The following is a 72,089-nucleotide window of genomic DNA, read 5'->3' on the forward strand; positions in this document are numbered from 1 at the left end:
CCACAGAGCCCAAGTTAAGAACATAGAGACCTGGGAGAAAGGTTGGAATCTGGGGGGAGCAAGGGCTGTTATAGCAGGGATGAGGGAGAGACAAGGGAACGTAGCGGGAAAATCAAATCAGTACCTTAGTTGGCTGTATATTAATGCAAGATGTATGGGGAAATAAGCAGGAAGAACTAGAAATGGTGGTCAATAAATACAACTATGACACTTGGTAGGATAATACACATGACTGGAATGTTGGTATAGAAGGGTACAGCTTGCTCAGGAAAGACTGGCAGGGGGGAAAAGGAGGAGGTGTTGTCTTATATATTACAAATGTATACACTTGGACTGAGATTGAGATGGAAATAGGAGACAGACTTGTTGAAAGTCTCTGGGTAAGGATAAAAGGGGTAAAAACCAAATGTGATGTCAGGGTCGGGGTCTACTACAGACCACCTAACCAGGAAGAAGAGGAGGTTGGGGCTTTTTTTAAACAACTAACAAAATCTCCAAAACACAGGACTTGGTGGTGATGGGGGACTTCAACTACCCAGACATCTGTTGGGAAAATAATAGCATAGCAGGGCACAGATTATTCAACAAGTTCACGGAATGCACCAGAGACCATTTTTTAGTTCGGAGAGTGGAGAAAGCTGCTAGGGGAGAGTTTGTTTTAATTTTTACAAACAGTAAGGAACTGGCTGAGAATTTGAAAGTGGAAGGCAGCTTAGGTGAAAGTGATCATGAAATGGTAGAATTCATGATTCTAAAGAACGGTAGGAGGGAAAACAGCACAATAAAGATAATGGATTTCAAGAAGGCAGACTTTAGCAAACTCCAGGAGTCGGTAGATAAGATAAAATGTGATGAGGTTCAACAAGAACAAGTGCAGAGTTCTGCAGTTAGAAAGGAAGAATCCCATGCACCGCTACAGGCTGGGAATTGACTGGCTAAGCAGCAGTTCTGCAGAAAAGGACCTCGGGGTTACAGTGGACGAGGAGCCGGACATGAGTCAGCAGTGTGTCCTTGTTGCCAAAAAGGCCAATGGCATATTGGGCTGTATTAGTAGGAGCACTGTCAGCAGATCAAGGGAAGTGATTATTCCCCTCTATTTGGCACTGGTGAGGCCACACCTGGAGTACTGCATCCAGTTTTGGGCCCCCCACTACAGAAGGGATGTGGACAAATTGGAGAGAGTCCAGTGGAGGCAACAACAATGATTAGGAGGTTGGGGCACATGACTTACGAGGAGAGGCTGAGAGAACTGGGGTTATTTAGTCTGCAGAAGAGAAGGGTGAGGGGAGATTTGATAGCAGCCTTCAACTACCTGAAGGGGGGTTCCAAAGAGGATGGATCTAGACTGTTCTCAGTGGTAGCAGATGACAGAACAAGGAGCAATGGTCTCAAATTGCAGTGGGGGAGATCTAGGTTGGATATTAGGAAACACTATTTCACTAGAAGGGTGGTGAAGCACTGGAATGGGTTACCTGGGGAGGTGGTGGAACCTCCATCCTTAGAGGTTTTTAAGGCCCGGCTTGACAAAGCCTTGGCTGGGATAATTTAGTTGGGGGTTGGCCCTGCTTTGAGCAGGGGATTGGACTAGATGACCTCCTGAGGTCTCTTCCAACCGTAATCTTCTATGATTCTATGATCCCAAGAGAAGCAAGTCTAAGGGGAAAAACAGTTCAAGAGAGTTGGCAGTTTTTCAAGGAGACATTATTAAGGGCACAAGAGCAAATAATCCCATTGCGTAGGAAAGATAGGAAGTATGGCAAGAGACAACCCTGGCTTAATGATCTGAAACTCAAAAAAGAGTCCTACAAAAAGTGGAAACGAGGCCAAATTACAAAGGAGGACTATAAACAAAGAACAGACATATGCAGGGATAACATTAGAAAGACCAAAGCACGAAAGGAGATTAAACTAGCTAGAGACAGAAAGGTCAACAAGAAAACATTCTACAAATACATTCGAAGCAAGAGGAAGACCAAGGACAGGGTAGGCCCGTTAATCAATGAAGTGGGGGGAACAATAACAAAAAATGTGGAAATGGCAGAAAAGTGCTAAATGACTTTTTCCTTTTTGGTGAAAACTGACAGTTGTGATTGGATGTTTAACACAGTGAATGCCAATGAAAATGAGGTGATCGGAGGCTAAAATAGGGAAAGAACAAGTTAAAAATTACTTAGACAAGTTAGATATCTCCAGGGTCTGATAAAATACATCCTAGAATACTCAAGGAGCTGGCTGAGGAAATATCTGAGACATTACCGATTATAATTGAAAAATCATGGGAGACGGGAGAGATTCCAGAGGACTGGAAAATGGCACTCTATTTGCCCATCTATTAAAAGGGAAATAAGGACAACCTGGGGAATTACAGACCAGTCAGCTTAACTTCAGTACCCAGAAAGATAATGTTTGCATATTGATTGCTTAATTATTTGCTCCACCTAGAAGATAACAAAGTGATAAGTAAGTCAGCATGGAGTTGTCAAGAACAAATCATGTCAAACCAACCTAATAGCTTTCTTTGACAGAAAGAAAAGGAGTACTTGTGGCACCTTAGAAACTAACCAATTTATTTGAGCATAAGCTTTCGTGAGCTACAGCTCACTTCACTGGATGCATATTATGTAATTATTATATAATTATTATGCATCCGATGAAGCGAGCTGTAGCTCACGAAAGCTTATGCTCAAATAAATTGGTTAGTCTCTAAGGTGCCACAAGTCCTCCTTTTCTTTTTGCGAATACAGACTAACACTGCTGCTACTCTGAAACCTTTCTTTGACAGGGTAACAAGCATTGTGGATATGGGGGAAGTGATAAATGTTTACACCTTGACTTTTGTATGGCTTTTGATACTGTCTCATATGACCTTCTCATAAACCAACTAGGGAAATACAACCTAAATGAAGCTACTACAAGGTGGGTGCATAACTGGTTGGAAAACTTCCCAGAGAGTAGTTATCAGTGGCTCATAGTCAAGCTGGAAGGACATATCGAGTGGGGTCCCACAGGGATCAATTCTGTGTCTGATTCTGTTCCATATCTTCATCAATGATTTAGATAATGGCATAGGGAGTATACTTATAAAGTTTGCAGGTGATACCAAGATGGGAGGGGTTGCAAGCGCTTTGGAGGATTGGATTAAAATTCAAAATGAGCTGGACAAACTAGAGAAATAGTTTGAAGTAAACAGGATGAAATTCAATAAGGACAAATGCAAAAGTACTCCACTTAGGAAGGAACAATCAGTTGCACACATACAAAATGGGAAATGACTGCCTAGGAAGGAGTACTGCAGAAAGGGATCTGGGGGTCATAGTGGATCACAAGCTAAATATGAGTCAACAGTGTAACACTTGCAAAAAAAGGAAATATCATTTTGGGATGAATTAGCAGAAGCGTTGTAAGCAAGACATAAGAACTAATTCTTCCGCTCTACTCCACACTGGTTAGGCCTCAACTGGAGTATTGTGTCCAGTGCTGGGTGCCACATTTCAGGAAAGATGTGGACAAATTAGAGAAAGTCCAGAGAAGAGCAACAAAAATTATTAAAGGTCTGGAAAACATGACCTGTGAGGGAAGATTGAAAAAATTGGGTTTGTTTAGTCTGGAGAAGAGAAGACTGAGAGGGGACATGATAACCGTTTTCAAGTACATAAAAGTTTGATACAAGGAGGATGGAGAAAAATTGTCCTCCCTTACCTCTGAGGATAGGACAAGAAGCAATGGCCTTAAATTGCAGCATAGGCAATTTAGGTTGGACATTAGGAAAAAGTTCCTGTCAGTATGGTTAAGCACTGGAATAAATTGCCTAGGGAGGCCGTGGAATCTCCATCATTGGAGATTTTTAAGAGCAGGTTAGACAAACACCTGTCAGGGATGGTCTAGATTAGTGGTTCTCAACCAGGGGTACATGTACCCACAAGGGTACACAGAGGTCTTCCAGGGGGTACATCAACTAATCTAGATATTTGCTGAGTTTTACAACAGGCTATGTAAAACACACTAGTGAAGTCAGTGCAAAGTAAAAATTCATACATTGACTTTTTTATATTGCTTGCTATACTATCCACTGAAATATAAGTACAATATTTCTATTCCAATTGCTTCATTTTATAATTAAATGGTAGAAATGAGAGAGTGTGCTGTGACACTTGTATTTTTATGTCTGATTTTTGTAAGCAAGTTGTTTTTGAGTGAGGTGAAACTTCGGGGTATGCAAGACAAATCAGATTCCTATAAGGGGTACAGTAGTCTGGAATGGTTGAGAGCCACTGGTCTACATAATACTTGTCCTGCCATGAGTGCAGGGGACTGGACTAGATGACCTCTCAAGGTCCCTTCCAGTCCTATGATTCTTCTTGGATTAATTTCAAGACAGTTTTTAAAGAATCACCCCCTCAAAAGAAATGATTTTGCAGCATGTTTCACTGTGACTAAGGCATTTAATATTCCTCAATCATATTGGGCCAGATCCTCAACTGGTTTACATTGACATGGCACCATTGAAATGAATACAGCTACATTGATTTATGCCCATTAAGGATGAATGTTTTTAAATCTCTCTCCTTCAAGCTGTCTTAGCCTGTCACACAGCCTTGAACTTTCATGTTACTAAAACAAGTTTTTTTTGGTTTACATCTTCCATACCATGCTTATCTGAAATGTTTCAGGGACATCAAAGCCATATCGATAAATGCGGGGGAGAGAAGGAGGAAGTAGCTGGGTATGTAATTCACAACAGGTCTCAAAATCATGATTAGGAGAAGAGGGAGCTTTGATTAAATGGGGTTGTAGTGTGTATATATATATATTTATTACAGTTGTTACTATAGCAACTCTGCCTCACTTAACTACACAGTGCTAATTCGCATGCCTAACCATCTGAGTCATCACAGCTAACATGACAAAATTAATAGCTTTGCATCTTTTAACATTAACAAGGCTGCACAGCATCAGACTGGAGAGGGAAAGGTCCCCAGGGAAAGGAGAACCAAGTGGCTCCAGGTGGTCTGAGCAGTGGTGGTTCATACTGCATCTGGCCCCCAAACCAATCACCACCCCTATAGCATAGGGGAAAGTATATTTTCTCTTCTGTAAAAGGGGCTGGAAGGACTGCTGTGCAGTTTTGTGTTGCGATTCTCCAGTGGGCCCTGGTACTACAGTGTTTGGCCTGCCACAGGTGCTGCCCTTCTGTCCAGAGCCGTAACTAAACATTTTAGAGCCTGGGACGAGCAGTCATATTTGCGCCCCCTAGAGGCAATGTGCAGGGGGTCACATGGGGTCATGTGCCCCCTCAAGATTTCTGCCTCCCATTTAGTAGAGAGGTTTTCAAACTGTGGGGCATGCCTTCCTAGCGGGATGCACCCTACAGTTTGAAAACAGTCTACTCCTGCCAAGAGCTGGCAGATCAGAAGCTGGTGGGAGCCGACTGGCCCGCTCAGGCCTCTGGTTCTTTGTGCTATGGCAGCCAGGGTGCTGGCTGGCTGGCAGCCCTCCCTGCCCTGCTCCCCAAGCGGCTGCCTCTGCATGGGGGGTGCTCCACAGACAGGGCGGGCGACACAACTCTGAGCTGTTTCCCTGACACACTCTTGTGTCGCCCCCGAAGAAACCTGGCTGCTGCTGGGGTGGTCCCTGGAGCCAGCAGCTGGAGGCTGCCAAGCAGTGGCTGGTGCGGCTGCCCCTAGACCGCTGCTCAGGAGGTCCCCGGGGCCACTGCACTAGCCGCTGCTCAGGAAGTCCCTGGGGCCGGCTGCCAGAGCAGCGGCTGGTGCAGCTGGCCCCCAGGCCGCTCCGGCAGCAGCCCGTGCAGCTAACTGCAGGGCTGCCCAAGCAGCTGGCTGCGGGGGTCGCTCCAGCAGCAGCCGGTGTTGCTGTCCTGCGGCCACCTGAGCACCTGGCCCTGTGGTCAGCCACACTGGCCGCTGCAGAAGTCATGGAGGTCGTGGAAAGTCACAGAATCTGTGACTTCTGCGACCTCCGTGACAGACATGCAGCCTTACTTATGTCTAAAGCTGGCTTGGTTTGGATGAACCCAGAGAGGCTTCACACTTCTACCTCTCAAATGCCCCTTGTTTTAGTCCTGAAGTTCCCTACCTTCCATGCACTGTGGTGTCCTCTCACTTGTATCATCAAAAATTATTTCCATCAGAACCAAAGAACCCTGAAACTGAAAAAGCGTTGTGTTTACGGACGGTGGGAATTCTACCTCGCTTGAAGTTCCCTGCATGAATAATGAAACTGTGTCCCTCTCTGCACCCCACATTTGGGCTTGTGCAGCGTGAGGGCAATGCACATGAGCCATAGCACAGCATGAAATATGGGTAACGCCCTCCCCCACCCCATCCACTCGATGCCTGGCCCCTCCACACCACCACCCCAGTCTCACATCTCCTGCACCCCTTCAGGCCCCAGATTCTCCCCCCACCCCACTCCATTCCACCTGCCACCACCTCAGTCCCCCAGCCACTCCATAATCACCCTCCCATCCCCACTCCTTTTCCCTCCCTCTCCCATCTCTCTGCAACTAGCCCCACCGGCCTTCCCCCACCCTTGGCTGGGTTCTTCATAGACCCGGGGATAAAACATCTCCCTCCCCCGCCCCCTCGTGTCCCTGCTCATCTCGCACGCTGATTGGCTGTCCCTATTAGCATCTCCAGCAGCTGCTCCCTCCCTGTCTCAGCCCCGCCCCCTGCCGGCGGCGTCGAGAGCTGGGTAGCTGAGCGTCATCCGTCCGCCGCCTCTCAGTAGTTGAGTTGAATTGTCAGTCAGAGGGAACGCCCCGCCCTCTGGAGTGTCCCTCCCAGGCTCTGCCCTGCCTGTTTCATTCCGTGCACGGTGCCGAGGGGGAAGTATCTCTGGCGGAGGAGGGCTGCTGGCTGGTGCAGAGACTAACGCAGGTTCAAGTCCTGGGGCAGCATCACACAGAGGGCAGCAGCAGGAGGAAGAGGTAGCAGCTCCTGCCCTGGTAATTATTTTCCATTTCAATATTAAGAGCATTACAACTCTTTTAAGGCCCCATTTTGGGGCATTTTGTATAAGACTTTGTTTCCTGGTCATTTCCTTCCTGAAACTCTTCCTCCTTAGGAGCCTTGTTCTGGGGCATCTGTCTGCTCCCTGATGTGTGTGGGGCATGGGTGAGAGCCACAGTGTTTGGTTCAGGCTGTGGTCAAGATTAAGCCTGGGTTGTTGTTTATTATTGCAGTCACAGGCTTCACAAATACCAGCATCATAGGCAGCACTTCTGAGGGAGCAGTTCTGTTATAATAAATCCTGCTTGTCTGCTTGCTCTGTCCTGTTGTAACAGGAGCATCGCTGCTACACCTATAGGCCACATTGATGTAGGATGATGAGGGTTCTGTGTGTCTTGCTACTGCTAAACCATCCCTGCCTAAGGATGGCTTGCTCACAAGATGCCTCTGGAGAGCAAATTGGTTCTGCAATTAGATTGCACTGAAAATTATTTCCCCTTTAGGGAGAGTACCGTTCATCCTGCTCACAACGGCTTTGTTCTCGCTCCACTTCCTGCAAACTACTCCATTCAAATGCCGCCTCTTGAAATTAAACCGCTTGCAGTCTTTTCTGTATCTCTTGCTGGTGTCGAATATTCCCTCTGCTCAGCCAGGAAGGGAGTGTGTCCCCCAGACGGGTGGGTTCCTTGTGAACAACTTAATCTTTTTATGAAAGGAAGCAAGATGTATGTTGTTGACACAGTAAAATGGGTTGGTTATTCATGCGTTCTTTTTTCCAAAATAGCAAAAGTGAAAATGAAAACGACAAACTAATGAGTTGCAAGACTTTGCTGTTTTAAACAGAAACCTCTTGAGTCAGGCCACTGTGAAAACACACAGGGCTTAGATACTGTTGAAATATCTGAAGCCCTGTCCCTGAGCTGACAGTTTGCGTGCTGACATTGAACCTGGAGTGAATTTTTATGGCAGAGCCATAAAGCCTTGAAAGTAAAAGTTCATAAATGGTGGAAATGCTGATGCAGGCTTTGAGTAGGAAATGTTAGGCTGGTTGATATTTTTAGGACTAGCTTCTGCAAGCCTTGGTTTGATCTGTTGTTGTCTATCTGGTAAAAGAAATGTCAGTGATGATTTGAAATGCCATTGTTACATTCCTGTTAAATTTCATCTTATTATTACACTGTACGTTTAGATGCTTGTGTTCTGCTTGAGTAAAACTGAGAAAGTCAAGTAATAGCATTAACCCGTAGTCAGTTAAAGGAAACTCTACTGCGTTTGTGATATGGATGAAGTTATGGTAGAAGAACTATTCTTTGTCCCAGAAAAATGTTACCATTGTGACAAATGAATATCTGCTTTGTTGGTGTGTGTGTGTGTATGTATGTATATATGTGCAGTGGTGAGCTGGAGCTGGTTCACACTGGTTCGCTAGAACCGGTTGTTAAATTTAGAAGCCCTTTTAGAACCGGTTGTCCCACAAGGGACAACCGGTTCTAAAAGGGCTTCCAAATTTAACGATCAGCCAAAAGTGGCACCTTAGGCACTGGCTCCGTGGGTGCTCTGTGGCTGGAGCACCCACGGGGAAAATTTGGTGGGTGCGGAGCACCCACCGGCAGCTCCCCAGCTCACCTCAGCTCTGCTTCTGCCTCTGAGTTATATGCCGCCCCACTCTGCGTCTCCTCCCCCACTTCCCATGAATCAGCTGTTTGCGCAGGAAGCCTTGGAGGGCTGAGAAGCAAGTGGTGGCTTCGCACTCAGGCCCAGAGAGGCGACGCGGAGGTGAGCTGGGGCGGGAGGGGTGCAAGGAGGGCTGCCTGCGCACCAGCAGGTAACCTGGGGGGCGCAGGGGAACCGTTCCCCGCCCCAGCTCACCTCCGCCTCCCTGGGCCTGAGTGTGAAGCCACCGCCTGCTTCTCAGCTCCCCCAACCCCGCCCCCAGCTTCCCGCGCAAACAGCTGATTTGCAGGAAGCAGGGGCGGAGAAGCAGAGCATGATGGCCCGTTCAGGGGTGGAGGCGGAGGTGAGGTGAGCTGGGGCCAGCCATGGGGCGGGGAGCTGCCGGTGGGTGCTCTGCACCGACCAATTTTTCCCCATGGGTGCTCCAGCCCTGGAGCACCCACAGAGTCGGCGCCTAAGGCTCCACTTTTGATGTGATCAGTGGGGGGAGCGGCCGCTGTCCCTGCTCCCCCCCTAGCTATGCTCCCCCTCCCCTAGGAGCCAGAGGGACCTGCCAGATGCTTCCTGGGAGCTGCCCCAGGTAAGCAGTGCTGGGACTCCCCACCTTGCCCCCCGGCAGGTCCCTCTGGCTCTTAGGGGCGGGGTGGGCACTCACTATGGTGGCCCACGAGACCCTCCTGCCTGGTTCTGGGGGCAGTCAGGGGACAGGGGAGGAGGTGGATGGGGCAGGAGTCCCGGGGGTGTGGGGGTGGGCCACGACCCCCTCGTGGGGTGAGGAGGGAACGGGTTGTTAAGATTTTGGCAGCTCATCACTGCATATGTGTGATCATGAGCTTGGTATGGGCCTTCTGTGCTCATCGTGACTCCTTGGAAATAACATACGTTGGTGTCATATGAATCCGGTAGGTGATACCTGACAAGAAACTAGAAGCTTGTCTCATGTAAACCGAGAATGTGATGAGACTACAAATTGTAAGCTGTTTGGGACAGGGATTGTCCTTTTTTTTTTTTTTTTTTTGTTCTGTGTTTGTACAATACCAAACACAATGGGGCCTTAGCATGCTGTGCTTTGGTGGATGCTCATTAAATGTTCTCTTGGATTGCAACAGAAGTTTCCATTTCAACAGTAACAGTGGAAGGAACCACTTTGAACTGTTGCATGAGCTAGTGTCTAATTTTAGGTATGTGTTTTTAGAGTCTTTTTGTTGTGCAGGGGGGAACACTTTTTAAAAAGAAGTATTTGGCTGTTCAGTATGTTTGGAATGACTGAGCCTTATTTATAACAGTGAATCGTTTCCATGTTGCTCCTATTTAGGCTACATCTAATTTTAGCATGCAACCCAAATGGTTAGGCTCTGTTCTGGGCTTTTCTGCAGGAAAGTATTTTCTCTTCCAATCGCAGGGTAGCCGTGGAACTGCTACTGGAAAAGAAGGGAGCAATGACCATGGATCCTCTGGTTTTGTTCCATTCCTCCCTCACTGTGTCCCCGGTCAGTTGCAGTGCTGGGAGTCCCAGGGAATCATAGAATATCAGGGTTGGAAGGGACCTCAGGAGGTCATCTAGTCCAACCCCCTGCTCAAAAGCAGGACCAATCCCCAATTAAATCATCCCAGCCAGGGCTTTGTCAAACCTGACCTTAAAAACTTCTAAGGAAGGAGATTCCACCACCTCCCTAGGCAACGCATTCCAGTGTTTCACCACCCTCCTAGTGAAAAAGTTTTTCCTAATATCCAACCTAAACCTCCCCCACTGCAACTTGAGTTACTCCATTACTCCTTGTCCTGTCCTCTTCTACCACTGAGAATAGTCTAGAACCATCCTCTCTGGAACCACCTCTCAGGTAGTTGAAAGCAGCTATCAAATCCCCCCTCATTCTTCTCTTCTGCAGACTAAACAATCCCAGTTCCCTCAGCCTCTCCTCATAAGTCATGTGTTCCAGACCCCTAATCATTTTTGTTGCCCTTCGCTGGACTCTTTCCAATTTATCCACATCCTTCTTGTAGTGTGGGGCCCAAAACTGGACACAGTACTCCAGATATGGCCTCACCAATGTCGAATAGAGGGGGACGATCACATCCCTCGATCTGCTCGCTATGCCCCTACTTATACATCCCAAAATGCCATTGGCCTTCTTGGCAACAAGGGCACACTGCTGACTCATATCCAGCTTCTCGTCCACTGTCACCCCTAGGTCCTTTTCCGCAGAACTGCTGCCTAGCCATTCGGTCCCTAGTCTGTAGCTGTGCATTGGGTTCTTTCATCCTAAGTGCAGGACCCTGCACTTATCCTTATTGAACCTCATCAGATTTCTTTTGGCCCAATCCTCCAATTTGTCTAGGTCCCTCTGTATCCTATCCCTGCCCTCCAGCGTATCTACCACTCCTCCCAGTTTAGTATCATCCGCAAATTTGCTGAGAGTGCAATCCACACTATCCTCCAGATCATTTATGAAGATATAGAACAAAACCGGCCCCGGGACCGACCCCTGGGGCACTCCACTTGACGCTGGCTGCCAACTAGACATGGAGCCATTGATCACTACCCGTTGAGCCCGACAATCTAGCCAACTTTCTACCCACCTTATAGTGCATTCATCCAGCCCGTACTTCTTTAACTTGCTGACAAGAATACTGTGGGAGACCGTGTCAAAAGCTTTGCTAAAGTCAAGAAACAATACATCCACTGCTTTCCCTTCATCCACAGAACCAGTAATCTCATCATAGAAGGCGATTAGATTAGTCAGGCATGACCTTCCGTTGGTGAATCCATGCTGACTGTTCTTGATCACTTTCCTCTCCTCTAAGTGCTTCAGGATTGATTCTTTGAGGACCTGCTCCATGATTTTTCCGGGGACTGAAGTGAGGCTGACTGGCCTGTAGTTCCCAGGATACCTCAGAATATTGTTCTGAAACTTGCTCTCTCTCCTCACCCCGCTTTTCACAGTGAAACCATGTTGGTTCTGCTGGGTTAAGGCCCTTCATGCTTGAAGGAAGCCTCATGGGCAGTTCACCATCCACAGTCCTTATGAGAATTCTTCAGACTAGGGCACCAATTCTTCACACACTTATGCAAGTGCTTAACTTTCCTACCATGAGTCTTCCCATTGAAATCAGTGGAGCTACTCGTGGTAATAGAGTTAAGCACATGCCTTTGCAGGATTGAGCCCTAAATCAGAACAGCACCTTCCACAAAATAGCGCTGGGCAAGGCTGCTTTAGAACCTAATAAGATCATTGTATTAAGAACTCCAGAACAGTAACTGCTGGATCAGTTACTCTATTAAAGACCAAAAAGAAAAGGAGTACTTGTGGCACCTTAGAGACTAACCAGTTTCTTTGAGCATAAGCTTTCGTGAGGTCACTTCATCGGATGAAACCTGTCTATTAAAGACTTCTCTCACATTGTGTGGTGAGATAAGAGCTTTTATGAGTCCCTCGATATCGCTAGACATAGGCTTTCTCTAACTAGCACTTTTGTCAGTCAGGAGTGTGAAAAAACCATCCCCTTGACCAACACAAGTTTCAATGACAAAAGCGCCAGTCTGGACAGCACTGTGTTGGTGGGAGACGCTCTCCCGCTGACATAGCTACCGCCATAGGTGCCAACTTCATGGGTGCTCCAGGGATGGAGCATCCATAGAAATAAATAGTGGGTGCTTAGCACCCACCAGCCACAGCTGTTTGGCGGTGCCCCCACTGAGCTAACCTGGGAGGGGTTTGAGGGAGAGCAGTGAGTGGCGGGCAGGGGCCTCGAGGGGGCAGGAAGAGGTGGAATGAGGGCAGGGCCTTGGGGGAAGAGGTGAAGTGGGGGTGAGGCCTCATGGCAGAGCAAGGGTGGAGCACCCTCAGGGAAAACTAGAAGTCGATGCATATGACTACGGCCAGTCGTTGCGGGTGGTTTAGTTATGCCGGCAGGAGAGCTCTCTCCGGTCGGCATAGAGCAGCTATATGGGAGACCTTACTGTGGCACAGCTGTGCCGATGTCAGGTCTGTAGTGTAGTCATAGCCTTATAATCTAGTACTTCTTTCTATTTGGACTGTGAGAACTCCAGCTTATATCGAGTGCTGCAAGAAGTCTACACGCGTCCTGCAGGTTTGTTTGTTTTAATTGAACTGGTGGGCATTTCCTGCACTGAATGTCTCAAACTGTGAAGGTCAGAGGCATGTTCCCCGCATAAATACTTTAGATTTAATGTTTCTCCTCCCTTGTTGGAGGCTACAGACCCACTGTTGGGTTGATTTGGCCACGCAATGATGAGGGAAAAAGAGGTCTAAAATTCACCTGTGTCTCAGGTGGCCTGTTTACTATTGCTGTTTGAGACAGTCAGCATCTGCAAATGCATTGTATAATACTTCCTAATTCCATAGTACCTTCCTTCATCTGAGAATCTCAAGGCACTTTACAGATGTCAGTTAAAATGGTGTTGTAATTCCTGTGACAGATACTTAAATATCTCCATTCTGTAGTTGAGGAAACTGAGGCACACAACATTGAAATGACTAGTCCAGTGTCCGAATGAATCAGTGGCAGAATATGGAATAGGATCCAGAACACCTGACTCCCAAATATGAACTCTGGGCTCTCTTATACATACACGTATGTAATTTAAGGCCACCCTTAAGGCAAATGGAAATTGCCCCATATCTCGCGCTCAGCAAAGCACTTTCCTCCAAGTGAAGTAACCCTGGTGGAACCTGCTAGGTGGAGGGAAGTTTTGTTTGTTTGTTTTTAAAAGACCTAAAGGGAAGTGCATTTAGACCTGGGAGTCACCCAATTTCAGAATTGTAGTCTGCTGTGTGTGTGTGAGTGTGAGAGAGAGAGAGTCATACTTGGGAAGATCAGCCATGTTTAGTTAACAAAATACCCCAAACCTCCATGCCTGTGCCATGATTAGGGCCCTTTGTTTTCAGTTCTTTCTTTATTTAATTTTTCCTGGGAATTTATCAGTGTTTATTACCACAACAACAAAAATGGGTGAAAATCAGTGCAAAAAAAATTAATAGTTTTTCTGGGTAAATATCGGGGTTTATTTTGGTGGCTGGAAAGACAGGGGAAAGGTATTCCGTAGATTAATGCTTTGAATTCCACCTGTGCCACCTCTGAGTTTAAGAAAACAATACACCTCTAATCCCCAAATAAAACTTTTAATTTGAATAAACAGCTTAGTGTTGTAGACTTGGAACTATTAGCCTACAAATATTAACATTTAATAATTGGGCCACACCATTTGCAGTGCATACACTCAACTTCATCCTTTTCTTGTTTTTTTTTTTTAAACTTTTGAATATTTCCTTGTCCTCTGAAACGTATTCTGATACAGATTTTCATTTTCTTCCCGTTTTAGTATGTAAAGTCTTTAAACTGTTATCTGCTATCAGCTTGAAATGTGTATGTGATGGGCATGAGGTTCATCAGTACGTTCAGATGCACACGCCCTTCAGAGCTTGCGTGTGTGCCTGTTGGTTTATTGTGTGCATCTTCTAGACTAATACATAGCCTTACTTCAACAGGCAGCTTTGCATATATACACACAGGCTAATGTATTATCGTAATATATATATCTCATGCAATGTATTGTATTTTCCTAATAAAACAAGTTATTTTTTATAAATTTGAAAGCTACAAACGTAGGGTGAAAATCAGAAAAAAAATGAATAATACTTGTAAAACCCAGGAATTTTTCAGTAAAAATTGGTTTAAACTGAAAAAAGGACTTAGCCATGATTCAGGACTGTACAGATTCACAAAACAATTGCTACCGCTGTATGTGACAACGCTGGCTGGGCCAAAGGTGGTACTACTATGTAATAAACATTTTGTTTTCCTAGAAACTCAGGAAGCTTAGCGAGGCCTGTGCAATCCTTTAAATTAAGAGTTTCACCCGATATTTAAAATAAACGTTTATTACTGATTCTAGTTATGATAAGTGCATTCTGTATATTAAAGGAAAATTGTACTAATTTCCTATCCAAGCACTCTGACATTTTGTATAGGAGGAAATACTTGAAATATTATTTTAATGATCAGTTGTCGTTGAAACTGAGGGATGGCTGCAAAGCCTTTGAACATGAATTGCAACTCTGCTGAAACATATTACTAAGTATTAAAGCTGTAATTCGTGACCCAGATAAGCTTCAATGTTAATTGAAGCAGACTGCTTTAATTGGCTCTGTGAACTACATGATTCAATTGGGAATGTAATTGTACCTATAAAAGTATAATGAATATTTTCCCCTAAAAGCAGCCTTTGAAATTTAACAAATCCGTAATTGTACTAACAAAAACATTTGCTCTTAGATAAGTGCACTTGTATAATACTAATAATTAGTTTGAACTGGCCAGATGCCTCCTGATAAGATACTCCACGGAGGAAAACGGTCATCCAATATGCTGAAAAATGTAGACGCAGTTAAACAGTGACACAGAATGTAAGCAATATTGTGCTAAAAATTACTGGTTATATTGAATCAAATCTGGTTGTATAACACAGTTCTGTTTAGGGCTGTTGCTTACTGTACTATTGGTTACTGAAGGTAAAAGGGGGGGGAACGTCTAGTTTTGATTATGCTGGCAGATTTTAGATGGCGTTTTATTCCTCTTTCAGTTCCTGTGTTCTCTCTTCTTATCCCTGTTCAGAACTGCACCTCTGCTTACATCTCTGCTTTCACTTCCTTTTATATATTTTTTTTTTCCCCACAGTTGACTTCCCTCCTTTTTCTGGTTGTCTTATGTAGCAAAACATCACCACCTCAACTCAGATCCCTCTTTAAAAACACTCTTCTACAAACCCTTCCAGCACCCACTTACAAACTGTCTAAAAGGTATTAGCACTGCCTTGTGATTGTTCTTCATCTAAACAGCTGTTGTACTGCAAATACAAAATGTAATTTTATAGAGGCTCAATCCTGCAGTTTCTCAGTTGGAGGGTCTGCCCCATGGGCCTGTTTGTCTTACTAAACTTTTATAAAGCAGTGAATAACTCTGGCTCTCATTTATATTTAAAAAAAATTAAGGTTAAGTTTTGCCTTTAAGTATGTCTGTAACTCCCATCGAAGTCAAAGGGTTTTGTGGAGCAAGATTTAGGCCTTTATTTTAAAATGTAAAGGTCTGTGTGAGCTGGAAATGTGGGAATGAATTGAAGAGAATGGAACAAGGGAGGTCAGTTCAGGGGAATGATAAGAGATAGGATGAAATAGAAATGACTAAGTAATAGATCTGGGGAAGGAGAGTCCAGGACAAAAAAAAATGACTAATCCATTTTATTGGGTTATACAGTACCTGGAATTAAACCTCCTGCATTCAAAAGAGGAAAGGGAGTACTGTTTTGTTCATAAGTGCTCATTTGTTGTAGTGAGGTGATTGAATTCAGTTACAGGAAAGAGGTTGGGTTTGGCTTAATTATAGTTCCTTGTTTAAGATATTTAGTACTGACAAATTGAAACCAGCCTCAGAGAATGCTGATGTATATTAAATGTTACTTTTGCATTATCATCTCAAATAATTTTGGCTTCATATGTATAGAGCATTAATTTGAAATTGCATAATAATGGCAAACAAGTGGCTAGAATTTAAACTGTACTCAGAATTGAATTTGCCATGCCCAAATGATGACAGTTTGTAGCATGAATTTAATTTTGTTTTATCAGACCCTGTTCTTTACAAAGTTATTTTTGTCAGCACTGCTGATTAATTCTGACAGGCCAGCTGTGTTCAGTCCACCACCACCTAGTGAGGAATTACTCTGTTAAAAGCAGCATTTGTTTTTAATACTAACAAGACTTCCATTACCCTGTCTACAAACACTAAACTAATGTACTTTACAACAAACCCACTGCACGTATGTGCTTCAAATCACACTTTCTTAAAGTGAAAGGCACATACATACAAACAAAGGAGCAGTGATTGAGAATCAGAGTGCAGTTGCTGTGTAAATAGGGGTAGCGTTCTGCTCCAGTAGAACCTCAGCGTTATTGGGAATGGAGGTTGTTTGTCACTCTGAAATGTTCGTAACTCTGAACAAAACGTTATGGTTCTTCCAGAAGTTTACAGCTGAGCATTGACTTAATACAGCTTTGAAACTTTACGTGCAGAAGAAAAATGCTGCTTTTAACCATCTTAATTTAAATGAAACAAGCACAGAAACAGTTTCCTTCCCTTGTCAAGTCTTTTTTTAACTTTCCCTTTATTTTTGTAGTAGTTTACATTTAACACAGTACTGTACTGTATTTGCCTTTTCCCCCCCCCCCCTTGGTCTCTGCTGCTACCTGATTGTGTACTTCCGGTTCCAAATAAGGTGTGTGTGGTTGACCAGTCAGTTGGTACTCCTGGTGTTTGTAACTCTACTCTGTGGGCAATGAAGAAATGCAAATATGTGGGGGGCAGAGGGGGAGATAATTTTCCTAAGCACTTCGTTAGATACTTTTGAACGGTTTTCAAGGAAATTGTTATTAGATTATACTATATGGTATTTCCCTTCCATCATATAGTGTTTAACAGCTGATTAGATAATTTAAAAGACATAACTTGAATATTTGTAGCAGAAGTTATGTTTGATTAAGATATTGTCATTCCCTAATGTAATTTGTGGTCCACCTATAAATCATTTTATAAAACCAAACCAGGTAGCATTTCACTATTCAAAAATGGCTTACACTTTTTGGTAGTTTTGAATTTGTTACTAGGTAAGGGCTCCCTGTGCAGCTTATTATTCAGTTAGTTTTGATCTTGTGAGCATATTATTGCTCGCTTGAACAAATGTGTGTGCCTTATGAAAGCAAATGTATGTGCATGTGAAAGCTAATCCAGCTCTGTATTTAACTGGGAAAGCCTGGCTTTGATGTAACACAGGCGCAAAGCATTAAAATATAACAAAAATCTGCTACCTCTGGCCCCGTACTGTGAAGTTCTGAGGCTTATCAACACTACATCCTTCAACTGTAAGCTCTTCAGACTGTGTCTTTGTGTGTATTTGTACAGTTCCTGACACAGTGGGCCACAACCCTATTTTGGGCCTCTGGGGTTACAATTATTATTAAACGTTTATATTATGGTGGTACTTAAAGGCCTGTCAGGCCAGGACCTGTACAAACATGTAAGTGGTACTGTACAAATGTGTAAGTGGTTGTCCCTGCCCCAAAGATCTTGCAATCTAACCATAATCCAACTAATAACAATTGAACCGAATGGGATCTGAGGACATTCAGTACTTCATAGGATTGGGCTCTAGGTTTGTAAGGTAACACTAACAGGATCTTACAAGGAGGCTCTGAAAAATTACACCCTGCAGAAATGCATACCCACCAGTTGTCCCAGCAGAGCTCCATTTTTTAAGGGCTGAAATAAGAGTCTAGAGGTGGAAGAGACCTGTTAGTTTATCTTGTTTATTGCCTCTTTTACATTTGCTAGTTTTTCCTCTAGTCTAGTTTTAAATGTGCTAAGTAACAGGGTTTCCATTACTTCCGTTAGGAGACTATTGCACAGGCCAATATATTTTCTCTGTCAGGAAGTTTTTCCTGACATTCAGCCTCCATTGTTCTTTTCTGTACTATCCTATATAATTCTCTCCTCCTTGGTGTTTACACTGGTGGCAAGTTTATTGGTCGCCATTAAAAGGTCAATATTGGCCAGTAGCAGTTTTCTATTCTAAGTACAGGGTGCAAATATCGGGTAATTCGTGGCACATGCTGACTGACTACAGTCCCCTGTACAATAATAAAAGTACCAGTTTTCCAACGTTCTGTCGACTCAGGGTATGTCTACATTGCTCACTAAGCCCGGGCTCTGACTCAAGTCTAAGCCCAAGCATCGCTTCTGTCCACACGCAAATCAGTCTGACTTGGGTCAGCAAGCACTCAGGGTCCGGGTCTTAGGATCCTGTTAGGGGGCGGGTCAGTCCCACTGAGTCTCAGGTCCAAGCCATTTTGCCATGTGCATGCAGCTCAAGCCACAGACCCAAGTCAGAAGGTCTATGTAGTGCACTATGGACGCGTCAGCATAGTTGTGAGGACCCCCTTCCCCTCTTCTACAGAAATATTCTCCACTTTCTTTTTCCTGGCTGCCACAAAATATTATTGGTTATAAGCCTAGGACTCCCCAGGCTAGCACTATCTGATGTGTATTGGTTTCTCCCTCTCATGTTAGCAGGCATAGAAATGTGAACATGTGGTTAAGTATTTTTATATTTGATTTATTTCATTTCCTTTTTCTCAGGTGAACTATAAGAAATGCTCTCCCGATTAAGAGTAGTTGCCACTCCCTGTGCATTGGCATGTCGCACCGTGCACACAAAAGAAAAAGGCAAACCGCTGATGTTAAACCCAAGAACAAACAAGGTTAGTAGCGTGCATTTATCAAACATCTGATCTCCAGCTAGTAACAGTCCTGTGGATCTTGTTCTGGGATTGAAATTATACTGATGTGAGGTCAGGGATTTATTCTGTTCAATTCTGGATCAGTGCCACAAAAGATATACAAGACTGAGGATTCAGTGATGATTTAAAGTTTAATATCTTAGAGCTATGATATCAGGGCTAGCAACAAAGACTTTCTGCCATTATCACTCCTACAAATCCCTGATTTCCAATGGCATAACTAGGGCCCCACCAAATTCACAGCCGTGAAAATTTAGACCGTGGACCATGAAATTTGGCCTTTTGTGTGCTTTTACCCTATACTATATAGATTTCACAGGGAAGACCAGCATTTCTCAAACTGGGGGGCCTGACCCAAAAGGGAGTTGCAGGAAGTCACAAGGTTATTTTAGGGGGGTTGCAGTATTGTCCCCCTTCTGTGCTGCCTTCAGATCTGGGCTTTCACCCTAAGAAAACAGCCTCTTAACTGCAGAAGGAGATATTCAAGGGCAGCTGCAATCCATGGGGACAATGAAACTCTCAAGAGTTAAGATAGGGGTAATGGGAGCTGAAGACAGGCTTTTTTGGCAGCTGGTCCAAGGCTGTGAACTCCCTTCTGTAAGAGATGAGGAAGATCACAACCCTGATTGGCTTGGAGGAAAATATAACACCTGTCTCTTTGTTGTATCCTATCCATAATAGGAGACAAAAATCCATTTCTCTGCTGCTCCTGGGATAGTGGAGAAAAGAATAGTGAGCTATAAAGAGTGACTTCTAACTACCCTGAAAGGAGGGGGAGAAGACAAAACATATGTCTGTGTTCAGACCACTTACATGGATTTATATAATTTGATAGGGTGCTCAGATACCACAGGGGTGAGTGCTGTACAAACACCTCAACAGATAGAGATCTCTAGTGCTTTGAAACTTAGTGCCTGCTAAAATCATGTAGAAAGTGGAGTGTGAGGAGAATTATGTGATTTGTCAAGGTACAAAGTCTTGTGACTTCTCTGAGCTAAAAGCTCTTGGCAGACCAGTGGAAATTATTTCAAAGCCCTCAAGCTTTTCCAAGCACCGGTTGTGCACCAGTGGTCAGAAAGGAAAACAATATATGCTTGCTTTTGGCAGTAGCTTCTACATTTTATTTTTCAAGGATGTAGTTTTATGATAAATGGAGCAAAATGCAATATTTGAAGAGAAGAAATTTGTTGTCGCACTTAATTCACAGTATCCATTTTGATTCAGACAGATGACAATGAAATAAAGAGCCTTCCAGTCTATGATGAGTCTGTTATACTCTGGCACCTGTTTGAGAGGTTCTATGAAACGACTAGGTGATACCATTTGTCTGTTGGGCAACAAGTAGCAATACTAAATGGGGTCCCTTGTTCAGCAGCTCAGCAGAAAAATTAATTAATGTCTGACTGGGGATGGAAAGTGATTTACCCTTGCAATTGTAGACGGTCTTGCTGTATTGGAGATGAGACCAATGGCTGGGGTGGTGTGAGGAAAAATTGCACTGTTGCACCTGATGTATGGATAAATAACAGACTTTGGTATCCATTGTTGTGGACCTGCTGAGATTGTCGTCTCATTGTAGGATCTTTTGTTGGCAGGTCTAGTTGTGTTGCAGTCTCATTCACTTATGTTACTTAATATTTTGTCTCTCTTACCACTTGGGACCCATAATAATGGGGACTAAATGCCATATTAAAAGCTGTAAGATGCCAGCTGATGAAATTTTCAGACCCAGATCCCAACCCCACACCTTTTGTGACCATTAAACTTCCCACCCCATAACTCCTCGACCTGCTTCACTGCTTGGCAAATACAAGAATTTAAGTGCTCTGACCTTTTTCCCGTGAACTGGTTCCCATGGGTGCCGAATGCATAAATTAATTGAATTTGTTTGTTTCAAAAGTCCAGCTTTCAAGTTCTATTGTTAGGGCAGCCCAGGAAAGGTGAAAAGCTATATTGGTAATGTCCTTGTCACTTCAACCAGATGATTTCAGAACAATCTGTAACTGCATGAACCTGTCTTTACATTCTTCTATGACTTTGCAAAGCTGCTCTATGACAAGGACTCCAATTACAATGACTTAACTTTAAAGGCCTTTTGTTATGTCAGCGTTAGCTGCTGTGTAAAAATAAGTAAGCTTGTTTGCTGCTTGGAATATAGTTAACCAAATACAGTGTACTGTAGTCAACTATAAAGGTTGTTACAGTATTCACTATTTGTATTGCGGTAGTGCCTAGCAGCATCAGTCATGGACCAGGGCCTCATTATGCCAAAAAGATGGTCTCTGCCCCAAAGAGCTTACAATCTAAGTATAAGTGAAGAAACAACAGATAGATATAGACCAAGAATCAGGGAGGACAAAGAAAATAATTGTTTAGCAGGTGGATTGAGTATTCCTGAGATTAAAAACATACTCTACGTCTAAAGATGGCTTCACTTGTGTTGAGGTTTATTATCTGTTCTTGAAGGCCCTAAATGTGAAGAGGAGTTAAACTATAAAATCTGCAGCTTGTTTTCCTTTTCTGATTGAGAAGGTGTTAGACATGTCAAAAATGTATGTAGGCTTTAGACTTACAGCTCATTTACCTTAGTTCAGTCATCCACCTCAAAGCTGCTGAATTTTTTGTAGCCATGATGCCTTTGCGTGTTTCAAGGGAAAATAAAACCAAACAAGGCTGTTCAATTAGAAGACCAACAGTTTAACAAAATATCTCCAACTGAGTCGTTTAGTGACCGTGCACAGTCTAGATCAGGGGTTCGCACAACAAATTTTTTGGTGTCTCACCACTCTGGCTGGGTGGCCTTATTGACACTCTTTTCCCTAAAATATTTGATTAACTTTAAGAAAAACAAATACGACATATACACATTCACATCATTGTAATTTATGTAGGGTTTTTTTGTAGACTCGATAATAAAAATATTACTGTAAAAAGTAATATTTGTATGTTTGTTAATATCAATCACTTTTCACAGGACACTTAGTAGCTATCTGGAAGGCTGTGAAAAGTGATATTTGCATGTTTGTTAATGTCACTTTTCTCAGCAAGTCCCAGGACAAATTAAGCCCCGGATGGGGGACAAGGGGTCGGAGGCAGAGGCAGTGGGGGCCATGATAGAATGGATGTAAGCTGGGAGAGGCACTGGGGGCCCGGGGTTGGATCCTGAACTGATGCCCCATGGCCAGAGCTGGCGGTCAGCGCTCAAAACCTGCAGCTGGAGCCGGGTGTTGTCATCTGAAGTCCCATGGCTGGAGCCCTGCTCTGCGCAGCCAGGCTCCCTAAGCCCCACTGCTGGAGCCTGACTCCCAGCCACCCCAGGGCTGAAGCCCAAGCCTCATCCGCCCCTAAGCCCAGGTAGAGAATTCACCGGGCTCCTGCAGCATTGTGCCCCACCTGTCTCCAGTGGCCGTGCAGGGCTGTGTATCCAGGAGGGATGGGGATGGGGCAGTGCTTTGCCGCCTCCTCTCCCCCCCGCCCCCAGTCACCTCTCAGGAAGCTGTCATGGACACAGAGAAACCCCCTGGTGACCGCATTTGAGAAATGTTGGTCTAGATCAGGGGTGGGCAAACTTTTTGGCCCGAGGGCCACATCTGGGTATGGAAATTGAATGCTCATGAAATTGGGGGTTGGGGTGCAGGAGAGGGTGAGGGCTCTAGCTGGGGTTGTGGGCTCTGGTGTGAAGCCAGAAATGAGTAGTTCAGGGTGGAGGAGGGGGGTCTGGGCTGGGGCAGAGGGTTGGGGAGGGTGGGGACTCTGGCTGGGGGTACAGGCTCTGGGGTGGGGCTGGGGATGAGGGGTTGGGGGGTACAGGAGGGTGCTCTGTGCTGGGACTGAGGAGTTCAGAGGTAGATGGGGGATTGGGGTTGGGTGCGGGAGAGGTTCAGGGGTGCAGGCTCTGGGTGGCACTTACCTCAAGCAGCTCCCAGAAGCAGTGACATGTCCCTCCCTGGCTCCTGCGTGGAGGCATGGCCAGGGGGCTCCGCATGCTGCCCCATCCACAGGCGCTGCCCCTGCAGCTTCCATTGGCCATGGTTCCCAGCCAATGGGAGCTGTGGGGGCGACACTTGGGGTGGGGGCAACATGCGGAGCCCCCTGGCTGCCTCTACATTTAGGAGCTGGAGCGGGGACATGCCTCTGCTTCCAGGAGCCATGTGGAGCCACAGTACATGTGGAGTGGGGCAAGCCCCGGACCCCACTCCCCAGCAGGAGCTCAAGGGCTGGATTAAAACGTCTGAAGGGTGGATGTGGCCCCCAGGCTGTAGTTTGCCCACACTGGTCTAGATGAAATGGTAGGTGAACAATTACAATCCATCATGCTAGTGACTTCAGCATTGCCAAATCAGCGTGTGCTTGGAAATAAGTTCTAAAGGATCCAGACGGCTCAGGGGATCAGTGATGGTATGCTGAGACTTCAGCATGGAAGTGACTGGTTCATATTAATGAGTGAGAGTTACCGCCTGCTGTCTGATGGCTGTTTGGTGGCCTTTGTGAAGTAGATCTGTGATCTCCACCTAGTTCCAAACAAACAGAGGTTTAAATAGAACAGTTGTCATCCTTGCTGCAGCTCTCACCAGAGAGGTTAGGCATTGGGCACAGAGACCAAATTAACTAGTAGCCTCACGTCAGGGTGTGAGAGATGTTGATGGGAAATTCTGGGAAGCTTATGCTAATGTTGTCTGTGTTTGATATCTTCTGTGACATCGTGTTGTCCATCCAGCACCTTCCACAAGCACTACATTAAGTGAAAAATATGGGGAAAGGAAGGAAACCACAGGGGGAAAACATATTTCCTGTGCTGTATTTAAGCGACCAGTCAACTATGATTGTAAAGGTTATGTGAGACATAAAATAGACATTTCATTCATGTGGGTGACCCTTGTTCATTTGCACTGATGACTGGAGACTTGTTGTAGAACAGCGAACTTTGTGAATTAGCAAGTAAACAACCGAGCACAATTAAAACAAATAATACCTAGCTCTTCTGTAGCTCTTTGCATCAATAAAAAAGTGACCACTGGGGACCTAGTGCTCCATCATGCGGAGCACCTTTTCAGAGCTGCTTAGGCCCCTTGGCTCTTATTGAAGTCATTGTGAATGGAGGGTGATCATCACCTCCGAGGATATAAGCAGCGTGCTGCCCGATCAGCAGGGAGGAGAGGGTGAGAATAGAAAAAGAAGGGGAAGGGTAGTCAAAAAGCATACTGTATGAGAGAAACCCAAGTGAAGGCAGGTCCCTGGAGGATCTTGATAGTGCTGTCCTAGATTAGGTATGGTCACATTCTCATTTTTGCGGGCAGGGGAAGAGGAGGAGGAGGAGTGAATAGAGTGGACATAGGTGCAGCAGGAGAAATAGCCAAAATATTGCATCGTTGGCTTCAGGGATTGACCAGTAATTAAGATGCAGCTCAGTGTGAAGACTTGAGTTGTCCAGATATACAGTGTGGGAAACTGTAGTGCCATTTAAAAAAAAATTCCAACATGTTAACACTGCAGCCACTCAAGCAACACTGAAGATATCTGTACGCTGGGCAGGGGAAAAAAAAGCAAGTACGTCACATAAACAAGGGGGGGTAGCTATTAATAAAATATATCAAACAAGCCTTGAGCTTTTTATTAAGGAACCAGAAGACTTGTGGTCACAAGGGGGAATTAAGAGAATGTCATGCCTAAGTATTTATGGTCTCAGTGGTAATTAAGTAAATTGTTTTAAGGGATCTAACCAAGAACTTTGACAGAGATAATGTACTTTTCACTGGTAGGATAGTTCCGTGTGGTTAAGGATAAAATGTTAGCATGGACTACCATGGCACACAGCTAAAGGTACTCATGTATCCACAATATGCCAACATTTTTATGGCTGACTTAGAACAACGCTTCCTCAGCTCTCATTCCCTACTCTGCTTGCGCTACATTGATGACATCTTCATCATCTGGACCCATGGAAAAGAAGCCCTTGAGGAATTCCACCATGATTTCAACAATTTCCATCCCACCATCAACCTCAGCCTGGACCAGTCCACACAAGAGATCCACTTCCTGGACACTACAGTGCTAACAAGCGATGGTCACATAAACACCACCCTATACCGGAAACCTACTGACCGCTATACTTACCTACATGCCTCCAGCTTTCATCCAGACCACATCACACGATCCATTGTCTACAGCCAAGCTCTGAGATACAACTGCATTTGCTCCAATTCCTCAGACAGAGACAAACACCTACAAGATCTCTATCAAGCGTTCTTACAACTACAATACCTACTCCAGGACAGGCCCAACAAAGAAAGTAACAGAACGCCACTAGCCATCACCTCAGCCCCCAACTAAAACCTCTCCAGCACATCATCAAGGATCTACAACCTATCCTGAAAGATGATCCCTCACTCTCACAGATTTTGGGAGACAGGCCAGTCCTTGCTTACAGACAGCCCCCCAACCTGAAGCAAATACTCACCAGCAACTACACAACAAAAACATTAACCCAGGAACCTATCCTTGCAACAAAGCCTGTTGCCAACTCTGTCCACAAATCTATTCAAGGGACACCATCATAGGACCTAATCACATCAGCCACGCCATCAGGGGCTCGTTCACCTGCACATCTTCCAATGTAATATATGCCATCATATGCCAGCAGTGCCCTCTGCCATGTACATTGGGCAAACCGGACAGTCTCTACGCAAAAGAATAAATGGACACAAATCAGATGTAAAGGATTATAACTTTCAAAAACCAGTCGGAGAACCCTTCAACCTCCCTGGTCATTCAATTTCAGACCTAAAAGTCGCAGTTCTCTAACAAAAAATCTTCAAAAACAGACTCCAACGAGAAACTGCAGAACTGGAATTAATTTGCAAACTGAACACCATTAAATTAGGCTTCAATAAAGACTGGGAGTGAATGGGTCATTACACAAAGTAAAACTATTTCCCCATGCTAATTTTTTCCCCTACTGTTACTCACACCTTCTTGTCAGCTGTTTGAAATGGGCCATCCTGATGATCAGTACAAAAGTTTTTTTTTCTCCTGCTGATAATAGCTCACCTTAATTGATTAGTCTTGTTACAGTTGGTATGGCAACCCCCATTTTTTCATGTCCTTCGTGTGTATATATCTTCCTACTGTATTTTCCACTTCATGCATCTGTTGAAGTGGGTTTTAGCCCGCAAAAGCTTATGCCCAAATAAATGTTAGTCTCTAAGGTGCCACAAGTACTCCTCATTTTTGGGGGGGGGGGTTACAGTGTATTTTTAAAAATTGGATATACATTAAAGGTGTTATTGATCCATGTTTTATATACCTTCTGAAGTGATAGACTGTGCTTTGTTCCTTCACATCAAGAATCTTCATGATGCTTTTACTTTTGTAGTGCCTAAAATATGGTGAAAATATTGTTACTGTTTCCAGTTGTTAATTTCAGATTCCGCACCTGTTTCATTGATGATAAATGTGGAGTTTGAGAGATGGTCATGTAATCGGGCATGAATTGCTGCACAGTAATGAATTAATGGGACAGTTCAGAAAAACAGGAGTTATCTGACATATATGCTGGCAAACTTCCTTTTCACGTAACTTTCCAGGATATGTTTACCTCTATGGAATGCACTAAAAGTATTACATAGGGAGTAAAAATGGGGGGAAAAAATGAATTTAGTTTAAAAAAAAATAACAACAATGATGACTAATGAAAGTGAACAATTCACAAATAAACTACAGGTTGAAATTTGAAAGTATTTGATTATAACGAGTACATTTGCAGAAATCAGGATCTGTTTGCAGATGACTCACAAACAGAAAAAGGGATAAATTCATTATATAATTTACTATCAATAACTCTACCAGCCTGAAGGTTAAAGTCCTACCAAACAATGACAACCAGCCATCTATACTGCTGGTTAGATACTTGAAATTCACCAGTAAAGGTTTTCATAACAAAATATCAGGAAGATCTTGTAAAGAAGTAAAGTATTTTAGGACTCCTGGACATTTGTATGCATCTGAGATTAGTACAACTAAGGATATTTGGAATCTTTTTTTATTTTTATTTTTTTACCCTTCATAAACTTAATTTGTTGCAACTGATGGAGGAGGCTAACGCTTTTTTTGTTTTGTTGATTACAGTTGAAGAGATTAAGAGATCAGTTTTATCCTTAACTAAAAGGAAGGCTTCAGGTTGAGATGCTGTCTGTCCCAGCAGAGGTCTGAGGGCACTGCAAATAACATTTTTGGGTGGCTAGATTATCAGAAGTGTGTAGGGAAATGTTTCAAACAGGGATATTCAAAAGGAACATTTCAAGAATCAAATATCACTTGAGTCTTAAAAACCAGCATATCTTCAAAGGAATCTCCATCTGGATATAATCCAGTTCTAAAAGCAGAAATGTGCTTGGAGGAAGATATATGTGCTGATGATTAAAGCACAGGAAGTCAGGAGATCTGGGTTCTGTCTGTGCCACTGATTTAAATGATTTGCCCAAGAACTCATCCACTTCTCTATGCCTCAGTTTCCCCAACTGTAAAGAAGGGATACGAATTCCTTTTTCCCAGTGTCGTGAGGCTTAATTCATTAATATTTGTGAGGTGCTTAGGAACTGTAGTGATGGGCATTATAGAAATGGATAGTCATAAATATAGGTACATGTAAATTTTAAACAAAATAACTACTTTAGCTAACAAAAAAGTAAATAATAACATAAACTAACTTTTTTCCCCTTTTGTTTTCAGGGCATGGCCTTTACATTACAGGAAAGACAAATGCTTGGGCTCCAAGGACTTTTACCTCCTAAAATAGAGACACAAGACATTCAAGCCTTACGCTTCCATAAGAATTTGGCAAAAATGAGTGACCCCTTGGAAAAGTAATAATTAATCCGTATTTTTCTTACCTATGTGTAGTGCAAGCTTAAAGGACTCTGAGAAAATCTGATTTATTATAATATCAAGGCAGATCTCTTGCATCCAGTGGGTTTAATAATTGGCAATTTTTTTTATTAATGCAAACTGTATTTATCATCCAGACTTGTGCAGCTAACTTGGTTTCGTGGTAATTTAAAGGAAGACATTTGTGTTACTCCACAGTTGTGATGTGATGTGAAAAAGAATATACATAAATAAAAGGTCCAGTCTTGCAGTACTTGCTGAGGCAAAACTTCTGTTAATTTATATAGGAGTTTTGTCTGAGCTAGGACTGCAGGATCAGGCTGTAGCATTATAGCGACTTGGTGGAAACATGACTGTTATGTTTCTGGCAGTCTTTCTGTTGTGCTTTAGAAGTTTAGAAGATGGATGAGTTGAGTTTCAGGATCTCCAAATCTAGATATATAATTTTTCAGATTTTTGTAGAGATTCCCAGATGTGGAAAGAAAAAAAATCAACTTAGGACTTAAAAATCAGACAGGAACAATACAAAAGTAGTTAATATATATATTAACTTATGACTAGAGGGAAACAAAAGATGTTTTAACATTTATGGGGAACTCAATGATTAATCGTTTGGTGGGTTTTTTTTCTTATTTTGAACTCTCTAGCCTAGAAAACACTTTTTTTTTTTAAAGGATGCACCTGTTGGCTGCAATAGCTTGACGTTTTTATCATATTATTGTTGACGTATGTTAGGGTGCAATGTCCTAAGAGCCAGTGAGTGGAAAGCTAGAATGATTTGGGGTTTATCATTGATTTACATTAGGACCACATCAAGATTCCTACTGCAGTCCACTGATCATAGAAGAAAGTAACTTGAATCAGTATCACATAGCCTGTTGGAATGGAGCAATGAAATAGTTTCCATTAGGAATGCTTTTGGGACTGCTCTACTGTAAACCAATGGCCCAAAATGAACCCTTCATGAATCTCTTTTGAATCTGCATTGTAATAGAGAAAACAAAGATTCAAGAGTTTATTTTTTAATATTTAAAATCTGTAGTGTTTGCAGAATCAGACCCCTAATTAACGTCATGAATTTTATATTTTTGTATTCCAACTTCTGTTTTGACATCAGAAGGCTATAGAAAGATATCTGGAGAATGCTACTTTATTTCTATTCTTAACTATGAACATTACAATTTATATCCTAAAACCAAAATGCATTTTCAGTGATTATATTAGAAAAAAATGAAATGTTTCTTTTGCACAATGTCCATCCACTCATTTGTTTATCGTAGGACCCAGATGAGATTCTGGTTAGTGTTCAAAAATTCTCAGTGTGGGAACTTTTCATTTAGAAAAGAACAAGGTTAGGAAATCTTAACATTAAAAACCTCACAAAAAGAAATCAGCCTTTAAACTGCAAATCAGTTGTGACAGGGGAGGGAGGGAAGGAGGTGGGAGGGAATGAACTCCTATCATTGTGTACATCCATAAGTTGGTGTGCTCCCATACGCAGTACAGTACATCCAGTATTTTTATTCAGCCTTTGTTGTTGTTTAATTCTATATTCTCCAGCTTACATCAGTTTCTCAAGGCCAGGGTTGAGTCGGGGAAGGAAATGCATGAGCTACAAAAAATAAAATCTAAAGCAAATTGGTTTATGCCTCGGCATTTCACACTATATGTTTCTAGATAGATGCAAACCATTTTAACCTAATTCTTCTTTTGCCTTGTTATCCCGTTTGATTACAGGTATATCTACATAATGGGAATCCAAGAGAGAAATGAAAAATTATTCTACAGGATATTACAAGATGATATTGAAAGGTTAATGCCAATAGTATATACACCGACAGTAGGTCTAGCCTGTTCCCAATATGGACATATCTTTAGGAGACCAAAGTAAGGACAGTAATTAATTTTATTTTTGAAATGAGTGCAAGTAATTTTCTTAAGTATGATTCTTATTTCTACTGTAATTCAGAATTTATATGGAACACTTTCACTTGCAGATTTTGGCACATTGAAAGTAAAAGGCTCAATCCTTGGCTGTGGCCAAGGAGTGCACAGGTAGCATAAAGCTCACCTTTCCATTCCTCTGAGCCTGGGCCAGATGTTTGCTAGGCTGAGCCAGTCCCCCAATATAATTTAGAGCAGCCTAAAAGCAGCTCTGAGTTATGCCAGTGGTTGATGTGGCAACCAGAGATCAGTGGGACATAAAGAAGCTCTGGCCATGCTCCTTTCTTCCAGACACTCCTGCACTGACAGCAGGGAAGCGGGTGGCATAAGAACTGTTGCACGAGTTCTATACTGATCTGCCATCCCTATCGGGGGTAGGTGGTCCTGCCATGGCTGCTGACACTAGCTTTAGGGTCCCTTTGCCTGGTTGTGCGACTCAAGCTAACTCATGGCAGTACGGAATCCAGGTAGTCTTGTGAACAACTGTATGGCTCTACATTTATCTTTTTAATCTAATATGTTATCTGGGTTGCGTAGACTTAGTTATAACTATCATTCATTGGCTCTTTTATATTCTTTTGTGTAAACAATTGCAAAATTTAGAATTAATTTGCACCAAAAATGTTGTCTTTAAAACTTTGTTTTGCAAAGCAGAGTTGCAGTTTTAATGATCAAGTATAAAAGTATTTCCATTCTGATTTTGTTTCAGAGGATTATTTATTTCTATCTCAGACAGAGGTCATATTAGGTCAATTGTGGACAACTGGCCAGAAACTGATGTTAAGGTATTACCACTACAACACTCCATTTTCTAATTGCCTTTTCTTTTTGAATCCCTACTCCACTTTTTAAAAAGTGGATAGTTTTATTGAGAGACCTGCTGATGCTAAATAATGCATGCATGGCAATTGTATGAGAATGACAACTGTATATAGTTTGTAACAGTTCTGCACATAAAGATGTGTGGGACTGTACTCTAAATCCAAGTTTATAGTTCAAGACCTACAGCATGAAAGCTGCAGATCAACAATGTTTCTTTCCTATGCCAGTTGTGATCATCACAATGTAGAATAAAATTTACAAAACACTTTTTTCTTAAGAGTTCTATTTGGAGAGGATTTTGAGATTTGTTTCTTAACATGCCTCTCTTTCTCTGAATTACCTACTGTTGTTGTTTTAGGATTAAGACATAGAACTGGGAGACCTGGGTTCTATTCCCAGCTCTGCCACAAACTTCCTGTATGACTTTGAACAAAACACTTGGAGTCTGTGACTCTGTTTCCCTATCTTTAACATTGAAATAAAAACACCAAATTTGAAGAAACGTTCAGTGGTTTAAATTTTATTAAAGTTACTGGAAAGTATTTTGAGGTCCTCCAGTGGAAGTGCAAGGTCTATTTACAATGGTGGTACTTAAAAACTTGTCAGCTGCTTTAGATAACTAAGTAATTATTTGCAGCAAGATAGCTGATTCCTGTGGTCACTTTAGGCCAGTACAGTACAGGGAACACTGCAGATACTCACGTAACCTTGTCTATTTCCTCTTAGGTAAAATTAGCTAGTCCTTAAGTGTTGCCACTAGAGACGACAAATTCTTTGCAAGCTATTCTTAATTTGTTTTAATGCTTAATTTTACCAAGAAAAATTTATGCAATATTGCTTTATCCTTTATGTCCATGATTACCAAAGTTTACCTTTAATCTTTGTGTAATTTTAAGGCTGTTGTAGTAACTGATGGAGAGAGAATATTAGGTCTTGGAGATCTGGGTGTCTATGGAATGGGAATTCCTGTAGGAAAACTATGTTTGTATACAGCATGTGCTGGAATACGGCCAGATAAATGCCTGCCTGTATGTATCGACGTTGGAACTGACAATCTAGTAAGTCAAACTGTATTCTGACAGCCATAAAGAAATCACTTTTTGATGGTGGTTTGTAGTGAAAATTAGTACTACAAAAAGGTGTATGAATTTGAGTGAGTACTCTGTGTTAAGATGGAATTATCTTGTGTAATATTGAGTAGTTTAGAATGAATTTAAAGCTGAATATTAAGATCTGAGAATCCCCAGCTACGTATATAAAGTTAAGTGGTGCATTTGGACTGTTACTTGAAAGCTGGTCTGAACTGCAAAGCAATGGGAAAAGGTGACATGATTTTTTAAGCTGCTGGAAGCGTGAACCAGATTTGTTAAAGCATCATTACTCTGAATGTTGATTTGTCCCATTATAAGGACAGTGATGTAATGCTTTCAGGTAACAGTCGATATTTGCCTAACCTCATAACTTGTTCCTTTATGTCTGTGGCTATGTAACATAGTGTTCCCAGTGTAGTATTGTTGTCTATTTTATTTATATTGCAGAAATGCCCCAGCAGGGACAGGACTTCCTTGTGGCTAACCATTGTGCAAACATATAGGAAGACACAGTCCCTGCCCTGAAGAGTTTCCAGTTAGATCCCGTTAGACCTTTTTTGTTTCTGGAGGATGGATTCACTATAGGCAAAATCAAACAATGCTCCAATGCCTTAGCAAATCATTTCTATTTAACTACTAACAAAATTATGAAAAGAGAGGACTTAATATCTCTCCCAATTAAGCATCTGGAGGGAGACTGTCAAAGGCACAAATAGGAGCTAATTAAAGTTAATTTTATCTTGCTGTCACTGGGCCAACTGCTGCTTTCACTTTTATCACCGTACATATAGCATAACCCCACATAAGTTGATGGGGCTACTCTGCATTTGCATTGGGGTAAATGACAGCAGAATTTGGTTCACTATTTTAAAATACGTGTAAAATGGCTGTGGGGCTCAGTGCATCATGTGTATAATACATACAGGCTCAGCTATGGCTGAGGAGCTCAAAGTGCAACTCTGGGGCATGACCTTTTTTTGCTCCCCACTCCAATCCTGGGCTGGCTAGTCTGCTGGTGTAGTTTAGAGTTTACAGACTGGTCTGAGTTTGTGCCTTTGAAAATGTACCCCCTTTTTCTTTTCAGCTTATTTTACTTCCCGATTATCTTTTTAAAAGAAAATTTCTACTCTGTTCCTGTGTGTTTCATTTTACCCAGTTTCCCAAGATTCCTTATTCTAGCCCCCCACCAGTTTCTTTTCATAAACACTTTAGACCCATGCATGGCCAGTTAAGTTGCAAGCTCAATTAGACGTGACACATTCTCATCAAAGGCAGCTAGAATTCAGGTTTGTGAAAGTGATGAAACTGGGGGAGAAAGCAGAGGGAGAAATAGAAAGGGAGCAAAAGATGGTGGGTGACTGCTACAAAATCCAGAGAATTGCCACCAAAACCCAGGATTTCTGCAGTATTTGCTCCAATGGCTGCAGAATCAGAGAATTCCTGGCTCCCTGACTATGGCTAGCTAGGAATTCAACTGTGAAAATATTCACAGAAGGAAAGATAGATGAAATCCTTCTCAGTATCTTATCTCTGGGTAGTGGCTGAAATATGTCACTTAGAACTTTGGAGGGTGTATATTGAATGAATGATTTCATTCTGCTGCTATCTTTGGTTTACTTTATAGACCCTATTAAAAGATCCTTTTTACATGGGCCTGTACCAAAAAAGAGACCGCTCACAGCTTTATGATGACCTGATTGATGAGTTTATGGAAGCCATTACAGACAGGTATGGTATTGAATTAGTTACTCATAAATTTGTCAAGGAGTGGGCCATGGGAAACATCCCACAACTTCATTTTCAAATGTCATATAAGGAGAGAATATAGTCGAGTGACTAGAGTACAGGACTATGAATCGGGAGACCTGAATTCTAGTCCTGGCTCTGCCAGTGACTTTGTGTTTGATTTATGGGCACATCTCCTGTCCTCTGTGTTAAACATATATAAGACAGAGATGGTATTTAACCGTTTTCCAGGAAGAGCCTGAGGACTGCATCTGGCCCTAAACAACTCTGTGTGTATATTTAGGAATTTTTGATTTATTAGTGTGTCAGTTGATAAAATATCATGCTCTGTTCTTTAGGTACGGCCATAACACACTTATTCAGTTTGAAGACTTTGGGAATCATAATGCTTTCCGTTTTTTGAGGAAATACAGAGAGAAATATTGCACCTTCAATGACGACATTCAGGGTAAAATGTTCACTTCTGACTCTTGCTACATATGTGAAAACCTTTCCCCCCCAACCCCCCAAATATGTTCTGTCATGTCAATCTATTCAGCTCTCCTGAGAGACTTTTATTTCCTTTGTAGGGACAGCCGCAGTGGCCTTAGCGGGAATGCTGGCAGCACAGAAGGTTGTTGGGAAAGCAATCACAGAGCATAAAGTTTTGTTCCTTGGAGCAGGAGAGGTGAGTTCTGCCATGGTCTCTAGTGCAATACAAGTTAAACCCCACAGAACTGTAAAAAAGGGTGTGGGTGTTCTTTGTGTTTTCTTACAGAACTTTGTATGAGGGAGGTCTGCTGAACTGTATTAAAGGAAATGCCCCTTTGCAGAAGATTATTATTTAGATTGAAGTTTGGGTTTAACATTTACAAAAGGATAATTTTCAAGGGCCAGATTCTCACTTTACCCATACAGACATCATAAAGCAGATGGACCCATGTATACAATGGCAGGGTTTAGCCCCCAAAATTAATTATTCTGCGCACGCGCGCGCGCGCGAGAGAATGTAATTGTTAGTTCTTACCATATTGGAAGGAAATGTACCATGGGTTTCATAGTACCGTAAGTTAAACTGATGGGTGTTTCCTTTATTTTCAAATACTTGTTCTTTATCTGTCAGGCTGCTCTTGGAATTGCAAACCTCATTGTTCTGGCTATGATGGAAAGCGGTATTTCTTCAGAGGAAGCGTATAAGAAAATTTGGATGTTTGATAAATATGGCCTGTTGGTTCAGGTGAGGGTCTGCCAGGCCTTTGGAATAACACAGTACACATTGCCGTTCTCTTTCCTGTCTTTCTCACAATCGTAATCAACTTAAATCTTTAGGGCCGAGAACAAAAGGTAGATGCCAATCAAGAACCATTTATGCACCAGCCTCCAGACCAGGTGCCAAAGACATTTGTAGATGCGGTGAATGTACTTCAGCCATCAGCTATTATTGGTCAGTAAACTTATTTCAGACTCCTTAGATAATATATGTTGTTAATTTTATCTTGCTGTCACTGGGCCAACTGCTGCTTTCACTTTTATCACCGTACATATAGCATAACCCCACATAAGTTGATGGGGCTACTCTGCATTTGCACTGGGGTAAATGACAGCAGAATTTGGTTCACTATTTTAAAATACGTGTAAAATGGCTGTGGGGCTCAGTGCATCATGTGTATAATACATACAGGCTCAGCTATGGCTGAGGAGCTCAAAGTGCAGCTCTGGGGCATGACCTTTTTTTGCTCCCCACTCCAATCCTGGGCTGGCTAGTCTGCTGGTGTAGCTTAGAACAGTTTACAGACTGGTCTGAGTTACACTGACTGCCAGTGGTCCAAAAGAATGATACTGCAGCTGCGGATCAGTGAGAAATAGAGTAGACCCAGCTACCCCCATTTCTCTTGTCACATTCCTACCCCAGCAGCTGGGAGAGAGATGGTGTAGGAGCTGCTTTGCATACTTTGTGTCACCACGATACCCCCTATGCTGAAATGCTTTTTCCCATGGCTGGTTACACTGACTTAAGCTAGTATCTGCCAGCGATTTGGTGTAAAGCAGATGTTCTGCACTCCAGTCCCTATTCCCCAGTATTCATTGTGTCAGTGGATGCGTGTGAGTATGTATGTACATGTTAATTATAACAGCTCCTAGTAGCCACCGCTATAGTTAAGGCTGCAAAATGGCTTCTGTTATAGTTCCATCTTTTTTCCTTGCACATAACTTTCTGAAAAAATATGGTTTTGGACTGAGTCTTTGTGTCTGAGTGTGTGCAGGTATGTGTGTTGGAGTGTGCATATTCATTGTTATGTATTTGTGCATATGTATGTCAAGTGTGTTAAACTGTTTGAGTTATAAAATGATTGTGGGGAGAAGGAGTACCTCATTTTTAAGGCCTCTTCCCCCCTCATAAATAACTAAATATCTGAACTTTGAAAATTCAAGCATTCTGATTTGTAATGTATTCGCTGGTTTTGAATAGTGTAGGGTTTAAGTTTCCAATGCATTTCAAATTAGAGATGGAAAAAACCTTTTGGGTCATCTTGTGCATCTCCTGACAGTGCAAGATTGTTTCCCACAGCTCATTTTCTGGATATAGCTTGCTTTAATGAATGATAAATATTTATTCAAAGCCTTTTATTGGTTTTTCTGAGTGTGACTGACCTTAATAGTGATGATCTTGATTAACATCAGAAATAAATATATACAGTATAAAGTTTTTGCAATCATTGTCCCATTTTAAATGTGTAACTGTAATTTTTGTATCTTTCAATTTATTTCAGGAGTTGCAGGGGCTGGCCGGCTTTTTTCACATGATGTGATCAAAGCAATGGGTTCCATCAATGAAAGACCTATAATATTTGCACTAAGTAACCCTACAGTGAAAGCTGAATGCACTGCTGAGGAAGCTTATACATTAACAGAGGTACTTAATGATGAAAAATGTCAATGCATATATATTGTTTTTCTGTCTGTAATCTAAGAGTGCAAAACCCCAAGCATTTAAACTTGGAATTTCTCCTTATAAAGAATACAACTGCTCATTACCTTCCAGTTTCAAATGCATATTTGTCTTGGTATACATTAAAAAGCAGCTCTGATTGTAAATTATTAGATTTGACAGGTGAAACAATATTGAAGTGTAATCATTGGTTACTGAGAATAACTTGTGTTTCTAACCTTGACTGACATTGTTTTTGAGACTATTTTTAGCTTTTGTTTTTAAAGAAACAGTTATTTTATGTAATAGTCATGACAGAAACCAGCTACAACCTGGAAATAGTTAATTAAAGCAGTATTTATTTAATATTGAATCAGGTCCTCAGAACAGGGAATGTCTTGGCTTGTGTTGTACAGCCCAAGGCTCATACTCGGCACTGAATTTCCTAATATTTGAATTGGTCAAATGTTTAAAATTAAGCATAGTGACCTGATTCTGATCTCTCTCTCTCTGGATTTTGTAATTCCACTGATGTCAGTGCTGCTACAGCTAACTTAGCCCAGTGTGAGTGAGTTCAGGCCCAGTATTTGCATTTAATAAAGGAAAACCCAATAAAACCTTTATCCTTCTGCACAGTTTTTTTTAAGCATTGTGCACATAAGACTGTTTTTTTGTTTGAGGAGCTGGGCAAAGGGGGAAGAGATAGGGGAGAAAAAAAGCAGAGGCAGAGTTGGCCTTAGTAGTTTTGAGCTGGCCTGCAAAACAATTTTTTGCCATGCCTCCCATTTAAACCTTTTTGACTCCTGTCCTGTATGATCTTACCACTATCCATAGGGCTAGCATGGGGACTTTAGAAGCGGAGTGGGTTAGTGAAATGGTTCTTTGGAATACATCCCAACCTTAAGTGACTCATTTATGTAAAAATGTGTGTGCATCCTGTTGCAGAAATGTGTATTTGTGGTTTGTTCCTTTCAGCATTATTGGTCATCACATTGATCCATAGCACTGTACATTTTAAGGCTAAAGGGTTTGAAACTTACCTCTCCCCCTTGCCTCCCCAATGAAAGCTGAGATTCTAGTATAGCTTGCTAGTTCTCCCCCAGATCAGTGGGTCTCTATCGGAGGCTTTGCAAGGGCAAAGCCCCGCTCTCGTAAAAGACAAAAGCCTCTGGACCAAATCTGGATTTTGACTACTGTATTCTGGATTTCTACGACACAAGGGAACTCATGCAAGGTGTTTAGTCCCTCAGGGCAATTTAATTCTTTGTGTACTGGTTATTCCCCAGATGTTTATTAGGCAATATTTTGGTGAATAAAATATAATACTCTAAATTCACAGTTCAGATTGAAGGTAAACAGAAACAGATGATAGGGCCAGATCTTCAGCTGCAATAAATCAGTGTAGCTCTATTGATATCTATAGGAGGTACTTACCTACACATGATATGAATGAGGTTCTGTTTCTCACTTTAGAGAAGGTCTACACAACAACAGCTGTCTCCACGGAATTGCCCATGTGTTTATGTAGAGTGATGACGTGCACTCTCTGGAACACTTTATCACTGTCAGTTTCCAACACAAGATAGTGCTGGGTAGATCCAGGTGCAGTAGATCAGTTTAAAGTGTTTTCTAAACACCACTAAAAGCAAGTCAGGCTGGTACTCAAAACAATTAGTCCTTGGTAGGTGGGGAGGGAATCTTTATTTTTCTCCAGTATAGGGGCTGCCTTAATTTCTATTCATGATTTCCCATAATCTACCATTCACATGCAGTTTTAAATTGTTGTGTTTGTAATGTTATGGCTGTGAAATATTACAGGTTAATGGAAAAAGGATTTTAATTGTTACAGCCCTCCAAATTTTATTTTTTCTAATACTTTTGGCAGTTTATATTTTCCCGCCCAATATTATGTCCATTTTCAGAATAATTATTTATCTAAAGTGTAGTTAGTACAACCTCAGTTATCCAGAATTCACCATTATCTTAAGCAGGGTCATGTTCTCTGACACTTAATAATTACATAGAGAATTCCCTTTATTAGCCAAAACCTTGATTATCCAAAATTACTCAACGTTCCCCTTGTCATTTGACTATTAGAGTTTGTCTTGTAATTACCAATCCTCCATTCCCAGCCCTTTAGGTTTCTTGACTTCAGAAAAGGCCTAACCATTATAAATGGAAAACTTGAAAATAACACTAAATAAGAGCATGAAGAAACCATCAATAAACTCTTATTACTTATTCTTGCATTTCATACGAGTATGGTGATGCTTTGGTGCCCTCTGCTGCTTTGCAAGAAGTATTTTCTGTGTTTAGTTTAGTTTACATCATCTTTTGACCCTGACTTCACCTACTCAAAAAGATGCTGTTGTCATCATGAATAGGTCAGAATATGAACAAGAGGCTGCTCGGCAGCTCTCCAACACCACATTCTACAAGAAGTTACCCTCTGATCCCACTGAGGGTTACCAAAAGAAACTACATCGTCTGCTCAAGAAACTCCCTGAAAAAGCACAAGAACAAATCTGCACAGACACACCCCTAGAATCCCGAGCAGGGGTATTCTATCTGCTACCCAAGAACCATAAACCTGGAAATCCTGGACGCCCCCATCATCTCAGGCATTGGCACCCTGATAGCAGGATTGTCTGGCTATGTAGACTCCCTTCTCAGGCCCTATGCTACCAGCACTCCCAGCTATCTTCAAGACACCACTGACTTCCCGAGGAAACTACAATCCATCGGTGATCTTCCTGAAAACACCATCCTGGCCACTATGGATGTAGAAGCCCTCTACACCAACATTCCACACAAAGATGGACTACAAGCCGATAATGTCATGGCAAACCTGGTGGCTGAACTTTGTGACTTTGTCCTCACCCATAACTATTTTACATTTGGGGACAATGTATACCTTCAAATCAGCGGCACTGCTAGGGGTACCCACATGGCCCCACAAAATGCCAACATTTTTATGGCTGACTTAGAACAACGCTTCCTCAGCTCTCGTCCCCTACTCGCGCTACATTGCTGACATCTTCATCATCTGGACCCTTGGCAAAGAAGCCCTTGAGGAATTCCACCATGATTTCAACAATTTCCATCCCACCATCAACCTCAGCCTGAACCAGTCCACACAAGAGATCCACTTCCTGGACACTACAGTGCTAATAAACAATGGTCACATAAACACCACCCTATACCGGAAACCTACTGACCGCTATACTTACCTACATGCCTCCAGCTTTCATCCAGACCACACCACACGATCCAGTGTCTACAGCTCTACGATACAACCGCATTTGCTCCAACCCCTCAGAAAGAGACAAACACCTACAAGATTTCTATCAAGCATTCTTACTGCTACAATACCTACTACAGGACAGGCCCAACAAAGAAAATAACAGAACACCACTAGCCGTCACCTTCAGCCCCCAACTAAAGCTTCTCCAGCGCATCATCAAGGATCTACAACCTGTCCTGAAGGACGACCCATCACTCTCTCAGATCTTGGGAGACAGGCCAGTCCTTGCTTACAGACAGCCCCCCAACCTGAAGCAAATACTCACCAGCAACCACACAACAAAAAACACTAACCCAGGAACCTATCCTTGCAACAAACCCCGTTGCCAACTCCATCCACATATCTATTCAGGGGACACCATCATAGGGCCTTATCACATCAGCCACACGTTCAGAGGCTCGTTCACCTGCACATCTACCAATGTGATATATGCCATCATGTGCCAACAATGCCCCTCTGCCATGTACATTGGCCAAACCGGACAGTCTCTACGTAAAAGAATAAATGGACACAAATCAGATGTCAAGAATTATAACTTTCAAAAACCGGTTGGAGAACACTTCAATCTCTCTGGTCACTCGATTACAGACCTAAAAGTCGCAATTTGTCAACAAAAAATCTTCAAAAACAGACTCCAACGAGAGACTGCTGAATTGGAATTAATTTGCAAACTGGACACCATTAAATTAGGCTTGAATAAAGACTGGGAGTGGCTGGGGCATTACACAAAGTAAAACTATTTACCCATGTTTGTTTCCCCCCCCCCGTATTGTTTCTCACACGTTCTTGTCAACTGCTGGAAATGGCCCACCTTGATTATCACTACAAAAGGGGTGTGTGTGTGTGTGTGTTTGTTTTTTTTCCCTCTCATGCTGGTAATAGCTCACCTTACCTGATCACTCTCGTTACAGTGTGTATGGTAACACCCCATTGTTTCATGTTCTCTGTGTATATAAAATCTCCCCCCTTTATTTTCCACTGCATGCATCCGATGAAGTGAGCTGTAGCTCACAAAAGCTTATGCTCTAAAAAATTTGTTAGTCTCTAAGGTGCCACAAGTCCTCCTTTTCTTTTTGCGGATACAGACTAACATGGCTGCTACTCTGAAGCCTGTCAAAAAATCCATTACTGTGCATATGTCCGCAGGCTCAAACACAGTACCAGAACTTTTGCATACATGGTGATGTGTTCTCATGTGTGAGATTGATATGGAGCTATAAACTTTTTAATTTTATTATTTTCACAATTTGCTATCAGACATTCAGTTTTCCGGTTTGAACTGGAAGAGGGAGAGATTGCTCGACCATAGGGCAAGCAGATTTCACACTCAAACCTCTCGGCGACTTTTAATATTTTTTAATCATTAAAACTATCTTCATAGCAAGAGAGGATCAATTGCAAAACACATTCCTTCTAGAGGCCCTGATGCAGCAGAGCACTTAAGCACATATTGAGACCACAGCCTATCATGCTGACCAATATTGTCTCAATCTTTCCTTGTGCTCCCATCTGTCTGTCTATCAGCCTGTTGTCTTATATTTTACATTGTAAGTTGCTTGTGGTAACAACCATCTTTTTGTCTTATGTTTGCATAGCACCTAGCACAGCGGGGCCCTGGCCAAGTCATTGATGAAAATATTGAATAGCATCTGTCCTGGGTCAGTACTGTTCAATATTTTCATTAATTACTTGGCTAATGGAGTGGAGACTGCGCTTATAAAATTTGCGGGTGACTCCAAGCTGGGAGTGACTTTGAAGGACAGGATTAAAATTCAAAGTGATCATGGCAAATTGGTCTGAAATTCTGGCATGTATTAACAGGAGTGTTCTATGTAAGACCTTGGAGGTAATTGTCCCACTCTGCTCTGCACTGGTGAGGCCTCAGCTAGAGCGCTGTGTCCAATTCTTGGCACCATACCCTAAGAAAGATGTGGACAAATTGGAGAAAGTCCAAAGGAGAGCAACAAAAATGATAAAAAGTTTAGAAAACTTGACCTGTGAGGAAAGGTTAATAAAAACTGGACATGTTTAGTCTTGAGAAAATAAAAATGAGAGGGGACTTGATCAGTGTTAAAATACGTTAAGGGCTGTTATAAAGAGGATTTGTGCAATTGTTCTCCACCTCCACTGACGGTAGGCCAAGAGGTAACAGGCTTAATCTGTATCAAGGGAGATTTAGGTTAGATGTTAGGAAAACCTTTCTAACTATTAAGATAGTTAAGCACTGGAATAGCTTCCAAGGGAGATTATGGAATCCTCATCATCCAGTGTTTCTCAAACTGGGATCTGAACCCAAAAGGGAGTCGCAAGCATATTCTGGGAGGTTGCGGTATTGCCACCCTTACTTCTGCACTCTTGCTGATGGCGGCGCTGCCTTGAGAGCTAGATGGCATGGGGGGCGGGGGGTCATCACAGCCTGAAATATTTTCAAAGGGGGTCCCAACAAAAAAACTTTGAGGATCCCTGACAAACACGTATCAGGCATTGTCAGGATGGACTAGATGAGCTCTCAGTGTCCCTTCCAGCCCTACATTTCTATGACTAGTGCACCTAGGTACTGTCACAATACAAATAATAATTAATCATCATAATTTACTTTAATCGTGTGATTAGTCCCAATGGAAGGTTTTACTTTCCTAGAGAACTGTGTGCTATTAGGAGGAATTAATATCTTTTAAACAAGTAGAAATCTTCCATTCCTCAGAAACCTATATAGTCTGATGTGTATGCTTTCTACTTTTAGTTTCCTGATGTTTGTAACTCAGAAGGAAATCTTGCTAATATTTTTGTCTCTTCCCAGCTGTTGTTTGGTGGGAGTTTTGGTTTTCATGGGGATGGACTGTAGAGCTTTGATTCAGCAAGGCACTGGCATGGCCTTGACTTAAAGCATGTGAAAAAATGAGGCCCATGCTTAAGTACAGGAGCGGAGGAAGCTCCCTAAAAGTGGGGGGGCCCACCAGCACCTGAACCGTGCTCCCTCCCCCCGTCCTCTCTTCTACCTGAGCCCCTGCCCCGGTACTGCCTCTTCCCTGCAAGACCCTGCCTCCCACTCACTCACTCTCTGCCCCTTCCCCCTCCCCCCCTCCCCCATAGCTCACCCCTATGGCTGGTAAAAAGTGGGAAGGCATTGCCTTCCCACTTTTGAAGGTGATGGGGCCATGGTCCCCTGTCACCCCCTGTTCTGGCATCTCTGCTTAAGTACCTTGACTGAATTGGGGCCTAGATGACTGTGAGTGTGGTGTGGTAAGCCTCTCGTTCGTGGCGATTTTATTTTCATGTAATGCAGACTCTGTGAATGACTGACTCCCTCTTGTTTAACAGGGGCGGTGTTTGTTTGCCAGTGGCAGTCCATTCGAGCATGTGGTTTTGAAAGATGGACGATCCTTCAAACCAGGCCAGGGAAACAATGCCTATATTTTTCCAGGTAATATAGAGAATTCTGTTCTTCCACTTTAAGATTAGATTATTTCAGAGTTGTTACTAATATTGCAGCATTGCCTAGAGACCTCGGTCAGGACTGGGGCTCCGTTGTACAGGCACACAGTAAGAGGTCTTCCCAGCCCTGAAGAGCTTAGTCTAGTTTAAGACAAGACTTAAGTGAGTACAATAAATAAATGGAGGCCATTAAGGATACGTGATATGACAAGGATGAGTGATCAGAATACGTGGTGACATAGGCTGTCTGTATGCACAATTAGCAGGTTTCAGTTTGATTACTTTTTAGAAATACAAATAACCAAGGCCTATTTATTGTTTCTTGGCCGGGAGGGGGGGACTTTCGTCAAGATGCTGTTCTTCTAATTACTTTTGCACAGATAATAGTGCAAAGAGGCATCATGGGATTCCCCCCCCAAAGTTGCACATTCTGGTATGTTACTAGGACACCAGTAACTAGTCTGAAGAACTTGTGTTTTAACATTGAACTAAAGTGAATGTATGAACCAAGAGTTTTGCTCATTAATGCAAAAAGTCCAGTGCAGCACTTGAGTGTTCCACCGTCTGTCTATGCTTATGTAGCAAAATGATTTTATCATAATATTATCAATAATTGTATTATAGGTGTGGCTCTGGCTGTAGTCCTCAGCAGTGTTCGGCATATTACTGATAAGGTCTTCCTTGAGGCTGCAAAGGTATGTGTTCAAACATAGATGATGGCTTTTGAAAGGCGAAGTCAGTCCCGTTGACATGATGGGCTGAGTTGGACTGATCAAAAATTTTCCACTGAAATGGTTTTTCAGTAGAAAACTGGGTTTTGATTATCAATATTTTTTGTGGGAAATGTCTGCTCATGACAAAAATTTTATTTTTTGAAATATTTCAATTTGTAAATGTAGCTGCAGTGCCTCATGGGAATTGTAGTTTGCTTACCTTGTGTTCCCATTCTCCTCTATGGGCTGTGCTCTCTGGCTGGACTATGTCTCTTGTGCTGCACTGTAGCCAGGGATTCTGATGATGCACCACGTCCCTTCTCCAAAAGGGGAGGTGGTGCATCATGGGAGATCAGTGAGGGAGCTTGGACTGTGGAGGAGAATGGACACATGAGGCACTGCAGCAGCATTTCCAAATCAAAATATTTAACATGTTTGGCCAAAGTATTTTGGTTCTCAAATTTCCACCAAAACAATAGATTTTCCACAGAGGTAGGGGAGAACCCCATTTATTGACCAGCTCTAGGGTTGATGTTTTTTTTATCTCCCTACGTTGCCATGTGCTGTCCAACTTTATGGACTTGATTTGCCAGCAGGAGTCTCTGCACTTTAGGCGGGGGAAATGATCCATAAGATGGTTGGATGATGTTACTGGGAGAATTTGTAGCCAGGGTTTTTTAGGGTTGCCCAAGGGGAGAGCAGCTACAAGACAGAACAAAGGTAGAAAGGAAAAAAGCCTTAAACCCTGAAATACAGTGTGTGTGGTTTTTATTGTGTGTTTTTTCTTTTTTATTGCAAACAAAGCGGCTCCGTCCAATCTTTGTTGTAATTTCTGTTTCGTTCTTCCATCACCTTCTGCAGCTTCTTTTGTCTGTCTGTTTGCTTTTCCATCTCCCCCTCTCCTTTTTATATTTACTTATTTATGTTGTTTTATTTGGAAGTGAGTGGAATGATGGGATCCATCATTCTGTGCATCCATGTTCAATGGGCCAACCCTGCAGTGCAGGTGGCTCCCTTGTAATTTACCTATTTACTGTCATTAACATTGAGATGTTGACACTTCAGCAAAGAAACATCTGACTTCAGCTGAGATGCTAAAAAAAATCTAATAATAAGTGAGAGGCTTGTTGCTTTGGACACAGATTGCAGCCTGCATCTTTATAGTAATTTTTGAGGCTTTGGCTGGCTTATACCATGCATTTTTATATGTATTTCAGGTAAGCTGTACCAGTAAGAACTTACAAACACATTCCTCTGTTTGCAGCTTAGTGATGCATTGCCTCCTGAGAAGGGTCAATAAATTGCTAATATTTGTTTTTAATACAGGCATTGACAGACCAGTTAACTAATGAGGAACTTGCCCAAGGAAGGCTTTATCCACCACTGTCCAACATCAAAGAAGTTTCTATTTGCATTGCTGTTAAAGTAGGTGGATAGCATTGGCCTATGCAAAAAGATACACTGTACATTATATAAACTTCCCAAGCTCTATAGCATGATATTTGGGACAAAAAAAGAACAGACTAATGTTCAGGCTATTGATAAAAGTGCAAAGTACTACTACACTTAAGAAGGAAAAATCAACTGCATAAATATAAAATGGGAAATAAGTGACTAGGCACTGAAAGGGATCTGGGGATTAAAGAGGATCACAAATTGAATATGTGCCAATGTGATGCTATTACAAAAAAATGTCGTCTTTCTGGAATATAGTAACAGGAGTGTGGTATGTGAGACATAAGAGATAGTTGTCCCACTCTGCTCTGCACTGGTGAGGCCTCAGCTGGAGTTTTATGCCAGTTTTAGGCATTGCACTTTTAAAAAGATGTTAACACATTAGAGTCCAGAAGAGAGCAACAGAATAAGAGGTTTAGAAAACCTGACCTATGAGGAAAGGTCGAAAAGTGAGAGGGCCGAGGGTGGGCCTGGTAAGTCTTCAAATATGTAATAATTGTTGTAAAGAGGACAGCGATCAGTGGTTCTCCACATCCATTGAGGATAGGACAAAAAGTAGTCGGCTTAGTTTGCAGCAAGTTGAGAGTCAGTTTAGGTTGCATATTAGCAAAAACTTCTAATTATAAGGACAGTTAAGCAATGGAACAGGTTATCTAGGGAGATTGTGGAATCCCACATCAATGGAGGTTTTTAAGAACAGGTTAGACAAACATTTGTCAGGGATGGCTTAAGTATACTTAATCCTGCCCAGTGCAGTGTGATGAGAAAAGACCTCTTGAGGTCCCTGCTAGACCTACATTTTTATGATTCTGCTATAATAAGGGAGATCTGTGAAATATTAGTTTATTTATATGCTGGTAATGATCACTAGTCAAAACTTTGTTCCTTTGATTTCTTTGACATCATTCCGGTTCTAGGTCCCTTAAAAGATTCTGGTCCTTATTTCTAAAGTCCTAAAAGAACTAGAATGTTTCTTCCTCTATCATAACCTATGATAGTTCTGCCTGTAAGGGATTCTCTAGCTTTTGAAGCCCAGATTTGAACTCATGGGAACAGACTAGTCTTGGTCAAGGGCCACCAGCTTTGGAACTCATTGGCACCAGAAGTCAAAATGAGGCTAAGCCATACACCCTTTAGGTCATATTGCACTATTTTTTTTCAGCATGCCTTTGCCTAACTTATGAGTTGCAGAGTGGTCCCATAAGTAACTGGCTTTAATTTGAGACAAAGAGGATAGTTTGTCGTTCTCCTAGATGGTGTTGATGCTTTAAGTAGCTTGTGGCTTCATGGGTGCCCAAGAAGTATGCATAATGATACTTTACCTGAATGTTAGATTTTGCCTTATGGCTGCATTCAAAGTGTGTGTTCTACCTCAGCTGAAAGGATGCAAAGAAAAATATTTGATTATTGTGTATCAAACATTCTTTAGAGCAGTTAATCTCACTGCATAAGATGTCAAAGATATCGTAGCAATGTTTTTAGTATATAAGATCTTCTGGAATTGGTAATATGAGAGAGAGAGAGAGAGAGTATAAAAGTGCCACTTCTTGTATCAAAAAACCAAATTTATTCTCCACTTTGAAAAGAACAGAGGTACGAAGGGCCAAATCCTTCCCTCATCTGCACTTCCCTAGGGAGCAGGGATAGTGGCATGCGTGTCTTGTGCACCTCGAATTTTCCCCACCAGGCCAGGAGCTCAGGGGACGGATCCAAGCTGGGTGAGCATTCTGCTGCCTTCCAGAAGTAGAGTGCACCCAGACCAGCACATTGCACATCCTGCAGGTCTGTAGCATATACACCAACGACCTGGGGAGTTGGCCATTACTTCTTGGCTGCCAATCATGCCTTCTTAGGGACTTCAAGCACCAGCCAATACGTAAACCAGGCCCCCTTTTTACACTCTCTTGTGAGCACTAGAATGAGACCCTGCCCTTTTCCTTGCATAGGGGATACTTGTAATAATGGGAGATAAACAAAAAATCAGAAATGTGATTTTTATTTGACACTATCTACTACCCTCGACCAAGCCTTTTTTAATACATCTAATTTCACTAGCTTAGCTGAAGTTCTGTTCTGTTCTGTTTTGTTTTCGTAGTATACCATCCAAATAAGTATTAACAGGCACAAACTGTACACTGATTTAACTTTTCAGGTTATGGAATTTATGTACGCAAACAACATGGCTTTCCATTACCCTGAACCTGCAGACAAGAACCAATATATACGATCAAAGGTTTGGAGCTACGAATATGAATCCTTCATGCCAGACGTGTATGACTGGCCTCTGGCTACGGCAAAACCATCTGAAATGCACTGACATACAAAAGATTGCACTCCTCGGGTGCTGTCTTCTACTCTGCAGGGAATTCTTTTCAGACCAATTTACGATAATGACTTTTGCAACTTGTAACTTATTTTTCCTCATTTTGTTGTCTCCCCTCCACCCCCTCATTTTCCTGCGTGACAGATTTTCCTATAAGAATCTGATTAAACTATATTGGTGATGACTCACATCACATGAATGATATAGCTGTCCAAAATTAATTTAAATGACAGTAATGCTGTAACTCAAGTTTAGAGCGCTCCTCACACCAGAGAATTTTTAAATGGTATTTTAGCCACAGACAAATGATAATGAACTGTATCTCTCCTTCTCATCATTGCTGATTGCCAAGATATTTGCTTTTGCTTTTTAATAAGAAGTCTTCTGTCTAGTTTCTTCATTGTCATCACAAACAATGAATTGTGGCATCACAGAAAGAATCTGTCAAGAAAAAAGGCCAAATGTATCCAAATGGCAGATTCTGTTCCATCTGCAGAACAAAGCTACATGTGTCCAGGTTTCCATGCTTCATTCAGCCACTCTGTTCAGTGGTCATGCTTTGTAAATTCTTGGCTGTGGGGAGGCCAATGTTGTGTGCACATTTGAAATTTGAGATTTTGGTTTGATTTGTTTTCTTTTTAAGGTTCTGTTACTTTAAGAAAACCTCTCAGCATTGTGTTCTTCCTAGAACTTACATCCTTTGTTTTCACGTGAGGAGTTTGTAGAGCCAGGTGACCCATCACTGACCAGAAGTGACTCCAAAACAGATCTGCTTGGTGCTTTGAACAAAGATTATTTTCCCTCCTTTCTTTTGTCTGTTACTGATAAAGCTGGAACAGTGGGTGCTGCAGGCAGCTGTTGATATGTGCCCTTCCAGTGGTTTGACTGCATGTTTCCTGCAGTCTTCGCTTGATAGACTCCCAGTAGCTCAGTGTGAATAGAAGACTCAAAGTCTGACTTTCAAAAGTTTTCAGTCGATCCCTTGTTCCTCTTCAAGCCACAGAATGTGAATTTAATTTAATTTCTATCAAGTTACTCCATATGAAATCAGAAGTTGTGGCTAGACCATTGCTAGGTTAGTTCTTTTTTTCTCATTGATTCATTCAGGCTTAGCCTTCTGTTGCATTGAAGGCCCTGAATTTGACGTGGGTATTGTTGTTTGGATTCCTTCTCGTTTCTCCCCATCTACTGTCTGAGTGAAATCCAGTTCTCTACGTTAGTAGACACAGAATGTTGCTATTGTGGTTGTCTGTGACGTTGTTAAAACCATCCCCAACAGAGAAGGGATAACGTAAGACTAGACAAAGGGAACTGTGTGCTTTACTGGAGTTTTGCTGTGTCAAGGAACAAGGGCAGAAATAAATACCTCTTCTGGCTGAACTGACAGGCTAGAAGCCAAGATCCAGATACAGGAATAAATTTACAGGCATTATATCCATGGCAAACAAATGCACAGCAGGAAGCACAGTTACCATATCCCCTTGAAGAGGGTGCAGAGCTCCCCCCCATCCTTTTATTGCTTATTCTGTTATGGTTTTAAAATAAACATGGATTGATTGATTTTAATCTTTTTAAGAGCAAAAGGTGAGAGGAAGAAAAGTAGAGTTTGCAGTGGATTTTAACTAGGTGAGGCGAGAAGGCTGAGATATTTAGAAAAAGCAGTGATGGGAAAATTACTTGACAATATACTGAGGTTTTGGTAAAACACGGAGCGTGGAGGTGGCTCTAAATTCTACGGTTGTTGTGTTTTTTGTGAATTATGAGGTTCGCAATTTCTATATCTATAAAAAAGACCAACACACACATGGTGTTTTTTACAAAGAATGCCTTTTCATCTTTTTTTGCGTTGCTTGCTTTCTAGTGTATTTATAAGTTAATTTAAACTTGAATCTTATTCTGGGATCATTATTTATTTAGTACAGAAAATAACTGCCAGATCTTCTGAAAACTCAAATCTCACCAAAGCATGAATTGAGAATGAGTTATTTGTGTGTAAGTGGAACTCTGCATCATTGTATTAAAGTAAACGTACAACAAACATTTCCCCACTCCTTCCAGTGAAAATATGAATTTAACAAAGAAAAAAATAAGCACTCCATATGTTGCCCTCATGGCATGGCATGTGTTGAAGAGGAGTCTTCTGTATCCTGGGTCAGCAATGACTGCAGAGACTGTGTGCTCAGCCATTGGGGAAAGGTTGTACCTTGTGACTAAATAGAAACATACATAGCTCCATTTAGGGCCTTATTTCTCAGAAGAGCTGAGCAGCCACAATTTAAAGTCAATGGGAACTGTAGGTACTCTGCACTTCTGAAAATTAGGCCCTTCAAGAGTGGCATTGACTGACCGCAGTAGGCTGTTGCCCCAGGCTGTAAGGGTAGCAGCTGATACTGTCAGCCAAAACACAGAAAAAAATTGGCAGGGACTTCTAATAAAAGTGTGGACCAGGTTTTCTGATTTTGCAAAACATACTCCATTATTTTCTTGCTGTCCTTCATCTATAGGAGCCAAGAGCATTACATTGCTCAAAAGTGGCTTGTAGTGGCATTGACCAGCTGTGAATGTTTTTGAAACTTTGTCTGAGATACAAGAAGCCACTGAAAAGGAGAGGAGGGAGCATAGCTCTCCTGTCTGAGTCTGTCCCTGTCTATACTAGATCTATAACTGAAACAGAAGACACATTTAGAATACAGTTGTTCCCTGATCTGGATACAGAATGTTTCAAAGTTCTAATGTAGGTCGGATCTGACTATGTCTCTGCAACTGGGTAAGGATCATGGAAGTCCAGGGATTTAACTTTGTTACTAGTACACAGATCTCATCTAACTTGCAACTTTTAACTTGTGACCAGGTTTTGTTGTTCAGTTATCGCTGGATCATAACTGGGACCTAAGATTATACATATGATTTACCACCACTGTGTTTTCTGTTTGTGACTGAGATACCAGCTCAGGTAATCCTACTTTGGATGCACTTCATTCTTCCTTTTTATTATTTTTAAATACATGCTGAAAGGGATGAGAGAGATTCTATGTATTATCATATTTAATAAGTTCATTCAAACTGCCTGAGAGCATGAATTAAACTGTTGAAAATTCACTGATCTGTCATCCAGAAAGGAAACCCCATAGTGTTCAGCTTCATATTTTAACTAATTCTGATTTTGCTTTGCAACCATTTTCAAGGGTAGTTATACACAATTATCAATAAAGGAAATGATCTTAATCCAAAGAAAAAAAAATTTATCACTGATGTTACATTCTATAGCACTGAATTGTGCAGAATAGGCACATACTTCTCTCTAAAAATCATTGCTTAGGGCCTGATCCTGTCCTCAATCTGCATACGCTCCCAGTGACTTGTGCACACAGAAGAAATGCTTTAACTCTCCTCCACTCCCTGTCCTATACAGTGTTAAGCACTTCTGACACGGTGCTGAGGATCCTAAGCACCCATTAAAGGCAATGGAGCTGAGGGTGCTGAGCTCTGTCCAGGATTGGTCCCAGTTGTGTTCCCATTCACATCAATGGGACCAGTATCGGTCCTTTAGAGAACAAAGGAGGGAAACATCTGTGTTACAAGTGAAAGGAATGTGCACTTAACAAAAAGAAAAAGACTAAGAGAACATGGCCTAACTTCACAAAATATACATGTTTGCAGTGGTGTTTGTAGCTGAGTTGGTCCCAGGATATTAGTGAGACAAGGTAGATGAGGTAATATCTTTTTTGGAACAGCTTCTGCTGGTGAAAGAGGCATGCTTTCGAGGTTACACAGAGCACTTCAGACCTGAAGAAGAGCTCTGTGTAGCTTGAAATCCTATCTCTCTCACCAACAGAAGTTGGTCCAATAAAAGATATTACCTCACCCACTTTGTCTCCTGAAAATATACATGCTCAATAAAAAGCATTTGAAAGCTTTGTATATTTTATACTACTTTTGGCTAACAACTGTGCGTGAAAGTCCAATGTTGTATCTGGTTAATACAAAAGTGTAACTTGCCACATACATTTGTTTTAGACATATTAGGATGTTGCATGATGTTCCATGCATTTTACAAGCTTTAATGGGAAAATGTTGTAAGTGAAGTATCATTTCACCCGCATCAGTATTTAATTTGTTTGCCCCGAGCAGATGAATTTGTTCTTTGTACTTTTTCTAGCAGGTTTTTATAACTAACTCTTTTCGTGTGAAAATGTAATGAAGGGACAAAGGACAAGGGCTCCTTTTTACTAAACAGTAGTCTTGTTCTTTAAGGAATATTACTGTGAGAGAATTGGATTATTGCCAAGTTAACAGTGGCATCATTGCTGTCATACAGATCCAACCATGTATCTCAGCTCAGACTGGATTTTAAGTAGGCACAAAAAGGCAACTATCTCCTTTCATTTAGGTCCTGGTCCTGCTACCGTTTACTTTTAGTGCAGGATCAAGCTCTTAATATCATTTCATTTTGTCATCTAGCAGTCTTTTAGGTATGAAATGTGAGAATAAAAAAATTCAGACTCTAATAGTCTCATGATTGTAAATGATACACCAAAGTTTACAAATCGTATTGCTCTCTGTTTTTTATGTAATGCCCACAACTGCCACAAATGCTGTATAAGAACTTTCACAACATCAGTCCTGCACATTACATCTATTTATCATATGATGAATGCTGGAGAAAGGGAAATCATCGAACCAGCAAATAATTATTGATTGAACATACAAAAACAGATCTGGGCATTAATGCCAAACCAGTAGCATCTCCAGCTGAATGCTGTTGTATCATGCCTCTGGTAGAAGAGTCATCTGTCTATATCTGTGTATTTGTCCATCTTGATCTATCTAGGTACTTCTAACATTCATGTCTCCATAATATCTCAGGATGGCACATATGGGACCACCCCAGCATGCAATAGGCCTCTTCTTGCCGCTGTTACCTTCTGAAGCACAGTGTTTGGTGCTGATTTAAAACCTATGTTCATGGCAGCTGTTTGACTTGCTAGCTGTCCAAACCCTATGCACCTATGTAAGCATTGGAGGGAATTTAGCATACTGTGTACAGATGTCTTTACATGCAGTTCTCTTCTGAAAAATGACTAAGCATAGCCTCATGAGGTTCCATATTTCTCTCTCTGACACCAAAACAAATGTGCTCAGTATACCGGTAGAAAGTTGTTTTTTTCTAACTACCAGCCCATGCGCACACAGCCAGAGAGCTTAGAGTCATCTCTTCTTGTGCATGATCTTCAAGTCTAATAAAGCGTCTGCTGGGGGAATTGTGTCTTCACGTTCAACTGTGAACTCGCATTGCCTTCAACAGGCTTGTACAGGTGTAGCTGACTGGAACTTTTGTACCAGTTGTGTTGCTGATTCATAAAATGGAACAGAATCCAGCTCATTTTCTCTTAGCTCCATTGGCTGTGGTGGACCAGCAGGTGCAAAGACCATTAAAAAAAAAAAAAAAAGTTACTATTCAGAGTCAGATCTGCTGAACATACACATGGACTGGATTTAATGAGTAAGAAAATGTCATTTTTACATTCAACAAAAGTTTCAGACTTTAATGGGAGCCACATGTTTCTAGCAGCTTTAAAATCAGGCCTGAGGTGTCCAAACTTGTGCACCCAAACAGAGACACAAAATAGTGAACATTTCTGAAACCTTCAGACTAGAAATACACTTTAAGGAGCAATTTTTATGAGTCTGGATGATTGTAGAGTGCACTTTGGGAATGAGAAAGGTCCCTTCCATTTTAGTTTTGAGGGAAGGGGGAGAAGTCTCCCATTACTTTGGAAACTATCTTCTTATAAACTAATCAGTAAAATTAGCTGAGGCAGTTTCAGAACATTTTTAGCATTAAAAGATCTAGGCAAATTCAGCAGGTCTTATTTATCCTTACTGGAGCAAAACTCCCATTGACTTCAGTAAGGAGTTTTACCTGCATAACCTTCCTGTTTTTTAGAGCCTGATTCTGCACAACTGAAGTCAGGAGGAGTTTTATCATTGGCTTCAATGGGAGCAGGGATCAAGGCCTCTCATGGAGCACAAATCATTGTGTTATATAGGCATTCAATCGTTTTTTCAGAATTTTGCTCATCTGTCCTTAAAGAAGTTCCTTTATAATAAAAATGGAAATCAGAATTACTCTCCACACTAGGGTTACCGTACATTCGGGTTTTCCCGTACATGTGTTATACCAATAAAATAAAAACCAGCAGGATCTTATTAAAGGGAAAAAGGCAAAATACCACATTTATTGTGAATACAGAAAGAATCATAGTAAGCAGTTAGTTATAGCTATAACATTCCATTCAATCTCATATTTATTCACACATTCATTCATACAAACACACACACATACACCCCCACACACACAGGTTCTGCAAGGTTGTGATCATAGTTACCAGCCTTAGAGTTGCTCATGCCAAGCCACTGGCCAGGTGGCCTGGACATGAGGAGGGAGCAGGGCCTTGTCAGATGCTCATCTGATGCTCCTGGAAGTTGGTTTGCAGAATCAGACCCCCAAAGTTCTCACTTTTTAGAGTCTATTTTTATAGAAATTTCTTCCTATGCCAGTCTATGGGAATTGCTTCATCATGCTGTTGCTGAATCAATCAGCAGATAGCACATTCCTGATGGCTCCAAGATGTTATCTTGTTCTTTGGTTCTCCCATCCTTGAGGCTGTTGGGTGGATTCCAGTCTGCCCTCTGGGGGGGTCCTCTGGTTATTTCCACTTGACACCTTCTTCAGCCGATGGACACTGGATTCTCAGGCTGGCACCTCCCTGATCATTCAGTTATTATCCACACCAAGCATCCATCCACATACATCCTCTATCTCTATTTTAATCACAATTGTTAATACAACAAAAGGGTGGGGAGTCTCTGGGTGCTGTTTCTGTTGTTAGAGTATTGCTTTGAGTCTCTCTCTGTGTGAGTAGTTGTTGTTACAAGGAATTGGTTTGAGAACAGACTCTGTCTTAGAATGTACTAACACAATTAGCAGCTTGCAAGTTTCACACATAGAGGGAGAGAAACAGTACCAAAAACCAAGAGACCTCTTAATTAGTAATACCCTGGAATTTAAACTCTGGGGAATCAAACTCATTTGTGATTTTAATACAGAACTTCTTTAATATGATCCAACACATGACCTCTTTTTTGGTCCACCAATCTCCATCCGGGCAGACTTTTGAAATACGAACAAATGTCTGTGATTTTTCCTTGCTCATTCTTTTTTCAACATCAGTTCTGGTAGAACTGCAATTCCTGGCGTGCCCTAAGAGTGACATGCATGTTTACTGGTTTGCCACCCTCTGTGCTGCTGCTGGTGGCGGCGCTGCCTTCAGAGCTGGGCAGCCAGAGAGTGGTGATGCTGTTCGAGTGCCTAGCTCTGGAGGCAGTGCAGCAGCATAGAAGTAAGGCTGGCGTGGTATGGACTGTTGAGTTGCTGAAAAGGATCCTGCTTGTACAGTACAACTTCAGGCACACATCTTGCAAAGACTTCCATGGCTGCTTACTGAGCAATCAGCCAGTGCTGAGAAAGATATGCTCTACAGAGGAATATGCATGGGCACAACAGGAAGAAGGCAGTAGAAAAGGAGTGCATGTAAAAAGGTACATTTAAATTTGATTTACATTTATTTTTGAGGCTATTTATAAATGTTAGATATTGTTTATAAATGTTAAATATTCAAAGTAAAAAGAAACTGTACTCTCCTTCCCCTGGTAGTGTCCTCTATTTGGGAACTTAACATATGGTAACCCTACTCCAGACTACACACAGTAGATCTGCCTGCTTTTCTGGAATAAAATAAATAGCAAAATTAACTGTTGTCTATTTCAAACATGAGGTAAAGAAATCACTCTATATTGGGAGTTCTTGTGTGAACAATTCTAGTCTAGACAAAGAGAATCTTTAGGATGTCAAATTCAATCTAGGATTTGATTGATTTCAGGAGGGTCAGGGTCAGCTGAAACAAAAAAATTGTGTTGAAATGTGAATTGTTTTTTTTTTCCTTTTATAATATTGTAATTGTACTGAGATGAGTGTTCTGGTCTTCTATTTTCTTAGTAAAATGCATTTTCCTTTGCCCAAATTATGCTTGATTCTGTTCTATTCTTAAAATAAAGTATCTGCTCAATATACAGAACTTTCCAAAAATGATACTAAATTGCTTGAGAGAAACTTGCATTTTTACTCTGTTGTAATGGATTTCAGTGCTAGTGTAAGTGACCAACAACTAATGTCCTACAGCAGGTCCTGTGCAGGTATCACCCATACACCTATGTCAATGCCCCATAATCCTGACCTACAATATTTTTTATTCCAGGCCTCGGTGACTCATAAGTAGGGACTCCCAGCTGTGACAACCGTGTATGGTAACATATGTAAATAGTGGGACTAGCAGGATATCTCCAAATTCATCTTCACATTGACCTAAAATGGGATTAGAATCCACAGATCTCCAAGGGGGCATTTACAAGCCCTTTGTAATATGGTTTGCATATATAGCTGATATAAATAAGCATTTCTTTTTTTACCAGTATGTTATGCTAAAGATTGTTCTCTGGTCCACACTGTGGCTTTATTGCTTAGTTTGCATTCTCTCCACACTCAGAACTCCCAGTGTGGTCAATGGAAATGTGGAAAATGCAAAGGATTTGCAGCATGGGTCAGAGAACTTTTTAAATTTTAAAATATTGTCTATTTGGGTTATCATTGAAAGGCTGAACAGCAGAAGTGTATTTTATGGTGAATTGGAATAAAAACCAGGAGTGTACAAAGACACAATGAGGGTAAGAAACAGCACAGATAAAGGCATAAATATCCAAGGGGAAGGAGAAGCTAGATTAATACTTTGTACCTTCTATAATGGCTTCCAACAAAGTGTTTTCAAGGGATTTATAAGGATTAGATCCTGATTGTCAGAAGTGCTGAACACTCACAGTTAACTTAAGTTGGAGTTGTAGGTGCCCTGTACCTCTGAAAACCCTGTGAAGTAGAGAAGTATTAACCTTATTGTACAATCAGGGAAACAGAAGCAGAGAGAGTTAAAGTGGCTTGTCCCAGGCCACTTGATATGTATGTTGTGCAGCTGAGAATAGAATAAGGAGTCCGGTGGCACCTTAAAGACTAACAGATTTATTGGGGATTTTACCCATGAAAGCTTATGCTCAAATAAATCTGTTACTCTTTAAGGTGCCATGGGACTCCTCCTTGTTTTTGTGGACAGCTACCCCTTGATACTTGAGAATAGAATGTTGATTTTATTGTGTGCTTTAACTACATAACAATTCTTCCCTCAGAAACAGACGGGATCAGTTACAGCATGGAAGCATTTGCTCCACTCAGGTTCCTCTGGATCACACTTTGTGCTCGCTTCCATCTTTGCCCCTTAGTTGACCAATGCTTATCCTGGGACCAATTAAGGGCACCCAGTAATGAGTCGTGCAACTCAATTCAATATGTAGAAATTTTTAGAACATTTAATGTACATAATCATACATGTCAACCACTGTAGTCACATCAGCACAGGTAAACATTATGTAATTACTGATGGTTTATCCATCCAAATACTACTTTGGTCCAAACCTGCTCAGCTTTGAAAAATTAGATAGCAGCAAGCTTGCTTAAATTAATAACATTGTTCTTCAGATATCCAGCTGCTACCCACCTTGCTTTGATACCACTCATGTATTCATCATGGGATACAATTGTACATAAACAGTATCAAAAATGTTTTGAAGCAGTGTTCACCCTGACCTTAGCATCAGGGGTCTTTACTGGTTTTATAAAATAGCTGTATTTAAAATCCTAATGATTTGGAAGTCAGTAGCTGTGAGAAGTCTCATTCAAAAACTCTCCATTGAACAGTTTATATATAAAGCAAGAAAGGTACTTGGGAAATGTTAAAGTAGACCCTTGCGGCATGCTGTTATAATCTGTGAGCCTAGTGCATAGCATAAGTAGCATTCTTAGTTTTATTTTTGGCTGGAGTTCTCAGTTAAAATTGAACAAAATAGAAATGATGTACAGAAATTGCCATCACAATGCAGAACGTATACACAGCCAAAGTTCCCAGAACTATGCAATGAACTGACTAGTATGGATGAAATCAGAATGGCTTGCTAACATAATGCAGCCCAAGAGTAAAGGTCCTGCATTTTTGGAGCAACAAGCATCTTAGCAATGTCGCCATGGAGTTCTGGTACATAGCATAACAGGCATTGTCATAATTGCTAAAACAAAACAAAAGTGTTTTTATCATGGGCTGTTAGGGTTACCAACTTTGGCTGGATGAATTCTTGGAGGTTTCATCACATGACATTGTCTTTAATTAAAGATTAATCTTTAATTCCTGGAGATTCCATGACAATTCTGGAGGGTTGGCAACCCTATGGGCTATCCTGCTGTAAAATCCTAGTGGAGACAATGCATCTGTAGTTTTACTCTAAAGTAAACTACAGTAAGTAGATTGTAAGCTATTTGAGGGCAGGGACTTTCTTTTTCTTCTGTGTTTATACAGAGCCTTGCACAACCATGTCCTGGTCCATGACTGGTGTTCCTACGTGCTATAATATAAATAATAATTAATAAACTAGTGCGGTCAACCACACATGGGGGAAGATAGCGTTGAATGCACCTAGCTACCTCACAGTAAAACCTACAGGTGTCTTGTTTCTCTTATGATTTTATAGCAAAATAACTAACTGGTTAGTTATATGATGGTAAACTCCACCTTTTTGGCAATAAAGACAAAGCCTGAAAGTGGCTGAAAGTTTGGCTGTCACAGCAGTCCTATGGTACTCAGCTATTCCTGCAGCTCTCAGGATGCTCTCCACACAGCGCTAAGGGGGCATTGCTGTTCCTATTAGGGCTGTCTGAATGCTCCCAGCCCTTCCCATGGGTCATTACAAATCCCCACGGATTTCACTGGGGGCACAATGAGGCCTGGTGTTCACAGCCAACACTGGGGGCTGCAGCTCAGCCCTCGGGTTTTTGAAAATGATGAAGGTGGATAAAGGATCAAATCCTACGGTGGGGAAGTTTATTTCAGTGTCAGAACCTGCCCTTGCCCCAGCCATCCACCCCTCTACCTCAGTCACTGACCCTCTGTGCCACTCCCCACCACTGCGCCCCATCGCCCCATCCCAGTCGCTGAGCCCCTCCGCCACCCCACTGGCTGACCCTCGCCGTCACACACCACACCAACCCAGTGACCCCCACCGCCACCCCTGCCCCTCTCCACCATCACACCCCACTTGCTGACCCTCCCCATCCCTCTCCATCACCCCACCCCACCCGCTGACCCTCCCCGCCCCCTCCATCACCCCAACCCAGTCACTGACACCCACCCCAGTCGCTGAGCCCCTCCGCCACCCCACTCGCTGACCCTCGCCGTCACACACCACACCAACCCAGTCAGTGACCCCCACCGCCACCCCTGCCCCTCTCCACCATCACACCCCACTTGCTGACCCTCCCCATCCCTCTCCATCACCCCACCCCACCCGCTGACCCTCCCCGCCCCCTCCATCACCCCAACCCAGTCACTGACACCCACCCCCGTCGCTGAGCCCCTCCGCCACCCCACTCGCTGACCCTCGCCGTCACACACCACACCAACCCAGTCAGTGACCCCCACCGCCACCCCCGCCCCTCTCCACCATCACACCCCACTTGCTGACCCTCCCCATCCCTCTCCATCACCCCACCCCACCCGCTGACCCTCCCCGCCCCCTCCATCACCCCAACCCAGTCACTGACACCCACCCCCGTCGCTGAGCCCCTCCGCCACCCCACTCGCTGACCCTCCCCGCCCCCTCCATCACCCCACCAGCGTCACTGACCCCCCCCCCTCCGCCCCCGACCCCCACCGTCGCTCCGACTCCATTGGCTGACGCCCGCTGCCACCCCCACGACCCTCTGCGTCACCCCTTCCCCAACCCCAGTCGCTGGGGCCCCTTTCACCTCCCCGCTCCTCGCCCCGTGGGCTGACTGGGCCCCTGAGGCACCAGCCCGCCAGCGCGACCGCGGCCCCGCCCCGCAGGCCCCGCCCCCGGCCCCGCCTCCTCGGCGGCGGCGCTTCCTCCCGGCGCGCGGCGGGGCAGGAAGGTAGGAGGCCCGGCGGGCGGGGCAGCGTTTCCCGGGCTCCCTCCGCCCCGGGACGTGGCGCGGCGCGTGGCCCCTGCGGCCTCCTCGGAAAGGCCCCGGCTGTAGGGGCCGCGAGCAGCTGGGTCTCTGCGGCCCGCGAGACGGGCCTGGGGAGCGCAGGCCCCCTCCCGCGCGGGCCGGGAACCCCTGCAGCGGCCCCGCTGCCAGGCGTGGGGAAGGCCGGGCCCGCCAGCGGCTGCTCGGGGGCTGGCGCGTCATGGCGGGGTGCGAAGAAGGCTGAGCCCGCTGGGGCGGGGTCCTCTAGGGCAACCCATTCATCGAAGTGCGTGAGAGAGACTGGAGCTGCTGAGGCAGCCCAGGTGTCAGGGGGTGCGTAGGAGGCTGGGCCCGCCGGGGCTGGCCCCTCCTCGCGGGGTGCGTAGGAGGCTGGGCCCGCTAGGGCTTTCTCTGGGGCGGGCCCTTCATCTCGCAGTGCGAAGAGGACTGGTGCTGGTAGACACTAGACACTAGCCTTAGTAAGCCTATGGTAAGGAGTGTGGGAGGTGGCCCAGAGTAGGGAAGAGGGTTCGGTATGGAGGTGAGGGCTCTAGGGTGGAGCTGAGGATGAGGGGTTCAGGGTACAGGAAGGGGCTCAGGGCTGGGGCAGAGGGTTGGGATGTAGGGGGTGAGGGCTCTGGTTGGGGGTGGGGACTCTGGAGTGGGGCCAGGGATGAGGAGTTTTGAGGTGCAGGCAGGCTCCCCCTGGGCTGGGCCAGAGGATTCCCCCCAGACCTCTTCCCGCTGGCAGTAGCTAGTTCCGGGGAAAGGGCCTCTCTCTTCCTTAGCATGGAGACCTGAGGGCAAAGGTCCTTCTCTCCCTGTCAGCAGCAGCGAGCTCGGGGGCCAGGGGAGAGGCCTGCAGCAGCCCTGCTAGCCCCAACTTGCTTCCCTCCCCAGTTCCCACCCACCTGCTACCTCTTTCTTCTCCCAGGTCCTTGCTGCATAGGCCTTTAGAGCTGCTGTGCAGCAACAATCATTATCATTTGAATCAGCAAGGCGACCTAGTGCCTGACATGCCACCACCCTGTACCGGGTCGTGACCTGTACTTTGAGAAACGCTGCTATAAGTCATAGGAGCATAAGACTGGAAGGGACCTCCTGGGTCATCGAGTCCAGTCATCTGCTATCACAAGTTACCCCATTGTGTATTCCCATTCATTAACTTATCAAGCTTCATCTTAAAACTAGTTAGGGTATTTGCCTCTCTGTGCCTGTTGGAAGGTTGTTCCAAACCTCAGTCCTCTGATGACTAGAAACCTTCTCATTTCCAGCCTAAACTTATTCATGGTCCGTTTATGGTTCAGGTAGTGAATTTAACATCCTCTTTCCCAAAAGTGACATGAGATCTCTAATGAATACTGGTTGCTAGAACTCTGATTTTATATCGTATCTCAAAATATGTGCTGTACAATATTGGACTGATTTAAACACCTAAGCACATAATTACTGAACATGTTACTGGGGTAGTACCTTGAAGAGGGGTGGGGGAGTGCAATTTGTTCCCATTGAAGTCAATGGCAAAAACCCATTTGAACTTCAACAACTGTATTGGGCTCTTACCTCAACATAGAAGTTATTGATCATCTGGACATGCCTACATTGTTAAAAAAGAATGTAGCCCTTTGTGTATTTATAGTTGCTATTATATACAAAGCAATTTTTTATTTCTGACTTCTCTGGAGCTATAGTACTTTTATTTCAACAAGGTAACTGATAGCGTAATAAGATTCAGATTAATAACATGCTATCTTCTACCATCCTGCAGGGAATCCTGTTAATATGGTGAGGTAATGGACTATTGAACTGAAATGGAGAGAATCGTTATAGCCCATTAGGAAATAATGGTTCATTTCTTTTGATATAACTAAATGTGGTTGGCTGTATGGGTATTTTATTTTAATACCTTTTGAAGTAGCTTTAATGGCAGGCAGATTAGATTTCCTTTCCTCCCTCACCCCTCCCTAGGGCAAAGACTTAATTATTGAAATACTCAAAATTTGTATTGTTTACAAGGCTGTGGAAATGTCTGAAAATAAATTTTGAAAATTAAGTTTTTAAATTACTAACTTAAGAATGCAAATATGCAACATAAAGCATGAATACAATTTACAATATTCTGCTAACAGTCTCTGGACTGCTTTTAATGGAACATGCAAATGGCACATACACTCAGATCACATATATAAACATAAGACAACTTCCTTCTGACAGTGTAAAGGAGAAACAAACAAAACCAACTTATGACAACTATTTGTACAAAATACTGCTGCTAAAACAGCTGTGTCAAACAGCTCACCCACTCAACGTTGTCATATGGCTTGCATACCATTTAAAGATTTTGTAGAATCTCTGCTTTCATTTTAAAACCAACATCTACACTAGAAATGCTTCAGCAGCACAGCTATATCTGTAGCACTTCAGTGTAGACATTACCTGCACTGACAGGAGGGATTCTCCTACTGGCATAGGTAATCCACCTCCCCGAGTGCTGATAGCTAGGGCCTGGTCTACATTAGAAAATAGGTCGGTTTAACTGTGTCAGTCGGGGGTGTGAAAAATCCACACCCTTGAGGGGCATTGTTAGGCTGACCTAAAATCCCTGTTGACCGTAGCTACTGCCTCTCAAGGAGGTGTATTGCCTATGCCCAAGAGAGAATCCCCTCCCATCAGCATTGGTAGTGTCTATACTGAAGCACTACAGTGGCTCGGCTGTGCTGCTGTCACGTTTTAAGTGTAAACAAGCCTGTTGACCTAACGGTAGGGATTAGGTGGGCTTAACTACACCCTGCAGAGATATGGATTTTTCACACCCTAACTGACACCAACTTAACTTTTTAACGTAGACCAAGCCCAAATAGATTTCTAGCCATCATTGTTGCTAAGAGATTCTTCTCTTCCAAATGCAAAGTGAGCATAAACCAATGTGTTGTCTTTCTGACAATGAGACTGTCCTTCCAATTGATATTGAAGGGGACAATAAGGTTTGCTACTAAATAAAAGCCATATTCTACCCTTCATCTTTGTGCAGACCTCATTAACATCACTGGGAGATATGTTGTGAATTGGAAAGGGCAGTCCTAAATTTATACCCCAGTCCATGCACAACATTAAAAAATGTAATTTGACCCAGGCAGTAGAATGAGTTTGACACCCCTTATTTAAAGCAAAGCCACAACTAGTTATTGTTTTTTTCCCCTCTGCAGAGTAAGCACGTGCAATAGACTTACAGTGATATATTTGTTTTGGGTGGTACTCTGACTTGGGCATAATGTCCATGGATATAACTTTTCTGGGAACGGGCTCAGCATATCCATCTCCAACAAGAGGAGCTTCAGCTTTAGTCGTTCGTAGTGAAGGAGAATGCTGGTTATTTGATTGTGGCGAGGGAACTCAAACACAATTTATGAAAAGCCATCTTAAAGCAGGTCAGTGCAATTGAAAGTTGTTATCTTGAGAGAGAAAAATCTTCATACAGTCCAAATGAAATACCTTTCCTATTCAGGCTCACATAGTCTGAAGACCTCTGTAAATAAGAGTGAACATCTCTAATTACTGTATTTTCGGTGGGACCATTTGAACTTGCTATGATATTCTCCTTTATCACCCTTTGTTGCAGAATTGTTCTCCAGAACATAAGCTTTAATCTAATACAAGCTTCTAGCCTTCATGATTATAATTTCCAAAAATGAACTAAATTTAAACCTATGCACTGCCATATTCTGAGTCTGCAGGCAGCTTGAAACAATAGCTTGACGTGTGAATGGTCCCATTCACTTTAATGGGGTGTTCAGAAAGCTACAGATATTGGTGGACATGTCAACATTAACGTTAATTATTTCATGACCACTTAAAATTATTTGCTGTTATATCTGCTTATCCCAAAACACTCCCAGTACCTGTGCAAGTTCCAAAAACCCTAACTGCTTTCTACCTAGCTGCCAAAGTATTCACCTTTCCCTTGTGACTTTTACAGTGCAGTTGTGTTGTCCATACCAAAAACTATGGCATATCAAAAACTGTATAAGGGGTTAGCATGGAACTGAATTTAATATCAAAACAAATAAACACTGAGTGTGCTGCTGATTGTACATTATTTGTTTTCATGTTTGTTTAAGTAAAAACAAAAGAAATCTTAGCAGTTGCATAGGCTCATCACTAGATGGGGATGGTAAAATTATTGATATTGCAGAAAAGTGTTCAGTAAATATTTCTGTTCTATATTTGGAAAGAAGCAGGATGAGATATTCCTACCACATAAAAATGAAGTTCTTTCCAGTCTGTTAGTAGCTATGAGGATGATAGATATTATCTATTAGTGATAAACATTTTTAAATTAGCAGGCCTGGATAACTTGCACCTAAAAGTCCTAAAAGAGTTGGCTGAGGGTCTATGTACTGTTAACATTAATTTTTAATAAATCTTAGAATACTGGGGAAATTACAGAAGACTTGAAAAGTGCTCATGTTGTGCCAGTATTCAAAAAGGAGAAGTGGGATGACATGAATATCACTATAGGCTGATTAGCCCACTATCAATGTCAGACAAAATAATCAAAAAGTTGATGGGATTCAATTAATAAAGAGTTTAAGGATGGGAATATAATTAATGCCATTCAGGATAGTTTTATGGAAGTTAGGTCTTTTCAGATAATCTTAGTTTATTCTTTGAAATTACGAATTTGGTTGGCAAATGTGACTGCATATATGTAATATACTTAGGTATTTGACTTAATACCATGATACTTTCTGATTAAGAATAACTAGTAATATACAATATCAAGAGAGCACAAGTTAAGTGGATTAAGAGCTGCCTGACACATCTCAAAAAGCAGCTATCAATGGGGGATCATCATTGAACGGGGGTATTTTAGTGGGGTCCCACAGGAATCAATCCTAGGCCCAATGCTATTCAAGGCTTTCATCAGTGAAGTGAAAATTATATATAAAATCACTGCTGAGAATCAGCACATTATAACAAAGTGGTCAGTGATGAGGACACGGTAGTCAGAGAGAGCAGTCTGGATTGCTTGGTAAGCAGGGTCCATTCAGGCAAAATGCATTTTACAGCCAAATGCAAAGTTATACATCTAGGAATGCAGAATGGGGGACTGTATCCTGGAAAGCCAGTTACTCTGAAAATGAGTTATTGGTCATAGTAGACAAGCAATGCAACATAAGCTCCCCGTTCAATTCTGTGGAAAAAGGGCTAATGCAATCCTTTCATGTATAAATGGGAGTAATGAGTGGGAGTAGGGATGCAATTTTTTTAAAACCTCTGTATTTGACATTGGTGAGAGCAATGCTGGAATATTGTGTCCAGGTTTGATATTGACACTTTAAATAAAATGTTGAAAAATTGCTGAGAGTTCAGAAAAAAGCTACAAAAATTATTTGAGGGCTGGAGAAAATACCTTACAGTGAGATCTAAAGAGCTGTGTAGTTTATCTACAAGAAGATTAATCTATAGGTACCTTCACAACAGGAAGAAAATACCGGGTAGTAAAGGGCCCTTTAATCTAGCAAAGAAAGGTATATAACAAGAACCAGTGGCTGGAAACTGAAGCCAAAGTAGAAAGAAGGCGCAAATTAACAGGGAGGGTGATTAACCATTTGAACAAACCACCAAGGGAATTGATGAATTACTCATTTCCTGAAGTTTTCAGATCAAGATTGTAAACCTTTCTGGAACATACGCATTAGACAAACACAAGTTATTGGGCTCAATTCGTGGGTAATTGGGAGTGACCTGTGATAAAACAGAAGGTCAGACTAGATGAATGTTTGGAATGAACTAGAAACTAGAACAAAGGCAGAAGTTCACCCAGTAGTTCTCACTGACCCACAGTCGTCATGTGGTATGACAAAGTGCAGCCCCCATCCCCAACTTGTTTGCATTTTAATGCAGCAAAGATCACCATATTAGTCAATTTTTCTTAGTTTCTTTGCTCTTAAAATATATTTTGATCTAAACTTTCAATCACACAAACCTTTGGGAAAAAATGGCTTCTCAACCAAAACAAAAAAAGTGACATATGTAATTTTGGTTCACATTTTTCAAATTTTCATTGAAAAAATAAAAAGTGAAAAAAATTTCAATTAAAAAACGTCACTTCTTGGTTTGGTTTTGGTTTTAAAAAAATTGGGAACTAATTTTTTTGTAAATTTCCCACAAAATAATTGAATTTTTCAACCCGTTCTAATTTTGCAGCTGTGAGTGTAATTGTCATTCAGCACACTTACTATGGTGTCTTTTTGTTTTAATCAAAGGTAGAATTACTAAGATATTCATAACTCATCTTCATGGGGACCATTTTTTTGGTCTTCCTGGTCTCCTGTGCACAATTAGTCTTCAGAGTAGTTCTACTACAAGCAAGCAACCTGTTGATATCTATGGACCATTAGGACTACGAAACTTCATTTGCAGAACTCTGGAACTCTCCCACTCGCAACTTCTCTTTCCATATGTGGTTCATGAACTGGTACCTACACCAGATCAGTGCCCTGCAGAAGAATTTAAAGAACTGTCTTATGTTGACAGAGATGAAGTCTCTTCCAAAGAAGTGCAAGGGAGAACGCTCCATCTGGATCATGTAGAAAACTCCTACACACTGGTCAACAATCAGCAATTTGTTATGAAAGCATTTCGATTATTTCACCGTATTCCTTCCTTTGGATTTTTAGTGGAGGAGAAGCAGCGGACTGGTAAACTCAATGCACAGAAGCTAAAAGGCCTTGGTAATTAGCTTCATTTATTTTTTCCTTTAATTCTTATGACTTGTGGATATTACTTTGTTTCTTAAAATCTATTCATGAATGTCCTTATGATGTAATTGATATACATTAAAGTCATAATAGAACTGTATGATTAACTACATTTCGTATATGCTTACATTAACTGCCAAATGCCTTATTAGAATTTCTAAGGCATCTATTATGATAGTGTGTAAGCAAGAGTGTTACAATATAACTGTTGAAAATGGATCCATCAATAGGTGATGGATATTCAAGTATACACAGTGTTCCGGCTGACAGCTGATTCACATTTCCAGGAATTGTAACAAAATTATATTCTTCACTAATAGCCAGAGTGTCTTCTGAAAACTTCTGCAAGGAAGCTTACTGAATCAGAACAGTGTGCATCTGTCTGTAATACATTCTGAAATGGGACACTTTATTCTTCACAAGAAAAGGAAAGTTTGATATTCTAGAACTTATTTTTTCCATACAAATGCATACTAGTTTGATCATTAGAGGGGTAAAAACCAAGCTCCCCTTTCTAGCACATTTATTAAGGGCTTACATGAGAAAGAGATCATAAAACTGGCTGTAGAGTGTATTTGGGGGGATGTATCAGCTTCAAAATACACAACTTAAAATCTGTTAGTAGAGCCTCTTACTAAAATTAAAAGATTTTGTTCTCTTGGAGTATGAAATAAGTAAACTATTAGTTTTTGTAAGTCATGGATCTACAATATTGGTGCTACACCACCGGCTTTTGAACAGACTCTTTGAAATACCCTTTAGTGTGCCAGACCTCAAGAGGTCTCTCTCTTCCTTCAGCATACGCCACACAGCCTCACTGATGAACTTCTGGGGCTTCAGCACTCTTGCTTCACACCATTGAGTTCTAATCAGTGAGTCCAACTGAGATACACTTCTGGTTAGAGACATGTACGCTCTTCAGGGACTAATGCACCTGAGCTGGTATTTGCAGTGACACCCCAACAGTGTTTTCAAAAGCAAAGTAGGATTTATTAGTCAGCTGAACACAGCATTGGAAGTCCTTAGGTTAGCATAGAGAAATAAATGTTAAAGAATAGTCCATTCTGGTGAAGCCATAATTCACCAGCCATGCTGTAGTGAACTCCATTTTCAGGCACTATCTCTCTCTGATTTACTTAGTAAGTTCCCCAGTAGTGAGCTAGCTTCCTCCAAACCCAGAAGACCACATTTTATTCCCTGATGGACACGTCTGTCCTTTTTTATTCTCCAGGCAGGGCCATGCTGAGTTCAGAGCCTCACTGCTGGAGCTTGGGTTCCTCTTCAGCTTCCCTGCTGAGAGGAAGTGATTGTTCAATCATTGGTACTACCTATTGTCTCTCTGGACTCTCTCTGTTGATCTGGATCAGTTTCAACCAGTTCCTTAATGACTATTCATTCTACCCAGACAGTGAGGTGATACATGCTTATGTCTCCTGTGTTGGTGCAAGAGCAACGTTTAACCTTTTTGCTCCCACTGGGTAGCAATGCAATGATAGAGAGAAACTGAGGTGCACATAGGATTCATAAAAATATTAAAGAAAATTCCCACTTTGCCATACCCTAATACTTAATTTGTAAGAAAACCATGCCTTAAGAATAGGTTAAATGTAAAATTTGTCAGATACTGCATTGAAATATGAGCAGTGTTTATTTTCAAAACACTAAAACTAACCAGACACTTTTGACTTAACTTTCTAGGAGTTCAGCCAGGTCCTATATATGGGAAACTGAAGAATGGTGTTACAGTTGTCTTAGAAAATGGAGTAACCATTTCTCCTTCAGATGTCTTGGATGAGCCTATTCCTGGAAGAAAAATTTGTATTTTAGGTGACTGTTCAGGTGTGGTTGGAGATGGAGGAATGAAACTCTGTTACGAAGCAGATGTGTTAGTTCATGAAGCCACATTGGATGACACCCAAATGGACAAAGCCAAAGAGCATGGTCATAGCACTCCAAAAATGGCAGCTGAGTTTGCAAAGTTGTGTAAGGTTAAGAAACTGGTTCTGACTCACTTCAGTCAGAGGTATAAACCAGCTGGTCAGATTGGAGAAGGAGATATTGATGTCACGGAACTGAAGAGACAAGCTGAATCAGCGTTAAATGGTCAAGAAGTAACTTTAGCTGAGGATTTTATGACAATAGAAATTCCAGGGAAAAAGCAGAAGTAGCATCTAGCTCGATAATACCACATAAATTAGCTTGCTGTTGGACTGTGAGTTTACAGGTAGGGCTTCAGGTATCCAAATTGGTTCCTCAGTTTCCCGATGAAGAAAGAGGTTGAATTGCTAAGGTGACATGCTCAGTTGCTAGAGAATGACTAAGTGCTGGATTTACTTGCTATAGAGTTTTAAGGCTCAACTCTGTAAGATGCTGAGTGCCTCAGCAACTTTAATGGCAGTTGAAAGTGTTCCACACCTATGAGAAATGGGCCATTATAGAATGGTATTGCTGTTAACTTGCCTAGGAAGAAGGGAGATGGAAAAGCAGATTACTAGTCAAACTCACTGCCTTAAGTGAATATGTGTGCAGCTACCTAAGCAAGGGGGAGAAATAAACTCATTCTTAGGTTTATATAAATACAAGTATTCAAACATATGGAGACAAAGCAAAATATTTATTGATCATTTAAACACTTAGCTGCAAATCTAAATAACTTTATTTTACAAGTATATGGAACGCCTTTAACTTATCTTTTTGGAATTTAAGTGTTTAGGTGATTGATACAGGTATTTAGCCAAACAATCTGGAAAACTTAACTGTATAGGCAGAAATCTTCCGAACACTAGACACTTTTATTAGAACTTCAGATTCTCTCGTCTTAAGTCTTAAAATAGAACTTTGCATTCTTTGCCTCTTATTTACAATCCTTTGTAAATCTTAGTGGCATATCAAAGTAGATATTTTTTAACTTCTCAACCTCTCATGAGCTTTTGTATAAAATATTTTCAATAATTATTAACATGATTTTATGTAAAAGGAATATTGCATAAACAAACTAATAAAGTATTGATAACTATGCCACGTTTTGTAAATTACTCTCATCACTAATGTACAGAAATACTACAAATTAATATGCTTACTGTATTTCATAGAACCATAAGATTAGAAGAGACTGCAAGGGTCTGGTCTAACTCCCTGCAGGATTTATTGTGTCTGTTTGACTATACCTGACATCTGTTTGCTTGAAGAGATCACTAATATCAATGAAAATTCACCACTCAGATAAATGGTTGACTGTACTCCCTAGCTTTTCAAAGGACACTGTAGATTTAAATTTGGCTCAGACTTAAAATTATGGGTTTTGTAGACAAACAAACAAAATATGCTGTCTAGGGCCATGCAAAGCGTTTTTTTCCTGGGGTTGTTTTTTGTGTTCAGCATTTTTAAACATTCTCATGTAGTGTCTGAAACACAAGCATGGGTACACCAAGAACCTGCAAGGGAAACTGACTTTCATTGTACAAGATGAGCAGTACAGTAACTGAAGTGCATAGTAACAAACTGAACTAAAATTTTCATTAAGATGTTAATAACATAGGTAAAGAAATTAAAAAATCATGTCATTTTAACTACACTATATGCAAACTTGTATAAGCCTATTGATACCAATACATGGTCTAATTTAACAAACCACATTTGTGAAAGATTTGGAACAAAATAATTTGTTCCAAGCTATGATTTTAAAACCTTCTTATGTATACTTGAGAAAGAAGTAACTGCAGAGAAGAGATACAACAAATTCTAGTTATGGGCCTGTTCCTTCTCCTACTTAGTCCTCTAGAGTCAGGCATGGCTTGACGTTTCTTTTTCAGATGTTCTGTGACAAAACTGAGAATTCCAGGTTTCCCTACCTGTGTAAAAAATCTTCATTCCAGTAGTGAGCTTTGTGCTGTAAACCTAGTGAAAAGTGACATGTTTTTGAATGATCCCAGAAAGTAGCTTATGCAAAATAAGCGTTACTTTATCAGTATAACTGCATCTACACAAGAGGAGTTACAGTGATTAACTGTATCTTTTTCTAAATCGGAATGATTAAATCAAAATAAAAACTAAGTCCCATTTTCAAACATGTCTGGGCTCAGAAGTATCAATGAGAATTTAGGAGCTTACACACCAAGTCACCTTTGAAAATGGGATGTAGGCTCCTAAGTCACTTAAGAACTCTTAAAAATTTTACCCTAGATACCCTTTCTTACCGTGGATTATTAAAGGCTAACAATATTGAATGGTTTCTACGGTGCCTAACTTTTTATAGCATTTATTAAAATACAACTGATACTTATGATACTGTCCACTTCCTATTACACTGATGCTAATACGAACAAGAAAAATTAGCATCAAAACTTGTGTTAAATTTAACAGGACTTAAAAACTAAGTGTGATATAATCACATTTACAGAAATACTCACATTACCACATCTCTCAAAAAATGGGTCAAATTCAGCCCAGCTCTAAGCAGGTCTACCTCTCTTCAGGAGAGGGCCACCTGTTTATACTAGCTCACTACCCAACAAGTGTCCTTCAAATATCTTACAGGATGCAGTGATCTGCATACAGTAGTGATTGTCACTCCTCAGCCATCAGTGGGGTTTGTCTTGAAACAAAGCTGTATCCTGCAAATACTCTCATGGTGCTCCTCCACACTGGCTGCCTCATTGAAAAGCATGCAGTTAAAGCACACACCCCTGCTGCCAAAACAAATCTGTAGTACCATGGTATGCATTATGTAACTATAGTGGTGTATGTGAAATACTTGTGCATATTTTGTGCTGAATTTCTCTTAGCAACTGTTATGGGGCCAAAGCCTATTCTCTTTACAAACACATTTCCTACCCTCCAGTCTCTTCCTTTCTTGGTTGAAAAAAGCTGGATTCTGAGCTCTTTTGAAAATCTACCCACTAGTGTCATTAGAATGAAGTTAAGACTATGTGTGCTAGTAAGAAAAGCAGGATTTGGGCCATAGATTGTTCTTTATCCTCACTATTAATGGATGTATCCTTTTCTCATTGATCCATTAATCATTAAATTAGCAGAGGGAGAACTTTCTTAGGATTCAAGTATATCTGCCTGATAATGTTTAACTTGAGAGCTGCTAAATAATGTGGTAACATACTAAAATCTCTGAGTAGATTTGTGAAGTGTGCTTTAGTAACTTCTTTATTTGCAAAGTTTCTATGGTGGAGAGAAACTTGAGATCCTTGACTTCCCTTTTTATTTTTATCTCCAAGTGCATCCAAAGTTAAAAATACTTCTCCCTGAAAAAAACCTGAGACCCAATACAGCTCAAATGTCATCATTCTAATTTTAAACTTAGCTGGTATGGCAGGTACAAAGGCTGAATTCTCCCATATTCAAGTGAGCAGGATATAGCATGGATTAAAATTTCCAGCTGTACAAATTCCCCTTTGAATGCCAAAAGTTTCCCTCAGACTCAGATAACATTTCCTCTCCTTTAAGAATTTTGGGCCAAGTAAAATTTCCTCTAGCATTAATGTCTGAATTTACGCAACCCACTAGTTGGCTGCTGTCCTAGTGCTATGTAATGACCGC

General features: G+C 41.9%; 2 protein-coding genes across 8 annotated transcripts; both read left to right on the plus strand.

The window, feature by feature from the left end:
* The first annotated feature begins 6,822 nt into the window (after positions 1 to 6,822).
* ME2 (malic enzyme 2) lies at positions 6,823 to 55,720 on the plus strand. Of its 2 annotated transcripts, XM_073343547.1 has the most exons (16): positions 6,823 to 6,964; positions 18,852 to 18,973; positions 27,740 to 27,873; positions 29,633 to 29,782; positions 30,549 to 30,624; positions 31,558 to 31,719; positions 33,377 to 33,480; positions 33,837 to 33,946; positions 34,068 to 34,165; positions 34,601 to 34,714; positions 34,807 to 34,921; positions 36,249 to 36,391; positions 43,032 to 43,134; positions 43,770 to 43,840; positions 45,185 to 45,283; positions 47,466 to 55,720. In XM_073343547.1, exons 2-16 carry the CDS (start codon positions 18,866 to 18,868, stop codon positions 47,628 to 47,630), a joined length of 1,752 nt encoding a protein of 583 aa, XP_073199648.1. In that variant the 5' UTR covers positions 6,823 to 6,964; positions 18,852 to 18,865; the 3' UTR covers positions 47,631 to 55,720. The 2 variants fall into 2 exon arrangements, with proteins under 2 accessions (XP_073199648.1, XP_073199650.1); XM_073343549.1 differs by lacking the exon at positions 31,558 to 31,719.
* Positions 55,721 to 59,673: 3,953 nt separating this feature from the next.
* On the plus strand, positions 59,674 to 68,994 carry ELAC1 (elaC ribonuclease Z 1). 6 transcript variants are annotated; one of them, XM_073343553.1, is made up of 4 exons: positions 59,674 to 59,739; positions 62,982 to 63,203; positions 66,045 to 66,512; positions 68,238 to 68,994. In XM_073343553.1, the coding sequence occupies exons 2-4, from the start codon at positions 63,047 to 63,049 to the stop codon at positions 68,705 to 68,707; spliced, it is 1,095 nt and encodes a 364-aa protein (XP_073199654.1). In that variant the 5' UTR covers positions 59,674 to 59,739; positions 62,982 to 63,046; the 3' UTR covers positions 68,708 to 68,994. The 6 variants fall into 6 exon arrangements, with proteins under 6 accessions (XP_073199654.1, XP_073199652.1, XP_073199653.1 ...); XM_073343551.1 differs by lacking the exon at positions 59,674 to 59,739 and adding an exon at positions 59,748 to 60,265; XM_073343552.1 differs by lacking the exon at positions 59,674 to 59,739 and adding an exon at positions 59,748 to 60,254.
* Positions 68,995 to 72,089: the final 3,095 nt, after the last annotated feature.

This window comes from Lepidochelys kempii, chromosome 5 (assembly GCF_965140265.1).
Source record: "Lepidochelys kempii isolate rLepKem1 chromosome 5, rLepKem1.hap2, whole genome shotgun sequence".
Taxonomy (NCBI): Eukaryota; Metazoa; Chordata; order Testudines; family Cheloniidae; genus Lepidochelys; species Lepidochelys kempii.

Excerpts from the sequence above, each read along its gene's own strand:
- ME2 (XM_073343547.1), top strand. The coding sequence starts at position 18,866 with ATGCTCTCCCGATTAAGAGTAGTTGCCACTCCCTGTGCATTGGCATGT. Across the intron at positions 27,874-29,632 it reads ATGAGTGACCCCTTGGAAAA|GTATATCTACATAATGGGAA; the intron begins GTAATAATTAAT and ends GTTTGATTACAG. Across the intron at positions 29,783-30,548 it reads CATATCTTTAGGAGACCAAA|AGGATTATTTATTTCTATCT; the intron begins GTAAGGACAGTA and ends ATTTTGTTTCAG.
- ELAC1 (XM_073343553.1), top strand. The coding sequence starts at position 63,047 with ATGTCCATGGATATAACTTTTCTGGGAACGGGCTCAGCATATCCATCT. Across the intron at positions 63,204-66,044 it reads GAAAAGCCATCTTAAAGCAG|GTAGAATTACTAAGATATTC; the intron begins GTCAGTGCAATT and ends TTTTAATCAAAG. Across the intron at positions 66,513-68,237 it reads ACAGAAGCTAAAAGGCCTTG|GAGTTCAGCCAGGTCCTATA; the intron begins GTAATTAGCTTC and ends TTAACTTTCTAG.